This window comes from Haliotis rubra, unplaced genomic scaffold (genome assembly GCF_003918875.1).
Source record: "Haliotis rubra isolate DU_JTF1 unplaced genomic scaffold, ASM391887v1 Scf135, whole genome shotgun sequence".
Taxonomy (NCBI): Eukaryota; Metazoa; Mollusca; class Gastropoda; order Lepetellida; family Haliotidae; genus Haliotis; species Haliotis rubra.
In genome coordinates, this window is record NW_025765281.1 from 885851 (window position 1) to 947683 (window position 61833).

A 61833-nucleotide genomic window follows, 5' to 3' on the forward strand; every position below is an offset into this window, starting at 1 on the left:
AAATTTAGACGTATTTGTGCGTGCGTGCGTGTGTTTGTTTTCACACAACTCCCAGCTATATTCCACCTGAAGGACGTTGTAATGTAAATATACAGGATCGGAAACTAGTGACTGATATTATGAGCAATAACCCACATGGTGGGTGTTGGCACGCTATCAATCAAGTCTTCGAGGTTGACCCACTCCACGTCGTCGGGGTCGATGGCAAGCTATCAACCAAGTCTTCGAGGTTGACCCACTCCACGTCGTCGGGGTCGATGGCACGCTATCAACCAAGTCTTCGAGGTTGACTGCCCGGTTCTGACCCAGGGACCCTCTTGGACAGACCTGGGCCTAGATTTTTGAAGCTATCTTAGCGGTAAGATAGTCGTAAGTTATGGCACTTACGATTATCTTAGCGCTAAGAGAGCTTCGAAAATCTAGGCCCTGGTTGTATTGTAATTATTACACATAATGGTATTACATGTAGACGGTAGGTGAACTCCGAGCCAGCGACAGTGTTCTATAAGACATGTTATTACTTCGCACCGTGACAACTTTGTTTCAGGAAAGCTAAAACTTACCTAAAAATCTTGGAAAGTAACCAGTTTGAAATCCACAAGCACTGACTTAATCAAGGTTACATTAAGGCTTTTATTAAGAACAAAACGTATTCAACCCAAGAGAAACAGATCTTGGCACCGGTAAGAGACGCAACTTATACCATTGGGCTGTGTGTGCCAGGTAAATGTAATACCTTGTGATAAACATGTTGACGTCTATGACGAAACCCATTATATACAATAATCTTGACAGACAGCTTCCTCAAGTGTGAGGACATTAATCAGGTTGTGAGTCTCGCCACACGATGCAGACGATGAAATATGCTATATGTTCTCTCCAGTCTTCACCGGACGAGATCCACGGGGTAACCTCCTACCAAACACATTGCATCATGGGGTCGATCAGCAGCCTTGTGGTTGAAGCATCTGCTCGTCACCTGGGTCGATCAGCAGCCTTGTGGTTGAAGCATCTGCTCGTCACCTAGGGTCGATCAGCAGCCTTGTGGCTGAAGCATCTGCTCGTCACCTAGGGTCGATCAGCAGCCTTGTGGTTGAAGCATCTGCTCGTCACCTGGGGTCGATCAGCAGCCTTGTGGTTGAAGCATCTGCTCGTCACCTGGGGTCGATCAGCAGCCTTGTGGTTGAAGCATCTGCTCGTCACCTGGGGTCGATCAGCAGCCTTGTGGTTGAAGCATCTGCTCGTCACCTGGGGTCGATCAGCAGCCTTGTGGTTGAAGCATCTGCTCGTCACCTGGGGTCGATCAGCAGCCTTGTGGTTGAAACATCTGCTCGTCACCTGGGGTCGATCAGCAGCCTTGTGGTTGAAGCATCTGCTCGTCACCTGGGGTCGATCAGCAGCCTTGTGGTTGAAGCATCTGCTCGTCACCCGGGAGATCCTGGTTCTATTCCCCACGTGGATACAATTTGCGAAACCTATTTCTAGTGTTCCGCTTCGTAATATTTTTGATAAATTGCAAAAGCGGCGTAAAACTATACTCACTCACTCGGTCACTCACCCCATCCAAAGATCACGTATGATAAAGATTTGTCACTTATCTCTGATTGTTTTCAAATTTGGATGAAAATCTAATATTTGATTCATTGTGTCCTTGCCGAGCATGCATCATGTTACGAAGTAGGTAGGTGTGTTAGGGAGACGGAAGAATTAGGCAGGATGATGCATTGTCGTGTATACAGGAGGCAGCTATTACCTACCGTGATCGATGTCGGCTGTCCGAGCAGGACGGTCAGTATATACAGTGCGGATTACATTGTCTATATCATATACCAGAACATAACCAAGGCTGTCTGCAAAACACGCCGTGTGTATATATAGTGTTATATCCGGTGATGATTCATATGGTCATGATATAGGCGGTAGATAGATATATATGTGTGTGTGTATTACTTAGCTTGTTAACAGGATGCGTAGATTGTTAAGTGATCTGGCACATTAGGTTTCAAATTAAAACAGGGGCATCAAACATCAAACACGGTTCTGCCAAACAAGCTAATGAGACATATCCTCTGATGGTCATGTTTTGGGTTGAGGTCTCTGTGAGAGTGTTTGGATACAGTCAGTTTCAGCATCAGTCTAGCTATGTTATCGCCGGGAAAGAGACTTCACATTTTGAAACCATGTTAGGAAATCTGTGGTGTGACAAGCAGGAGTGCTTACATCCTGAGCCCCGTTTCCCAAAGCTCTCGTAGCGCTACGGCTATCGTAAGTCAATGTTACAGTATAGGAGGTACGAATGCTACGAGAAACTTTACTAGATCTTTGGGGCCCTGGGCTACTTCATGAGTGAGTGAGTTGGGTTTTATCCAGCTTTTAGCAATATTCCAGCAATATCACGGCGGGTGACACCTGAAATGGGCTTCACACATTGTGCCCATGTGGGGAATCGAACCCGGGCCTCGACGTGACGAGCGAACGCTTTAACCACTAGGCTACACCACCGCCAGCTACTTCATGAAGGCGTTACATTATTTGTATTATAAATAGAACAGCCTATCGCCATTGTTTAAAATAGATATTGGAATATCGTAGCTCGTGTTACATGGCACGACTGACTGACTGACTGAGTTTAGTTTTACGCCGCTTTTAGCAATATTCCAGCAATATCACGGAGGGGAACACCAGAAATGGGCTGAACACATTGTGCCCATGTGGGGAATCGAACCCGGGTCTTCGGCGTGATACATGGCACGAGGTTGACGCGGATGATACTCCGGGGGTTCTGTATACAACACTGGACGTTTCATGTGAAGATGGCGGTCGGTGATGAATAAGTGAGTTGTATTTAACGCCGCTTTGAAAAGTATGTTGGTCTTAACACACATTGGTTACAATTTTACCAGATTCCAGCTACACTCATGTGCCATATTAAAGTTCACAAAATGGCAGCCATGTAATTTTCGCTAACTGTGATGGGATGTAAATAAATAGAGAATCTCACCCAAGTGTCTTCTGATATCAATTATATCAACACGAGTTGATACAGTTACAAATATCCGAGGCTTGCCGAGGATATTTTTACTTTATCAACGAGTGTTGATATATTTGATATCAGAAGACACGAGGGCTAGATTCTGTTTATCATCCCAAATCACTCTTCATTAATTTTCAATGAAAAATGTACATGGTACTGCCATTAGACTTGCAGTGTAGCGATGTCATAGCATTGTGTCGTCATCGAGTACATGACGTCATAGCATTGTCAGGGCATTGTACAAAATCTACTGTCAAAACGATATCTCCTAGGAGATATCGTTTGATCTCACACAAGCGATATCGCCTGTGGAACACAGTTTTGGATGATAAAGTTTGATTTCAAAATAATGCCTGAAGCCACTTACCTGATATTTTCAGTACTTAGTAATACATAGAGAATCTCACCCAAGTGTCTTTTGATATCAAATATATCACCACGAGTTGATAAAGTAACAAATATCCGAGGCTTGCCGAGGATATTTTTACTTTTATCAACGAGTGTTGATATATTTGATATCAGAAGACACGAGGGTGAGATTCTATTTATCATCCAAAATCACTCTTCATTAATTTTCAATGAAAAATGTACATCTTTGAACATGGTACTGCCATTAGACTTGCAGTGCAGCGATGTCATAGCATTGTGACGTCATCAAGTACATGACGTCATAGCATTGTTAGGGCATTGTACAAAATCTACTGTCAAAACGATATCTCCTAGGAGATATCGTTTGATCTCACACAAGCGATATCTCCTGTGGAACACAGTTTTGGATGATAAAGCCATTTACTGCAATGTCCAGATACGTTGAACGTGATCTATCAGATCCTGCTTGGTTTTTATTTCATGTAACTGTCTTTGTAGCCTGATTTTCAGAGTCCTCCATACATTTTCAATGATATTACAGTCTGGGGACTGAGGAGGCAAATTCATTGTCCGAATGTCATAGTCACGTTTCCACTGAATTGTCTGTCTAGAAACATGGACAGGACAATTGTCCTCTTGAAATATATAGCCCCGATATGCTGGAACTTTGGCTATTACTGGCCAAAGGTTGCTGTCCAGTATATCTATATACTTTGTAGAGTTGATATGACCATCTTATTGACAAGGGTTCCACCACATTCAGAACAAATACACCCCCAGAACATCACACTGAGACGTGGGGCATTTTTATCCCTGTACACACCAAGGCACCGGGGTTTCCACTTTTCTTCATTAGTCCTCCAAACATAAACTTTCTGATCTTTTCCTACAACAACTTGAGCCTCATCTGAAAATATTCCCCTAGACTAATCTCTGTTTACATTCCATCTCAAATGTGTTCTGGCAAACGTTCTTCTCTTGAACCTGTTTTGAGAGGATATGGTGTTTTCCTCTTCACAACGATCTTCTATAAAAACATTTTCGTGAAGACGCCTTTGTGTTGTCCTCTGGATAGTCTTACTTGAGATGTCTGGTTCCAAAGTGAAGATATATCCTGAAGAGACTTCCTCCTGTTACACTTAACAATCTTCAATAAAACCCTAGTATCTCTGTCAGCTGATTTTCTTCTGCCACTTCTCTGACAATTTTCTGTATTTCCTCTTCAGAAATTTACAGACAGTAAACCTATTAATTCCAGTTATTTTACCTATTTCACTTCCACTTTTGCTTTCTGAATTCAAACTTAACATGAGCCTTTTCTGATAGGCAGTAACATCTTTCCCTCTAGGTGCCATGACACTTTGAGCAGGTCATACTAAGCACTTGAGAGTTATTCCCCTTTGGTTTACAAAATGTAACAGCACTCTCCTACCCAGAGATCCATGCTAAGTCATCACTGGGCCGGAGTGTGAATGTAACAGGTGTTAAGTCAAATTTGTACCCCCTAAAATTTCATACCCTATAACTATTGCTAAGATGAAATGAACCTTCATTTAAAAGAACCAGCTACTGCTGGCAAGAATCACAGCGGCCAATTTGTGAACTTTAAAGCCGCATTCTGAAGTATTACAGCTGTATGGCGGTGATCCATAAATAGTGAGTGAGTTTAGTCTGGACCAGATAATCAAGTGATCAACACCATGAGCATCGATCTACGCAGTTGGGATACGATGTGTGAAGTCATCGAGCCTGACCGTCAGAACCTGTTAGTTGCCTCTTACAAGCATTTGTTGATGAAGACCACTTCTAAGCCGGATCTGTTTTGTTCAAAGAGAAGGGTATGGCACTTAAAACTATGAAGGATCAAGGATGACTGAAGAAAACTGAAGAACTCTGCGCCAGTTGATACGACAAGGAGAAGAGGAAACAACCATCTCATGTGAGCTGAATGCATGTTGCTTTACCCACACTCAATGTAACAGAGCTAGTGAGTGAGTGAGTGAGAGAGCGATGTGTTTGTGAGCATGTCTAAATGTACCAGTCCAGGTCAATGCCGGTTTCATAGTGCAAGCCCACTGAGATACCATGCTTCCTTTATATTTTGAAGCCCCCACTGTGACACAGTATGTTCCATCCCATCTGAACCAGTCATCTCATCCTCATATTGCTAACTGCCACAGAGGTAGTGACCAAGTGATGGAGCTTGCCACATGATCCATTTTGTCAGTCTTCAAACAAGTCTTTGTTACAGGAGATCAATCCCGACTAAGGATGATTGTATGTTGTAATATCCTCAGTCACCACGTAATGCAACATTGTCAGATGATATACTGAGTCAAAAAAAGAAACTTCACAAAATGTAATTTGAAAAATAATGAATAATTTTTCTCTGAATCCCCAACCACATGTTCACAAGCATCAGGCAGTCGATGAGGAGACAGTGTTTGGCAGTTGTGACTGCGCGGGGCGGCCATACACGATGTTGAACTGAGAAATTTTGCATTTTTATTCTTGTGACTTGACATTCTGTATACCCATGTTTTGGAACGGCGGTGTAGCCTAATGGAACTGATTATGGCACTGTCAGTGTATCGAGTACATCACACAGATCTCAGCAATGAAATAATAACAATTTTACCATCTTACCATCTCTTGTTCTTTTTTAGTGCCCTGAAGAAAGAATGTGAAGTTTCTTTTTTTGACTCGGTATATAATCACTGCATGGGATTCAAACATAATGACTGGATCCTGGCACAACTGAGGGACATAACTCCGCACAACACATCATCTTGAGCTAATAGGTCACTGATGCTGAGGATTAGGAAAGGCAACGCTACTGTGTACATCATTTGTTATCAGTTTTATTACACCATGAACGTCATGAAGCACTACAATTCTATACATTTAAACAAAATTGTAGCAATGAATGATAATATGGGAATATGATAATACACATCATAAAAAATAATATACACTTTGACAGATGACAACTGAAATACACAACACATGTGTAAACAATTCAATCAGATTCATCTTAAAAATCTGCAATTCAGATTATTCTGATACTTTCTGAAGCACATCGAAAGTTCAGGTCTTCAAAATATACACTCTCCAGTATGTATTACTGGTCAGCTGATGTCATTTTAAACACCAACAAAATAACCAGCCAGGTTTTCTCCTTACAGCAATCTTAGTTTTAACACATGGTGTATTGAAATGAAACACATTCAAATTGTTGTATATTAAAAAAGTTAAAACTCCGAGATTTACCGAGGAGATTTTAAACTTTTATCAGCACATGTTGACAGTATTGAGCAGTATTTCCGTCATGTAATGACTTGTCAACTTGATGTTGGAGGAAAGTCCAGTGGGATGTGTGTCTTACACGTAAACCACTTTGGTGAAACCTATGAACACGGACAAAGCGTTCATCAGGATACCCTAGGATGTTAACACACAGTCATAGGTCCTAGTCCAACTTCAGAAGGTAGTGCGTGCTTCAGACAACTGGCTATTCATGACCCATTCTGATGATGGAACACAATGTGTTACAAATATAAATTGTGCTGATGTCACAATCACACATATATAGTGTAACATCATTACACTGAAATATTTTATAAACTTTTTCGTCTGAAAATGCAGATGTATGTATACTGCTGTCTTGAAAAGCATCAGAACTATGGTACATTTACACAATATCTGGCGGACACTATATTACAACCTGGAACATAGGTACTATCTCCCACCATTCCTGGCAGTTGACTAGTTCTGACAGGACAAGACCTACCAAAGGGGGGACAACTCTGCAGCTAGTTAACATCGTAACAGCATTTTATTTTATATATCTAGAAATATACAAGATAGCCAAGAAATATTTTTAAAGTAGCAAATTTTGAAAAAAGTTCTAATGTGAAAAATATCAAAGAAGTTAAGTATTTCATCTCAAAGGCAAAACGTCCATGTGATACGAGGTCGTACTACACGGTCAATATAGCACACTGACATTTTGAATTAAAACAGTAGCACTGTTGCAGTAATGGCTGTTAGGCATCAGTAGCTGCAATAAGCTGATGACATCCTCCGAAGGATCAACAATGACATCAACCTGGGTTGACACTTGGTGCCATGAAGGAAAGCCATGGTTACAAAGTTGGAAGAACTTATTTGGTAAATGACCGAAAATGTCTTCCGCCTCCACTGAAATCTCTTCGTCCCCCGGAAACTGCCAGAAAACCTGAAACAGAACGAAATACCGGTATTTGTCTGTGATGAGGACAAGTGCTCACCATGTTCATGTGACAATCTTTGTGCCATCATGATGGAGGCTGTTTTAACTGTTATCCCTTGTAGTCTCAGCCATGATTCTAGGTTTTGGGACTGCCGTGGGTGTACAGTCAATCATTGTGACACAGATAACTGGGTCAAATCAGTGTGTGTCATGAAACATGAAGAAATGTGCCTCTACCTGCCATCATCCTTGCCCTTCCCGAGCCACTGGCTGCCTCCTCCTCCTCGTCCCCCACGGGGTGCGAAGCGTGAGTCCCGGCTCCCCCCACTGTTGTTGCCCCCACCCCGGCGGTCAGTGGGGCTGGCTCGGTCACCATGGCTGTTAGAGTCAGAAAGAGAAAACATGAGCTTAATCACTAGAACAAATCTCAGTAACAGTTGTTACCTCAATGAGAAATCAGGAGTTCTTTCTAGTTCAGGAAAACCCTTGGCCAATTGCAGTGAAACTTTGAAACAGATAGTTCTATGCCTCCAGCTACTGTAATAACAAAGTATACAATATGTATGCAGACACTGTCCGTACAGATACTGCTAGGTTCAATTACTACCTTCTCTGTAACATATGTGGAATCCTATATATGATGCACTTACCCTCCTCTCTGGAACGACCGGGGACTGGCAAAGTTGTACTTCTGTCTCCCCATGTAAGAACTGGTGCCCCCACGAGAACCGCCAGCTGGAGATGAAAACACACAGGGTCACACGGAGTGAGTGAGTATGTTGAATGGTATCAGACATACCATGGTATGTGTGCTTCATGTAGAAAAAAATCTCAAAGTGTGAAAGTCATAGGTGTTTCGGAGAAATGGAGTAATGAACAAACCCAGAAACACAATTAGAGCAAACAGGGACTTGAACCAACGGTTGTAACCAATCAATGGGCTGGGACAACTAAGGGACACGACTCTTCACAGTGAATTTCACCACGCCCAGTACAAACACAATGCACATGACTCATTTACCTCCATGGGCCTGGTCCCGTCTCGCATAATTCCCAGGTGGAGTGAAGAAGCGCCCTCTGCTGGAGAATCCTCGACCTCCTCCGCGATCCCCGAAGCCTCGGCCTCGACCTCTCATTTGTTCCTTCAGCAACAAATATTTTCACATAATCAAGACTGACTCCAATTAGAATAGTAATACAGTTTGTATAAGACTTGGTTGTGCTGGAGATAGTTCTCATAGTTCTCTGCCCTGACATATTCCCTGTAGTAAAATGAAAGTTTCAGATGTTCTTTAACCTAACTTGAGTATTATATATATTTATATATATATATACATATGATGACAGCATGACACAATGGCGGCATGTCCCACCTTGTCGTTCCTGCGTGGCTGTCCAGTGTGGATGTGCTGGCCCTGGGGGTTGTTGTCAGGATGACGCTGGTTCTTTTCCATCTTGATGAAGTCATCAACATGCATGGACGGAGGACGACTGGTGTTGGGAGGTCGAGACCGGAATGGGTCGGATCGGTTGGAGGCCATCATACCATGAGTTATGCCCCTTCCTCGCATCGGCGCAACTTAAACAAAAGCATTACAAAATATTTTTCTGAAAGAAACATACAGGTAGAAAAGAAAATGTATAAAAAAGAATCAATAAACATTTGAACAATATTTTTCGGCGATAACATATTAAATTTACATACCAAAAGGTCTGTTCCCTCTTCTGCCACGGTGGTTGATATTGATCACTTCTTGAGATCGACGGCGGTCTCTGTCAGAATAGTGAAGAGTATTGGAATTATGTTTCTCTAATAGTAACACTCTGCAGACAGCTACACCTTACATACAGTTTCCGTTGTAGTTATTGAGGTGACTGTTGTTTGAAGACGAAGACTGAAGATGTTTACGGTGAGGGCAATACACAGGACACATGTTTGTATCAATCTTCAGTGACCAGCCTGTAGTCAGAGACAAACTGTGTTTGGTCAGCTACACCCAGCTAAAATTTGTTCACTTAGCAACATTTAATTTCTTTGAACTAAGAAACCTTCAGGAAAGTAGACTGAGTGAGTGAGTTTTGTTTTACGCCGCACTCAACAATATTCCAGCCATTTGGAGGCTGTCTGTAAATAATCAAGTCTGGACCAGACAATCCAGTGATCAACAGCATGAGCATCGATCTGCGCAATTGGGAACGAATGACATGTGTCAACCAAGTCAGCGAGCCTGACCACCCGATCCTGTTAGTCACCTCTTACGACAAGCATGGGTTACTGAAGATCAGTTCTAACCCGGATCTTCACAGGTCTAGTACTTCAGAAGGTTGTCCATTGTCAGCATGCAGAAGAGTGACTTAGCTGAGTGAAGGTCTTCACGGGTAAAAGCAGACTGAGAGGTTGTGGCACACATTTAAACATATACTACTCTGAAGAAGTTAACAAACGCCGAATAAATCCATATATATATATCGTAAATCTCTCATGGCATGAAAGGTGAACTTGAGGGACAGGAAACAATTTCGTGGTCCTCAACTTTAATACCATACAAATGAGCAGTTTGGAAAATGAATGAGGACATGGTAGAAGCCATAGTCGTTGTATGTGTGAGGCCACCTTTTACAGATAATTAATGCAGGACAAATCTCGCAACTAATCACTGATCAATACTACATTCTGCCATCATTTGCACTGATACCACATGTTTCCACTATTTCCTGCGATACCACACATTTCCACTATTTGCTGCGATACTACACGTTTCCACTATTTGCTGCGATACCACACGTTTCCACTATTTCCTGCGATACCACACATTTCCACTATTTGCTGCGATACTACTCGTTTCCACTATTTGCTCCGATACTACACGTTTCCACTATTTGCTGCGATACCACACGTTTCCACTATTTCCTGCGGTACTTCACGTTTCCACTATTTGCTGCGATACTACACGTTTCCACTATTTGCTCGCGATACTACACACGCGTTTTGCCACTATTTCCACCTGCGATACTACACGCTTCCACTATTTCCACTACTTTCCACTATTTCCTCGCGATACCACACGTTTCCACTATTTCCTGCGATACCACACATTTCCATTATTTGCTGCGATACTACACGTTTCCACTATTTGCTGCGATACTACACGTTTCCACTATTTGCTGCGATACCACACTCTTCCACTATTTCCTGCGGTACTACATGTTTCCACTATTTCCTGCGATACCACACGTTTCCACTATTTCCTGCGATACCACACATTTCCACTATTTGCTGCGATAGTACACGTTTCCACTATTTCCTGCGATACCACACGTTTCCACTATTTGCTGCAATACTACACTTTTCCACTATTTGCTGCGATACTACACGTTTCCACTATTTCCTGCGATACTACACGTTTCCACTATTTCCTGTGATACTACATGTTTCCACTATTTGCTGCGATACTACACGTTTCCACTATTTCCTGAGATACTACACGTTTCCACTATTTGCTGCGATACTACACGTTTCCACTATTTGCTGCGATACTACACGTCTCCACTATTTGCTGCAATACTACACGTTTCCACTATTTGATGCGATACTACACGTTTCCACTATTTGCTGCGATACCACACGTTTCCACTATTTCCTGCGATACTACACGTACCCACTATTTGCTGCGATACTACACGTTTCAACTATTTGCTGCGATACTACACGTCTCCACTATTTGCGACGATATCACATGTTTCCACTACTTGCTGCGATATCGTGATGTGAATCAAGCACCTGAGCCTCCTGGGTTTAACAATATCTTCAGCAGACGGCATAGAGTCTTTTCTCAGTTCCTGCTCCAGATCAAATTCCGGGAAATATTTTGAACACAGATCCTCCAAGTTGCAGCGCACCAGTTCCGGCTCAGAGTCTGGTTCCTCTGTGATTGGATTAGCCAGCCAGTAGGTGGCGCTCAGTCTTTTATCATCACCATCACTGACGGTGAACACAGCTCGCTTGTTGAACAACACACTGAGAGGCTCGGGCGGGGACAGCTCAGGTTCAGTCAGATCTGTTAGAATATATCTCAATGTAGGACATGTCATATTAACAATGAAATATCTCCGTTATGTTCTCTCCATTATTTATATCACTCCTAAATGACATTCAAATATCTGCATTATTTATGGCTGTAGTACTTCAAGAGTGAGGCGTCAACATGATTTTACAGGGTGTTGAAGTAAAAAGGAAATATAAATCCACCTTTCAGATATATACTTCACAAGAACACTAGTACAAAGTCAAATATTCTCCTCCAGTGTGTTATGTGTTCTATGGGGCACAAACCAGCTTTTGTCTGTTTTGATAAAGCAATATTCCAGCCATACGTCGACAGGCTCACAATAATCAAACCCGGAAACTGAAAGTTCAGTGAACAAGTCAGTGAGTGAGTGAGTTCAGTTTTATGCCGCTTTTAGCAATATTCCAGCAATATCCCGTCCGAGGACACCGGAAATGGGCTTCACACATTGTATCCATGTGGGGACTCGTACCCGGGTCTTCAGCGTGACGAGTGAACTCTTTAACCACCAGGCTACCCACTGCCCCAACAACAATTGAGAGTCTGCTGGGGTACGATGACACAACGTAACCACTGAGACTGAGTATCTGATCTATATAGTGACTTAGTACCACAAGCACAGGTTACTCAGGACCAGTTCTTGAGCAGAATCCTTGACCAGTCGTGATCTATGAAAGTATGTAACACTGTCGTGGGCCACGATAGAAACTGGGGTTAGACCACAATGTGTAGGAAGATAGTCAGTAGCTACAAGACATGAAACATGGCCACTAAACAATTTAAATCAGATAAGCAACACTTATAATAAGGCCTCTACATACACTGGACACTCACCTTTTCCTGGTGTGATGTCAGGGTCTCGGAGCATCTTGGTGAGGGATGTGATGCTCTCAAGCAGGCTCTCCAGACTCTCCTCCTCCTTGGCAAACACCTGTAACACACCAGCAACATGACAGTCACACCCTCTCTACAACAGCGTGTCTGAACCCTTGGTGACATGAACCTCCTTGACAAACACCTGTAACACACCAGCAACAAGACAGTCACACCCTCTCTACAACAACGTGTCTGAACCCTTGGTGACATGAACCTCCTTGACAAACACCAGCAACACAAGAACATCTGAACCCTTGGTCACACCCCTCTCTACAACAACGTCAGACCCTCTCTACAACAGCGATATCTGAACCCTTGGTGACATGAACCTCCTTGACAAACACACCTGTAACACACCAGCAACATGACAGTCAGACCCTCTCTACAACAACGTATCTGAACCCTTGGTGACATGAACCACCTTGACAAACACCTGTAATACACCAGCAACATGACAGTCAGACCCTCTCTCTACAACAACGCACAAGACAGTCAGACCCTCTCTGAACCCTTGGTGACATGAACCACCTTGACAAACACCTGTAACACACCAGCAACAAGACAGTCAGACCCTCTCTACAACAACGTATCTGAACCCTTGGTGACATGAACCTCCTTGAACAAACACAAGACTCTGACAACACATGAACAACAAGACAGCACACACACAGTCTCTACAACAACGACCCTCTCTCTACAACAACGTGTCTGAACCCTTGGTGACATGAACTCCTTGACAAACCCTTGACAAACACCTGTAACACACCAGCAACACAAACACCTGTAACACACCCAGACAGTCAGTCAGACCCTCTCTACCCTCTCTACAACAGCGTGTCTGAACCCTTGGTGACATGAACCTCCTTGACAAACACCTGTAACACACCAGCAACAAGACAGTCACAACCCTCTCTACAACAACGTGTCTGAACCCTTGGTGACATGAACCTCCTTGACAAACACCTGTAACACACCAGCACAAGACAGTCAGACCCTCTCTACAACAACGATCGAACCCTTGGTGACATGAACCCTTTGACAAACACCTGTAACACACCAGACAAGACAGTCACACCCTCTCTACAACAACGAAACCCTTGGTGACATGAACCATCTGACAAACATCTGTAACACACCAGCAACATGACAGTCAGACCCTCTCTATAACAGCTGTGTCTGAACCCTTGGTGACATGAACCACCTTGACAAACACCTGTAACACACACCAGCAACAAGACAGTCACACCCTCTCTACAACAGCGTGTCTGAACCCTTGGTGACATGAACCTCCTTGACAAACACCTGTAACACACCAGCAACAAGACAGTCACACCCTCTCTACAACAGCGTGTCTGAACCCTTGGTGACATGAACCTCCTTGACAAACACCTTGACAACACCAGCAACAAGACAGTCACACCCTCTCTACAACAACGTGTCTGAACCCTTGGTGACATGAACCTCCTTGACAAACACCTGTAACACACCAGCAACATGACAGTCACACCCTCTCTACAACAACGTGTCTGAACCCTTGGTGACATGAACCTCCTTGACAAACACCTGTAACACACCACCAGCAACAAGACAGTCACACCCTCTCTACAACAACGTGTCTGAACCTTGGTGACATGAACCTCCTTGACAAACACCTGTAACACACCAGCAACATGACAGTCAGACCCTCTCTACAACAACGTGTCTGAACCCTTGGTGACATGAACCTCCTTGACAAACATCTGTAACACACATCGACCATGAGAGTTGTTCCTATCCAGCATCCAATGGAAGTCACAAAATAGGGATGAACAAACCTCCAGGAGCTTCTCCAGATCGTCGAGCGGGTGATCCTGGTCTGGTGTCCATGACAACAATGCCCTGAGCTGCTGCTTGTTGATGACGTAGGTGCGTGCCATGGCCTCCTCCACTTCTGGTGGGTCAAGTGACACAAGGAGTCGGAGGAAGTCCAGGCTGACTGAGAGAGTGGAGAGGCAGTCGGAGCTGTCCTTACTGAAGGTGTTGTTCACCCGAGACAGGAGGCTGCTGAACACTGTCGTATTCTTCTCCAGACATCTGTAGGGGAGATAACCATTGTAAGATAGCATCTTTGGGTGTGAGGTTTGGCTCACTTGTCACCACCCTTACAAACAATTTTGTTCCCATGAAAAGAAGGCATAGTATCACATCCACCAACACTTGATGTCCAGATGAAAATGGTAAAGATCTAGTGATATGTCACTTCAAAAAAGAGTTAAAGAACATACGATAATCTCATTATGTTGTACTTACCTGCCATAGCATCACTGATTAACAATATAAAAGAGACTTGAATATACAATAACTGGTAAAATGAAAGAATAAGGTGTTCCTAGGCATATCTTAAGTGTTACCTTGCAAATTGATTGATCAGTCTCACATAAGATATTAGAAGTTGTGGTGTCTAGTATTTTGACGCAAAACCTTTCAGTTACAGAGAATGTCTAATCTTGAACCAAACTTTCCATCCCAAACATCTCCTAATATTGTTAAATTGCTACAGTATGAACTCAACACATACGTGACAAGATGGTAGAAGCCATAGTCGTGGTCTGTGAGCATGACGAGGGTGCGGACACAGGGCAAGATGGAGGCATACGTGTGGTCCGGGTTCCCCATGTGGTGGAGAAGAGCCGTTATCACAGTATTTAGCATGTCTTTCTCTGGCAGTGAATTGCTGATTACCTACAAGACGGAATACACACATCAGTCTAAGTGTCACAGTATACAATACGTCCAGTTCTCATGATGATGCATATCTCCATCAGAAAAGCTTCACTCAGCTAAGTCACTCATCTGCATGCTGACAAAGGACTACCTTCTGAAGTACTAGACCTGTGAAGAGGTCAGGCTTATTGATTTGTTTGACATATATCGTATCCCAATTGCAAAGATCGATGCTGATGCTGTTGATCACTGGATTGTCTAGTCCAGACTCAATTATTTACAGACTGACGCCATATAGCTGGAATATTGCTGAGTGCGGCTTAAAACTAAACTCAATAACTCACTCTGAAGGACAGAGTAGGATTATAAACAACTTGGGTCTGAGACTAGCTCAAATATTTAGAAAAGGGCCTTCTCAATCCCGATCCCACCTGATCCCGTTTGTCGCCTCTCACGACAAGCATAGGTTACTGAAGACTGATTCTAACCTGGATCTTCACGTGTAGAGGAACACATGAAGTGATGCCAGTCTTCAACATTTATCACCAAGGACATTCCATCAGCATAGTCTTACAAACCTAGGGACATAATTCGTCATCTGGAAAGGCCACATGTCTCTGACAGGATCAACTGTGTCCTGGAAGTTGAGTCACCCTAGAAGACTGGGTCACACACTCCAAGTGGCAAGTACTGACTCAGCTGTCATTACCTGACAGAGATTACCTTGTCACTGATGACCCATCTAAATCTCAATATGACTCAGTTGTTTGCTATAAAGGAGCAAGGGAGTATATTCAGCTTCCATCAATATGCCTGTGACATCAGTGAGGGGATGGCCCTGGGGAGACCTGGATCAGGCTTCACTCTACAGTGTAGGAAAGGAACCTTGATGTCGGTGTGACAAGAAACACAACCCGTAACCCCACCACCCCAAGTCTAGAATGATCGCTGTGAGAGTAATGCAGACCTGTTCGGTGAGAGCTGTGTCCGAGGAGACGAGAGATATTTCTGTGTCACAGAGACTCTGCAGGATGGACTGAAACAAAGAAACACACACATTGTCATACCACACACACATTGTCATGCCACACACACATTGTCATGCCACACACACACATAGTCATACCACACACACATTGTCATACCACACACATTGTCATACCACACACAGTCATACCACACACACATGGTCATACCACACACACATGGTCATACATTGTCATACACATGGTCATACCACACACACATTGTCATACCACACACAAATATGTAATTTTTATGATAAAATGAATATTTTATACTTATCCTGACTCATGCTTATTTGCTTTCTCATCCTCTCTTCCGAACGGTCAAGTGGAAACTTGAATCCCTTCAATTCTCTTGAAGCGAACGTACACTCACTCACCCTGAATTACCTTATATGTTGGTGATTGAGCATGGTTTTGTACAACTATTCATGAAATAGCACAACAATGATCGGTCATTCTACCCATGTGGGAAATTTTAATCCAGGTCTTTGAAAAGGTTTGAATGACAAGTCTGACAAGGCTACAACACACATTTATACCAAGATATGGGATTTTGAAAGTGACGGGACAGTTTGTTTTCATCAATGTGAAGTGAGCATTTTATGTCAATGTGCAATTTTCAGCTATATCACGGTAATCTGTAAATGAATCAGTCACACACTATATAGTCAGTAAGCTCACACACCCACAAAGGTACAGTGGACAGACAATGGGGACAGACTTACCACCACATTCTCCTGTGCCTGTATGTGATGGGGTCGGTCTGAGACCTCGTTCAGCAGGCTGAGCATGAAGGGTACAATACTGGTATACTTCTCATCCTCGGCACAGCTAGGACACAAGACACATGTGTTAGAATCTACATGACGTTGTCTACATCCATGGATACCCTGTACATGGGTAAGATGAGAATGTAATCCGAGTGCCAAACATTCTGACCTCTAAGACGATGCATACTTCCCAAGGAGCTGAGAATGCAGTGTACTTTTGGTCCCCTCTTTTCCCACAACTCTTGTGTTACCTCATTGTCTTAATGCCTCTAGTCCCCTTGGTGTTTAAAGGTTAAAACCGATCCCCAGGATATTAATCAGATTGTAAGTGATGACCGAATATATTTGGTGGTAATGTATGGTCCTCATAAAGCATGGATCTTTGTCCAAAATATCAAAGACTGGATGGTCTGGTCCAGACCTATCATTTACTGGCTGCTGTCAGACAGCTGGAATACTGCAGAATGCAGAAAACAGTAGTTACCTCCCCCTGATGAGCTGCAACATGGCCATCTTGATGGTGGGCTGAGACAGGAGGTAGCCTAACAGGCTGAGGGACTTCGTGACCTGTCCCGCCCTGATGAAGGGATATACGTCCTCCTTCACCAACGGCTCCTTCTCTCCTTCCTTGTCCTCCCCGCTCTCTCCATCCAGACGAATCCTGCTGTTCTCAATGATGATGTCCAGCAGACACCTGACAGCAGAACGAGTGGTGAGCTGAGGTGAAATTGGGTTTAACGTCGTCCTTGAGAATATTTCGCTCATATGACGACATGTATGCGTGTGTATGTGTATGTGCGGCTGCTTGTACTAGCCCAGTGAGTGAGTGAGTGAGTGAGTAGCATTACACTATTTTGAGTGAGTGTGTTTAGTTATGTGCAGCTTTTTTAAATATTCCACACTTTAACCGCCCAACACTATTTTGAATGGTATATCAGCCAAGAGTAACAGTGACTAAAGTTACAGGACAGTTCGAAAAACAAGCCAAGCCTTATCTTGTGAAAGGATTGGGATGAAGATTCTCTACCTGTGTATCAGAAGGTGTGGAGATTACTGTATTTACAGTCAGCATGATATGATGGAGAGTGGAGTAGGAAATCAGTTGTAGTGGTAGGTTACAAAATTAATCCAGCAAGTGTGTGTATGACCCTGATGGGGAGATGAATCAGGGATTGAAACCAAATTTAAACAAACAGACCCTCGCAGGAAGGGTTCCTACATCTGCTATGTAGATTATTGTACAGGTCCTACCTGGTGATCATGGTGGCGGAGGGTGAGGCCAGGTCGGCCAGCTGCCAACACACACGACACAACATCTGCTGGAGAGGCTGGCAGCTGGACCCTGCAACAGAGGTCAGCGTTAGTAGCACAGGAACAAAGGGTAAACACACTAACCATTGTGTTTGATGATTTGGTAAATCACAGGAAGGTTCACACTGGTCGTACATGATGACACACACAAACCAGGGTGCACAGTGTGACCATTTTCATTCTCATAAGTCTGCTCTAATGACAAGCATTAGGTACCAGGGAGATGTTCAGCCAAGACAGGGGCTTGAGAAAACTCACCTGAACACTCTTTAATGAGGATGAGGTCACCAATGAGAGGAGAAACTCACCTGAACACTCACTGATGAGGTCACCAGTGAGAGAGGAGAGACTCACCTGAACACTCCTTGATGAGGTTACAATGAGAGAGGAGAGACTCACCTGAACACACCTTGATGAGGTCACCAGTGAGAGAGGAGAGACTCACCAGAACACACCTTGATGAGGTCACCAGTGTGAGAGGAGAGACTCACCTGAACACTCCTTGATGAGGTCACCAGTGAGAGAGGAGAGACTCACCTGAACACTCCTTGATGAGGTCACCAGTGAGAGAGGAGAGACTCACCTGAACACTCCTTGATGAGGTCACCAGTGAGAGAGGAGAGACTCACCTGAACACTCCTTGATGAGGTCACCAATGAGAGAGGAGAGACTCACCTGAGCACACCTTGATGAGGTCACAAATGAGAGAGGAGAAACTCACCTCAACACTCCTTGATGAGGTCACCAATGAGAGAGGAGAGACTCACCTGAACACATCTTGATGAGGTCACAAATGAGAGAGGAGAAACTCACCTCAACACTCCTTGATGAGGTCACCAATGAGAGAGGAGAGACTCACCTGAACACTCCTTGATGAGGTCACCAGTGAGAGAGGAGAGACTCACCTGAACACACCTTGATGAGCTCACAAATGAGAGAGGAGAAACTCACCTCAACACTCCTTGATGAGGTCACCAATGAGAGAGGAGAGACTCACCAGAACACTCCTTGATGAGGTCACCAGTGAGAGAGGCAAGACTCACCTGAACACTCCTTGATGAGGTCACCAGTGAGAGAGGAGAGACTCACCTGAACACTCCTTGATGAGGTCACCAGTGAGAGAGGAGAGACTCACCTGAACACACCTTGATGAGGTCACAAATGAGAGAGGAGAAACTCACCTCAACACTCCTTGATGAGGTCACCAATGAGAGAGGAGAGACTCACCAGAACACTCCTTGATGAGGTCACCAGTGAGAGAGGCAAGACTCACCTGAACACTCCTTGATGAGGTCACCAGTGAGAGAGGAGAGACTCACCTGAACACTCCTTGATGAGGTCACCGATGAGAGAGGAGAGACTCACCTGAACTCTCCTTGATGAGGTCACAAATGAAAGAGGAGAAACTCACCTCAACACTCCTTGATGAGGTCACAAATGAGAGAGGAGAGACTCACCTGAACACTCCTTGATGAGGTCATTGATGAGAGAGGATAGGGGATGGAGGTGGGCACTCCACAACTTGCGTGTCATCACAACCTCACTTTTTTCTGTGCTATCCAATGGCTGATTAAAAAAAAAACAGGAACAAAGTCAAGATACTTGTGTAAGGAAATGAATTCACATAATGACACATATGTAGCCATGTGTGAGTGTAAAGCTTTGAACCTATTGTCTTGCAGTTTAATCTGTTGTAAACAGCGGTAAACATTTGAAGAATATATGATTAATGCATTGTGCAACAGGAATTGTACAGCAATGGTACCTCTTTTGTCTGAAGAGGCAGTGGCAGGGGAAGTAACTCTGACATCATGATGAGCCCACTGAGATATGTGTAGGGAAGTTTCTTTGCATACTTCAAAAGGTCTGTCAGCATCATAGTCCACAAACTCTGTGCTAGTCCTACAACACAATACATGCATGGCAAATGGGAGAAAACAGTGAACCTCAATAATATCATTGTACGGTGTTCGTGTCTCATTTAGGCAACAAACTGCATCTTACCTGAGGAAAACAAACCATTCATATGCTGTCAGCTAGGCTTGTATCCAATGAAACATAAATTAACCTGCTTCAACTTCCTCACCACCTCTTAGCACTCTGTGAATTGATCAGCTTATTGAATCATTCAAAGAAATCAAAATTGTAGAACAGTAAAGTCCCATCAAATTATCTCATTACCATCATACAAATAAGCATTTTTGTCTGCCTTCAAGGTGATTCTGTATTTCATGAGTGGAATATTTGATAACACAGCCACTGCTGAAATGTTCTAAGCCCCATCGTTCAATGACACAAATTAAACTACTGATGGGCAATGTACAGGTATGTTCCATAAATCAGTCTCAGCCCAACCAGCTGGTGGGCAATGTACAGGTATGTTCCATAAATCTGTCTCAGCCCAACCAGATGGTGGGCAATGTACAGGTATGTTCCATAAATCTGTCTCAGCCCAACCAGCTGGTGGGCAATGTACAGGTATGTTCCATAAATCTGTCTCAGCCCAACCAGCTGGAGGGCAATATACAGGTATGTTCCATAAATCTGTCTCAGCCCAACCAGCTGGTGGGCAATGTACAGGTATGTTCCATAAATCTGCCTCAGCCCAACCAGCTGGTGGGCAATGTACAGGTATGTTCCATAAATCCGTCTCAGCCCAACCAGCTGGTGGGCAATGTACAGGTATGTTCCATAAATCTGTCTCAGCCCAACCAGATGGTGGGCAATCTACAGGTATGTTCCATAAATCTGTCTCAGCCCAACCAGCTGGTGGGCAATGTACAGGTATGTTCCATAAATCTGTCTCAGCCCAACCAGCTGGTGGGCAATGTACAGGTATGTTCCATAAATCTGTCTCAGCCCAACCAGCTGGTGGGCAATGTACAGGTATGTTCCATAAATCAGTCTCAGCCCAACCAGATGGTGGGCAATGTACAGGTATGTTCCATAAATCAGTCTCAGCCCAACCAGCTGGTGGGCAATGTACAGGTATGTTCCATAAATCTGTCTCAGCCCAACCAGCTGGTGGGCAATGTACAGGTATGTTCCATAAATCTGTCTCAGCCCAACCAGCTGGTGGGCAATGTACAGGTATGTTCCATAAATCTGTCTCAGCCCAACCAGCTGGTGGGCAATGTACAGGTATGTTCCATAAATCTGTCTCAGCCCAACCAGCTGGTGGGCAATGTACAGGTATGTTCCATAAATCTGTCTCAGCTAAAGGATGGACTTTCGTGTGTCTATGTTAAAGTACAGGAATGATGGTTGTTGAAGAGTTCAGCCTGCTTTGTGGGACAGGGCACATATTGCACAATACTTGTGTTTGTTTGTTTGTTGTTTATATGACTCGGCCTGTAAACAATCAAGTCTGCACCAGACAATCCAGTGATTGAAACTGTGAACAATGATCCACCATGACAGGGTATGACGACAAGGCATCTGCAATGTCATCAACCACCTGATCCATCACGTCACCTTTGACAACCAGCATAGGCTGCTGGGGACCTATTCTAACCCATAAACCCCATGTCAGAGGATCCATTCATTCAAGAGACAATTAAGACCAACCTTCTTCTGTGGCAGCTGCCTGGTTGAGGGCTGGCTGGGTATAGGCCAGGATTGCATCCACTATATCCTTCTGGATCTGTAAATTTGAAACCGATTCTAAAAAATCATTCATTAACTTGCACTCCCAACAAAACAAAAAATCACAAAACCTGAATTGTATTAGTGACCCTCAATTCCATGTATCTACAAACTTCTACCACAAAAGATATTGATTTGCCAGTCTGAGGTATCAGTTCAAAATCATGTACCTCCACTTGAAAGTAATGGTAAGATTTTAATTACCAATATGCACTTTTGATTTTGGATATGACTTATTTCAGTGGAAAGGACCTTATTCTGTATTTGTATTTGTATTTATAACTGACATGGAAGTCTTGAACTGCACCCTATGCAATGCGGAGAGACCCCATCCCTTCAAAGTCTAAGCACTGGACAGACGTGACCCCTGCAAGGTCTAAGTTATGTAAACAGACCCATCCCCTTCATGGTCTAAGCAATGCTGTCAGACCCATCCCCAAGATGGTCTAAGCAAAACTGTCAGATCCATCCACTTCATGGTCTAAGAAAAGCTGTCAGACCCATCAACTTGTTGGTCTAAGCAAAGCTGTCAGATCCATCACTAGATGGTCTAAGAAAAGCTGTCAGACCCATTCTCTTCATGGTCTAAGCAACACAGACAGACCCATCCCCTTCATGGTCTAAGCAAAGGTGTCATACCCATCCCCAAGATGGTCTAAGCAATGCTGTCAGACTTATCCCCTTCAAGGTCTAAGCAACACAGGCAGACCCATCCCCTTCATGGTCTGAGCAATGCTGTCAGACCAATTCCCTAGATGGTCTAAGTAAAGCTGTCAGACTCATCCCCTTCAAGGTCTAAGCAATGCTGTCAGGTCCATCCCCTTCATGGTCTAAGCAATGCTGTCAGATCCATCAACTAGTTGGTCTAAGCACTGCTGTCAGGTCCATCCCCTTCATGGTCTAAGCAATGCTGTCAGATCCATCAACTAGTTGGTCTAAGCACTGCTGTCAGACCCATCCCCAAGATAGTCTAAGCAAAGGTGTCAAACCCATCCCCAAGATGGTCTAAGCAATGCTGTCAGACCCATCCCCAAGATGGTCTAAGCAATGCTGTCCGACCCATCCCCAAGATGGTCTAAGCAATGCTGTCAGACTTATCCCCTTCATGGTCTAAGCAACACAGACAGACCCATCCCCTTCATGGTCTAAGCAAAGCTGTCAGACCAATCCACTAGATGGTCTAAACATTGCAGACAGTTCTCAACCCTTCATGGTCTAAGCAATGCTGTCAGACCAATCCCCTTCATGGTCTAAGCAATGCAGACAGATCTCAACCCTTCATGGTCTAAGCAAAGCTGTCAGACTCATCCCCTTCATGGTCTAAGAAAAGCTGTCAGACCCATCAACTAGTTGGTCTAAGCAATGCTGTCAGACCCATCCCTAGATGGTCTAAGCAAAGCTGTCAGACCCATCCCCAAGATGGTCTAAGCAATGCTGTCATACTCATCCCCAAGATGGTCTAAGCAATGCTGTCAGACCCATCCCCAAGATGGTCTAAGCAATGCTGTCAGACTCATCCCCTTCATGGTCTAAGCAATGCTGTCCCACCCATCCCCAAGATGGTCTAAGCAATGCTGTCAGACTTATCCCCTTCATGGTCTAAGCAACACAGACAGACCCATCTCCTTCATGGTCTAAGCAAAGCTGTCAGACCCATCCCCAAGATGGTCTAAGCAATGCTGTCAGACTTATCCCCTTCATGGTCTAAGCAACACAGACAGACCCATCCCCTTCATGGTCTAAGCAATGCAGACAGATCTCAACCCTTCATGGTCTAAGCAATGCTGTCAGACCCATCCCCTTCATGGTCTAAGCAATGCAGACAGATCTCAACCCTTCATGGTCTAAGCAATGGAATACCACCATGATGTTGTTAACCTTTACTTTCAAGTTTACATTGAGACTCTTTGATTGTACCTTTGCAATTCCTTGACTGTGCATAACACTGATTGGTACTGAACACAACACTGTATGGAGCTCAAACAGGGCTGGGAGAGCTGTCAAGTCCTTGAACTGCAAACACAAAAACACATCATACATAATGAGTGACAACATACATGAGAGAACAGCAGGAAGGAACATTGAGGGCTTGTTCGGTGAACAAATTACAAATAAAAACTCAGGTTGACAAGTATTCATGAATGAAGAATGAAAAAGCATCAGATGGAACAAAACATATTTTGTGCCACATTAAGGAATATCATAGTGGGTGACTTCATCTATTGTATCTATATTGGGACTCAACAAAGTCCAACTGGGTGAACACCTTGCCCACATACCTACCCTCCCAGTAATAAGGAACTAGAGACCCAAGAATGAAGCATACAACTTTATTTATTGCATAGAGCAATGTTTTGATTTTTACACTGTTATCAAACTTGACGCCAGTGATGACGCACCTCTGTTTCCCGGGCCCTCTATGACGAAGGCAATGGACCTCTTCACTATGGACAGTGACGGCTGTGTGATGGCGAGGTAACGAGACATCTGATCATTGCTCAGTCGGATACCTTTCTGCCAGCGTCGCAGCAGGCTCTCACTCAGCTTCTGTGTGAAGGTAGGGTGATCATGAGAAACACAGTATGGTGGTCTGTTAGTCCTGATCAGAGGTTAGCTTGTCATGTTGTCTACTGTAATCGCTGTATAATGTGTCCTGCTTCAGTAAATGACCCTGAACAACTTGTAGACAATCTGTAAGCATTGTTTACACTGGTCCCTTGAGAGCACCAAAATGTACATGACAGTCAATGTTTTCTCAACAAAACTTTTTCAGTTTATATATGTCTGCTGCAACTCAATCTCTGAAAACTAATTGTGCATGAATGTAATCATATTAAACTTTTTCCAATTTGTTTGTTTCTTTGTTGCTGAAAGCAGCACTCCTGCTGTATGACTGAGGTCTGTAAACAATCAGTCCTGGACCAGACAATCCAGTGATTGACATCATGAGCATCAATCTACACAACTGGGACAATATTCTAAGGAGCTTATTATGGTACATATGGTAAAGGCATTTTTTTACTTCATTATTGATCAATGTTGCATTTTTTTTATATGAAATTCATAGACCAGGCTATATTCTACTTTCTTATGTAACTAAAAACTTAACAGGAATTTTACAATAAACAAATCACTGTAAAAAAATCAAACAATCCCTGAATCCTAAATTGATATAAACAGAGCATCCTCCAGACTGCATGAAGTGACGTACCTGGAGAAAGCTGAGGAAGATGGGGAAACACTCCTCGCTGTACAGCTCCACCAGGGCGTGCATGTACTTCAACTCACTCTGAGAATCTGCAACAATCAGTGAGTGAGGGATTGAGGAGATTTGTCTTGGCAGTATCAGCTGTCTGTTAATATCGTGATTTAGCTTGTGCTCATGCACACACTTGATAAATCTGAAGTTGCTGCTAGCCTCTTGTGCTGGAAATAAGTCTCTAACGTCCAAACAAATAGTGATGAACTCAGGATTTTAGGAGCTGATCATTTTTTGCATAATTCTGTATGTGCCACTGCACACATGTGCAACTCATTACATGTTTTCTGTTGGATCTTGCCTCCAGCCATGACAATAGTCTGGTCTGGGGTAACACAAAGTAATGTAGCTTAAGATGATTTCTACCTCTGTAAAAATCTGACTCGGGTAAATCTGTGATTTCTTGCCGCCAATCATAACATCCTGGCACAACCATGGGAGGCAACTCCTGCCAACAAATTGTGGCACCTAACTTCACTGGGTTACCTTTGCCTCCACATCAGCATCAGTTTAAGGTCAATATTCTGTTAATTTCATCACATAGTAGGTTAGGAATTCCATTGAACCAACAGAAGTACATTCACCCTCAGACTACAGACCTTGTGTATAGAGCTTCTCTGGAGGGACAGACAGGTAATGGAGGATACGGACAGTGGTGATGAGGCCAGGGGGGAGCTTGTGTACATCCTCCGCATACATCTTCAGCTGACCTATCAGGTCAGACATCTTGTCACGTGACACACACGGCACTTTCTTCAAAGGTGCCACCCACTCCTCCAGCTCCGTCAGGCGACTGTTGAAATCTACAGAAAAACACAGCATTTCTACCAACCTACAACACTCACTAAGGGACCATTTATAATTTATGGCCAGGGGGGATGATGATGATTATTATGGAAAAGCATGTACAATATGAATGACCCACCCTAAATTTTATGTACAAAGTAAGTGACTCCCCCTGCATGTCATGTACAAAATCAATGACCCCCTTCCCCCTTCCAATATTTTGTAAGCTTAATTTTTAATATTTTTATGTACAAAATTGCTGACTCCCCCTAGAAACATGTGTACAAAATGGATGACCCCCTACCTCCCCAGAACAAAATGGATGACCCCCTTAAAATCATCAACAACCCCCACACACACACACACCACACATACACAAAGCCATAAATTAGGAACAGTCCCTAACCTTCTGACTCTAGTTTGTATGATAATGTACATGGGTGAGTGAGTTTTAACAGTATTTCAGTCATCAATACACATGAATAGGCCTTTTAGAAAATGGTCCAATGTAACATGTCATATTTGGGATTACATTTTCTCCGTTAAGAACAACTTCTTGTACTTTTAGGGTTGAGTCGTCTTTCAGGACTTGAACTCAAACTCTCAGAGTGTTGCACCTAATCCCAGATGGGTTAGATGTGAGTTATACGTCACATCATAACCTGTACAGGTTGGATCCAGCCTTACCTTGTTCACTGACCGCCAGGATCCGAGTGGCAAACTTCTCCAGCATCAGCACGTTGTTGGACAGCTTGATGACCAGACACAGCAGGTGGGTCGTGTAGCCAGCACACACAGACTTCTTCAACCTACGGTTTCCATCTTCATCATCTGGGTAGGACACGGACCATACACACTATAGTTCAGGCAAACTCACTACTGCGTGTCAGTGTGTACATAAATAGTGAGAGAAAACAGCATTATGATGCTGTTTAGCAGCTCAGAATAGAGCAAGTCAGTCTACTTTTATGGCATTTGCAGCAACACTTCAAGAATATCATGGTACAGCAAAATGAAAATCAAACTACAATCTTTGATACGGTGAGCTCCAGCTTATGCCACAGCTCTTTCCACAAAAAATATTTCCCTGAAAGCTTTGACCACATATAACATTTCCAAAAAGGTGACAAGAGGACATTTTAAAAGATGCATCTATGTAAGTCTAGTTTTTCTAGAGTAGTCCAGTACTAGTAACACCCTCGGTAGACTAGTCTCAGAACTGCTGTTAGCTATGTTTACATTATTCTCTTCCAAATATGTAGCACAATTGAAGCATTAAGAACATGTTTGGAATTATAGTCTTCAAATGCTGCAAGTCAATGAAGATTACCATCATTGGAGTTTCACTGCCCTTAGCACGGTTTAGTTGTCTCAAGCAAAACAGGCTGCTGGCTCACCTGACTCTTCCACGAACGGCAGGAGGACGCTGAGGTTGTTGTCCTGACTGAGTACATGCACTACTGCATCACGACCCATCGTGCTGAATATAGGTATGGCATCACGTGACACAGAGGTGAAGGTCATTGAGAACAGGTTCTGGAGGATACCCAGTGGTTCGGGATCATCCAGAGGTCGACCACTGCCATCTGAAACCGAGCAACACAATCTACCATATTCAGAACAATATGACTCCTAGCTACTCTGTCTGGTCCAGACTCGATTATTTACAGACCGCCGCCATATAGTTGGAATACTACAGAGTGTGGCATTAAACAACAAACAACCAACCAACCCAGCTACTCCTATGTGTTCCAAACAAAGGCATTCCACAAACAAACTATGTAGGAAAAATATTTCCTTTACTTGACAAGACTTTGCTGAATACAACTATACTGAGTCAAAAAAGAAACTTCACAATCTTTCTTCAGGGGACTATAAAGGAACAAGAGATGGTAAGATGGTTAAATTGTTATTATTTCATTGCTGAGATCTGTGTGATGTACTCGATACACTGACAGTGCCATAATCAGTTCCATTAGGCTACACCGCCGTTCAAAAACATGGGTATACAGAATGTCAAGTCACAAGAATAAAAATGCGAAATTTCTCAGTTCAATATCGTGTATGGCTGCCCCGCGCATTCACCACTGCCAAACACCGTCTCCTCATTGACTTCCTGATGCTTGTGAACACGTGGTTGGGGATTCTGTGCCATTGCTCTTGCAAGGCAGCGTCAAGTTCCTGCAAATTCTGAGGTTGGTTCCTAAGACCACGAAACCTTCTCCCAAGTGCATCCCAAACGTGCTCTATTGGATGAAGGTCAGGGGACCTCAATGGCCAGTCCATGACGTTGATTCCAGCGTTTTGAAGGAAATTTCCGCCCCCGAATCTGTCGACTTCCTGTACACAACATTGGGCATACCGTTCACGACGTCGTCTCCAGACTCTATGCCTGCCGTCTCGCGAATCTGAGGGTAAACCTGGATTCATCGATAAAGACGACTCGATTCCAGTCCCTCTGGGTCTATCGGAGGTGACGTTGGGCCCACAGCAGACGTTGACGTTGATGAAACGGCGTCAATATTGGCCCACGATATGGACGTCGAGAATGGAGATTGGCAGCCCGCAACCGATTTTGAATGGTCTGTGAGGACAGTCGACCTCTAAACATCTCAGCCCTGGTTCGTAGCTGCTGGCAGAAATCTGTCACATAGGTGACGTGGGGACGATTTGATTTGTCTTCTGCTCGTGACGTCACACGTGGACGACCCGACCTTGGGCGATCAGAAGTGGTGCCATTGTGTTGTAGACGACCTCGCAAGTCATACACAGTACGACGGCTGCATCCCATTGCTCTTGAGACGTCAATAACTGATCTTCCCGCTTGCAACATGCCAACGGCACGTTCAGGTTGCACATTTGACAATCGTGGCATTTCAAGTACCGTTAGAACTGTGGTTTAAAAGTGTTTTTTTCAATTCTTGAGGACAATGCAAACACGTGCATATGAAGAAAACTTTGATGCGAAAATCACGTGATCGACTGCACGTGCAAAACCTGATTTGGCACTAACGTCATTTGCACGACGAATGGATGGGTTTGAGTGGGTTTTGCTAACGTTTTTCTAGAGTCGAAAGATAGGGATCCCATTTCGGTTACATAGATGTATCATCAGAGAACAATTATTCATTATTATTCAAATTACATTTTGTGAAGTTTCTTTTTTGACTCAGTATAGTTCAGTGATCAGTTGCTAAGCAACAGGTTGAATGATCAAAATCACATGCCACCAGGTTAACATAACACACATTCAGCCAAGCTGCCAGTTTTCCAATCGGATCAAGCCAAGACGCCTTGTGAAAATAGCAATAAGAGTGCTAGGGCTGTTTTCTATCCAGAGTTATTGAGATTCCAGAACCCTACTTACGCTTGTTGTGGTATTCCAGGAGATGGTCGACGTACTGGAGAGTCTGTAGGTGGTACACCAGTTCCAACCCCAGCTGGCGGGCCGGCATGTCGTCCACACCCTCCTCCGGGCTGTCCTCCTGGTAAAACCATCATCAGTATCAGCATCATGTCTCAGTCACAGTCTCAGCCACACAGTCACAGCCGCGGTCTCGGTTTGTTGTTTAACGCCATACTCAGCAATATTCGAACTATATGGCGGGACACAGTCACACGGTCTCTGTCACAGCCACAGTCACTGTCACACAATCCCACATTCCTACAATCTCAAAGTCACAGTCACACAATCTCACAGTCACACAATCTCAAAGTCACAGCCACACAAACCCCCATTCCTACAATCTCAAAGTAACAGCCACACAATCTCACAGTCACACAATCTCAGTCACACAATCCCAATCCCACAATATCACAGTCACACAATCTCAAAGTCACAGTCACACAATCCCACAGCTACACAATCCCACAGCCACACAATCTCAAAGACACAATCCCACAATGTCACAGTCACAGTCACACAATCTCATAATCAAAGTCACACAATCTCAAAGTCACAATCTCACAGTCACACAATCTCAGTCACAGTCACACAATCTCACAGTCAGTCACACAATCCCACAACCACACAATCTCACAGTCACACAATCTTACAGCCACACAATGTCATAGTCACACAATCTCACAGTCACAGTCACACAATCTCAAAGTCACAATCTCACAGCCACACAATCTCACAGCCACACAATCTCAAAGTCACAGCCACACAATCTCACAGTCACAGAATGCCACAGTAACACAATCCCAAATCCACAATCAATCACACTATCCCACAGTCAATCACAGTCACATCCCACAGTCACAAAGCCACACAATCTAACAAATCTCACAGTCTCACACAATCCCACAGTAACAAAATCTCACAGCCACACAATCTCACAGTCACAGAATCTCACAGTCACAATCACATCACACAGTCACACAACAATCTCACAGTCACACAATCCCACATCCACAATCTCAATCATCCCACAGTCACACAATCCCCACAGTCACACAATCCCACAGCCACACAATCCACAGTCTCACAGTCAAACTATCCCACAGCCACACAATCCAACAGTCACAAAAACTCACAGCCACACAATCCCACAGTAACAAAATCTCACAGCCACACAATCTCACACTCACAGAATCCCACAGCTTCACAATCATCCCACAGTCACACTATCCCACAGTCACAAAATCTCACAGTCACACAATCTCACAGTCACACAATCTCAGTCACACAATCTCAGTCACACAATCCCACATCCACACAATCATCCCAGTCACACTATCCCACAGCCACACAATCTCAGTCACACAATCTCACAGTCACACAATCCCACATCCACACAATCATCCCACAGTCACACTATCCCACAGCCACACAATCTCACAGTCACACAATCCCACAGCCACACAATCCCACAGTCACAAAATCTCACAGCCACACAATCATCCCACAGTCACACAATCCCACAGCCTCACAATCATCCCACAGTCACACAATCCCACAGCCTCACAATCATCCCACAGCCACACAATCTCAGTCACACAATCTCACAGTCACACAATCTCACAGCCGCACAATCCCACAGCCACACAATCCCACAGCCACACAATCTCACAGCAACACAATCCCACATCCACACAATCTCATAGTCACACAATCCCACAGCCACCCAATCTCACAGTCACACAATCCCACAGCCGCACAATCTCACAGCCACACAATCTCACAGCCACACAATCTCACAGGGACAGTCACAGGGACAGTCACACAATCTCACAGGGGCAGTCACACAATCTCACTGGGACAGTCACACAATCTCACAGGGACAGTCACACAATCTCACAGGGACAGTCACACAATCCCACAGGGACAGTCACACAATCCCACAGGGACAGTCACACAATCTCACTGGGACAGTCACACAATCCCACAGGGACAGTCACACAATCTCACTGGGACTGTCACACAATCTCACAGGGACAGTCACACAATCCCACAGGGACAGTCACACAATCCCACAGGGACAGTCACACAATCTCACTGGGACAGTCACACAATCTCACTGGGACAGTCACACAATCTCACAGGGACATAATCTGTGTCAATTCGGAAGTACATATAACATGCATATCACCCCGAACATAGGCTCTGATTCCACCATCAGTGACAGCTGAAGGTTGTCTGGGTCAGTAATGATCCACTATTGTGCCCACCAAACATCTAACCGACAAGCATGGGATTCGAAGGTCCAACTGACAGAAAATCCCACTGGTTATTTTCATGTGTATGTGAGACTAATATTTTACACCAATGTCCCTAGTATCACATCATGTGATGATGAGAAGTCAAATCAGTTGAAGAAGAAGCAGTGTGTGAATGAGTGAGGATGGTTTTACACCATTGTTAGAAATATTTTAGGAATTTCACGTTCGGGAACTCTAGATATGAGCTTCATCGGGAGCCTTCCACGTAGGAAATCGACCGAGAGCTTGACAGGCAAATATTTTAAACACTATGTTCCCTCCATGGAAAAAGATTTGTTGAACAGTGCATCAAGGAGATCTTAGCTTCCTGGGAAACTCACGGTCATCTGAATGAGAGACCTGATGATGCCGTTGGTTGTGTCCGGCTTCCAGCTGAGAAACAGCAGGCCCTGCTGAGTCTTGATGAGGTGCAGCAGCAGCTTCTGTACCGCGGTGAAGATGCTCGGCTGACTCGACGTTGCTGGCGTTGACGTCAACACGAAGATACTCTCCAGCAGGCGACTAAAACACACGTAACTCACAACATTCCACCACAAAGACACAGCAGAATGATTGATTGTTGTTTTCATAATCTTGGACTTGAAGCAGCAATTTATATTGTTCCTTAGGATAACTTCAACTGTGTTCAGAGATATACCTTTTAGGCAGTATCTCATACAAAACACACTATCCATGAATATATTTCATGGTCTGTGTTACTTCTGAGTATTAGGAGCAATTAAAATACAGCCACCCATGTATTCAGTTTAGTCATATTTAAGCTGGATGATCCTTAAATACCTGCCATAATAATCTGTCGAGGGAATTTCACCCAAAGATACACATGTAGTCACACCAAAGCCACCTGCTGCCTACAACTTAACATGCCACAGGAACCATGGAAGCTGACTGCTGCCTACGACTTAACATGCCACAGGAACCATGGAAGCGGACTGCTGCCTACGACTTAACGTGCCACAGGAACCATGGAAGCTGACTGCTGCCTACGACTTAACATGCCACAGGAACCATGGAAGCTGAACTGCTGCCTACGACTTAACATGCCACAGGAACCATGGAAGCGGACTGCTGCCTACGACTTAACATGCCACAGGAACCATGGAAGCTGACTGCTGCCTACGACTTAACATGCCACAGGAACCATGGAAGCGGACTGCTGCCTACGACTTAACATGCCACAGGAACCATGGAAGCTGACTGCTGCCTACGACTTAACGTGCCACAGGAACCATGGAAGCTGACTGCTGCCTACGAATTTAACATGCCACAGGAACCATGGAAGCTGGACTGCTGCCTACTTAACTTAACATGCCACAGGAACCATGGAAGCTGACTGCTGCCTACGACTTAACATGCCACAGGAACCATGGAAGCTGGACTGCTGCCTACTTACTTAACATGCCACAGGAACCATGGAAGCGGACTGCTGCCTACTTAACTTAACATGCCACAGGAACCATGGAAGCGGACTGCTGCCTACACTTACTTAACATGCCACAGGAACCATGGAAGCGACTGCTGCCTACGACTTAACATGCCACAGGAACCATGGAAGCGGACTGCTGCCTACGACTTAACATGCCACAGGAACCATGGAAGCGGACTGCTGCCTACGTAACTTAACATGCCACAGGAACCATGGAAGCTGACTGCTGCCTACAACTTAACATGCCACAGGAACCATGGAAGCTGACTGCTGCCTACAACTTTAACATGCCACAGGAACCATGGAAGCGGACTGCTGCCTACGACTTAACATGCCACAGGAACCATGGAAGCGGACTGCTGCCTACAACTTAACATGCCACAGGAACCATGGAAGCTGACTGCTGCCTACAACTTAACATGCCACAGGAACCATGGAAGCGGACTGCTGCCTACAACTTAACATGCCACAGGAACCATGGAAGCTGACTGCTGCCTACAACTTAACATGCCACAGGAACCATGGAAGCGGACTGCTGCCTACAACTTAACATGCCACAGGAACCATGGAAGCTGACTGCTGCCTACAACTTAACATGCCACAGGAACCATGGAAGCTGACTGCTGCCTACGACTTAACATGCCACAGGAACCATGGAAGCTGACTGCCGACTCTTACATAGAGAAAAAGTGAACAATAGTTACTATATCACACTACATACTGTAAACAGATGTGGATAGGTCTGACACTGACCTGGTAGATGTTGAGGGCATCCAAATCTAGCCCTCTGGTTTATAAACTGTTTACAAGGGCACACAGTGGTAAACACTGACTTTTCCTGACTACTGTTGTGCAGGGACGAGAACACCTGTTGAAAACCTACTCTGTGAGTGATGACAACAACAGAAATCTATTACTAATAGAGGTTGGCTATTTGAAAGACAACTCACCACTCATAAGCTGTATGGAAGAGGCTGGGCAGAGGATCTACAGGAGGCTCTCCTGAGGAGAACACATGAGTCCCAGGAAGCCCACGACGTGGCTGAGCCTGGAACAAAATTCAGGGAAGGGTCTTAGAATTTGTAAAACCCATATGACCCCGTTGTGCCATCTATTGCCCCATACCTACTCTTGACCCAGCTTGTTGACCCTTCCCATTCCTGTCATCCCTAATCCACTTGTCTTTTCCCTCAGAACCCTGGAACCACATTGCTGCCCCTAGCCTACTTCTTTGTTGCCCAAGTTGTCCCTCCCCAGTCCCACTTCCCTTCCATCATGGGCACTGTTACCCTTCACTTTTGATGCCCCAATCCCTACTGTTGCAGGCCTACCTGCTGCCCATTACCTCTTTTTGTACCTGATGTTCCTCCCCTTACTGTCCCCCAACCCTAATCTTGCCCTTCATCCTGCTGCTTACCCTCCTTTACTGGGTCCCAATCCTCACTGTTGTCCCCCACCTCCCCACCTTACTGCCCCAACCCTAATCTTGGGTCCCACTTTCATCCTGCTGTCCCCAACCCTTCTCCTCCCATCTCTCCTCCTCCCCTACTGTGGTCCCAATCCTCACTGCTGTCCCTCACCTTACAATCCCCCAAACCTTAATTTCCCTCCCCCACTCCCCACCTTAATTCTGTCCTTCATACTGCTGCTGCCATTTCTGTTCTCTACCCTCCCCTACTGTCGCCAGTCCTCATTGTTGCCTCCTTCCTTGCCCTGTCTATACTCACAATGAGGTCAGCTGCATGCATGAAGACCTTGGTTAATTCCTTTAAGGCAGCCACCAACTTGTCCACGTCCTCCTCCTCCATGCAGGGGGGTGGCGTCTGCTCCCCCTCTCCCTCTGCCCCCTTCATATCATCATCTTCCAGAGGGGGTAGGGTATCCAGTACGCTGAAAACACATCACAGCTTCATAGATATTGCTACCCTAACAACATCACAGGGATTATCAAGTATTTCAAATGGGTGGCCCTTGGTCAAAATCAAGCATGAGCATAACTTCAGAAGAATTGGAAAATTTCAAATTCAAACTGGGAATGTGTACTACCATTTGTCCAGTCACTGTGTCATTAAGCCCCTCACTGAGAAAGAGCACCCCCTAATTATGTGGGAGGTGTGTCTGATACTTACTGGTCTATAATGTGGGTCAGATTCTGGAACAAGTCAAAGGTGTGGATTTTCCGACTCAGAGCAGTCAATGCAATGCTTGTCCTGGCCAACTGAAATAATTAAAATAAACCATTTTACAACCAGTACACACTTTGATTAAAATTCTAACACAAGGCTTGAATTGTTGCACTACTGTTACCATTGTTACTTTCTGTTAGATGGACTTGAGATGCACTGTAAGAGTATTCCACTTATGTGACATCATTTCAGCTTCAGGTTGGAATAGATCAGATGCTTCACAGTGTGAGAGTATTTCAGTTATGACACCGTTCCAACTTGTTTAAGAAGTATCTCAGCTATAACACGGTGTTGCAGCTTGATGAGGGAGTATTTCAGCTATAACACGGTGTTGCAGCTTGATGAGGGAGTATTTCAGTTATGACACCATTCCAACTTGTTTAAGAAGTATCTCAGCTATAACACGGTGTTGCAGCTTGATGAGGGAGTATTTCAGTTATAACACAGTGTTGCAGCTTGATGAGGGAGTATTTCAGTTATAACACGGTGTTGCAGCTTGATGAGGGAGTATTTCAGCTATAACACGGTGTTGCAGCTTGATGAGGGAGTATTTCAGTTAAGACACCGTTACAACTTGTTTAAGAAGTATCTCAGCTATAACACGGTGTTGCAGCTTGATGAGGGAGTATCTCAGTTATAACACGGTGTTGCAGCTTGATGAGGGAGTATTTCAGTTATAACACGGTGTTGCAGCTTGATGAGGGAGTATTTCAGTTATAACAGTGTTGCAGCTTCATGAGGGAGTATTTCAGTTATAACACGGTGTTGCAGCTTGATGAGGGAATATCTCAGCTATAACATGGTGTTGCAGCTTGATGAGGGAGTATCTCAGCTATAACATGGTGTTGCAGCTTGATGAGGGAGTATTTCAGTTATAACACAGTGTTGCAGCTTGATGAGGGAGTATCTCAGCTATAACACGGTGTTGCAGCTTGATGAGGGAGTATCTCAGCTATAACACAGTGTTGCAGCTTGATGAGGGAGTATCTCAGCTATAACACAGTGTTACAGCTTGATGAGGGAGTATCTCAGTTATAACACCGTGTTGCAGCTTTATGAGGGAGTATCTCAGTTATAACACAGTGTTGCAGCTTGGTGGAGTATTTCAGCTGTAACACGGTGTTGCAGCTTGATGAGGGAGTATTTCAGTTATAACACAGTGTTGCAGCTTGATGAGGGAGTATCTCAGTTATAACACGGTGTAGCAGCTTGATGAGGGAGTATCTCAGTTATAACACGGTGTTGCAGCTTGATGAGGGAGTATCTCAGTTATAACACGGGTTGCAGCTTGATGAGGGAGTATCTCAGTTATAACACGGTGTTGCAGCTTGATGAGGGAGTATCTCAGTTATAACATGGAGTTGCAGCTTGATGAGGGAGTATCTCAGTTATAACACGGTGTTGCAGCTTGATGAGGGAGTATCTCAGTTATAACACAGTGTTGCAGCTTGATGAGGGAGTATTTCAGTTATAACACGGTGTTGCAGCTTGATGAGGGAGTATCTCAGCTATAACACGGTGTTGCAGCTTGATGAGGGAGTATCTCAGTTATAACACGGTGTTGCAGCTTGATGAGGGAGTATCTCAGTTATAACACGGTGTTGTGTTGCAGCTTGATGAGGGAGTATCTCAGTTATAACACGGAGCTGCAGCTTGATGAGGGAGTATTTCAGTTATAACACAGTGTTGCAGCTTGATGAGGGAGTATTTCAGTTATAACATGGTGTTGCAGCTTGATGAGGGAGTATCTCAGTTATAACACGGTGTTGCAGCTTGATGAGGCAGTATCTCAGTTATAACAGGGTGTTGCAGCTTGATGAGGGAGTATCTCAGTTATAACACGGTGTTGCAGCCGTATTAGGGAGTATTTCAGTTATAGCACCATGTGCCACCTTGCAGTGGGAGTATTTTCAGATACTGGTGTTCAATACATGCTGGAGAAGTCACTCATCCACCTACAGCATGGGAAGCCAAGGCTAGCTACCTGTTACGTGAACATTTCTTGATATGGACACAATTATATTAATACCATGGTTTCTCTCTCTTGATTCTCTGATCACATGTATTGAGCAGCAAAGAAAGAAAGTTGTGGGTACTAAAGACGCTGCTCAACACACACTTCACACTAAAGTACCCACTCCTCCACTTTACCCATTCCTCCATTGTGCCAAACAAACAACAAGGACCCCAAGTTTACCTGTTTGGTGAGCATGATGTCCATGAGTCTCCTGTAGCAGCACACTGCCTCCGTGCCGTCCTCCTTCTTCACAGACTGCTGGGGGTGTTTACCAAGGAACCACAGCAGACCGCTGGAGAAGCACAGCGTCTTGTCTAGAGCTGTTACGATCTGCTGCTTCACGCTGAATGCCATGTACGGGGACAAGAACAGGTCAAGCAGCTTGTGCTGGACATCGCGCTTCTGTAAAACATGTTACAAAGGTTGAGTGAGTGAGTGAGTGTGTGAGCGAGCGAGAGTGAGTTAATTTTTACGCCGCACTCAGCAATATTCCAGCTATATGGCGGCGGTCTGTAAATAATCGAGTCTGGGCCAGACAATCGAGTGATCAACAGCATGAGTATTGTACTGTGCATTTGGGATACAATCACATGTGTCAACCAAGTCAGCAAGCCTGACCACCCGATCCTGAAATTGTCGCCTCTTACGACAAGCATAGTCGCCTTTTGTGGCAAGCATGGGTTGCTGAAGACCTATTCTACCCCATATCTTCACGGGTCGAGTGAGTGAGCAAGTGAGTGTAGTATTGTTTTAAGGCACTTTAAATGGTATTTAAGTGAAACCAAGTCACACAACTTCAATACTGTATTCATGTATTGATAAACCACTAGACACATTGTACATGTATGATGATGATGATGATGATGATGATGATTGAAGTAGTTCACGATAACTATTGAGTGATGTGAGACAACACTGCATGACTCACCAGCATGTTGAGTGCCATGTCCGGACTGAGGCTGCACAGACTCCCAGCTAGACGTATCCCCATCTTCAGGTGCCGCACTTTAAACGCGGACTCCGGTTGCTGCATGGCTTGTTCAAGGTCAAGGCCATCCATTGCCCACATCATGAGTGTATTCAACACATCTGGACAGAAGAGATTGAATGCTACAGGAATGAAGAAGTATAGTTTACACATGTGGAGCAATTTACAAGCAATGTCCAACTAGGAAATGGCTTCACAACTGGAAATGACACTGGAACCTATGGCATAGAGTATACTACTGGTATACCACCTCCTCCATACATAGGTGGAACCTATGGCATAGAGTATACTACTGGTATACCACCTCCTCCATACATAGGTGGAACCTATGGCATAGAGTATACTACTGGTATACCACCTCCTCCATACATAGGTGGAACCTATGGCATAGAGTATACTACTGGTATACCACCTCCTCCAAACACAGGCTGAACCTATGGCATAGAGTATACTACTGGTATACCACCTCCTCCAAACATAAACGGAACCTATGGCATAGAGTATACTACTGGTATACCACCTCCTCCAAACACAGGCAGAACCTATAGCATAGAGTATACTACTGGTATACCACCTCCTCCAAACACAGGCAGAACCTATAGCATAGAGTATACTACTGGTATACCACCTCCTCCAAACACAGGCAGAACCTATAGCATAGAGTATACTACTGGTATACCACCTCCTCCAAACACAGGCTGAACCTATGGCATAGAGTATACTACTGGTATACCACCTCCTCCAAACACAGGCTGAACCTATGGCATAGAGTATACTACTGGTATACCACATCCTCCAAACACAGGCGGAACCTATGGCATAGAGTATACTACTGGTATACCACCTCCTCCAAACACAGGCTGAACCTATGGCATAGAGTATACTACTGGTATACCACATCCTCCAAACACAGGCGGAACCTATGGCATAGAGTATACTACTGGTATACCACCTCCTCCAAACATAGGCAGAACCTATGGCATAGAGTATACTACTGGTATACCACCTCCTCCAAACATAGGCTGAACCTATGGCATAGAGTATACTACTGGTATACCACCTCCTCCAAACATAGACTAACAAGGCAAAGGAGTATGAAATTATATAAATATCTAATAGACATGATCATAGATAGACATCTTGCGTGATGAGCCTGCTCATTTGACTGCTTCATTGTGTTTCAAGTCCTGACTAATTTTGGTTTTATAGCGCTAACTAACTTACCTGTCCTGTTGTGTCAGTTTCTAAAGCTTCCACCCACCTGAAGTACACACACAGAATCAGCATCACATAATCTGATTAACAAGAGTCACTGAAGAAGAAATAGAGGCTAATTTGCTGACATTCCTGTAACTAACCATCAATAATGGAATCTGGTCATGTCAAAGCACAGGCTGATATCAACAATCCAACAACAGGGGTGTGATATGCAAGTTAACAAAAACACTCCTGTAATTAATTATCAGCAATTAATCATCAAGTCAGTGAGGTCTCAATACATTCTATGTACTTGGAACCAAGGCACCAGCTAACAGCTTTACATATAACATCAGCGATAGGAAAGTGACCTCTTGAATTTTCATGATTTACTTGATAAACTGTTAAAAACCCATTTCTTGCAAATTTATTAAAAAATAGAAGACCTTTTTCTTATGAGTAACATCTTTTTCTTGATTCTGAAATTACATGTCTGGCAAATGTTTTGTAAAGGGTTACCCTACTCTTGTTGTAAACAAAAGGATCTATGGCAGTTCAAAAGGTGGCCAAATGTCTACCAACTGCAGCACTGGCAGATCATATTTAGCCTCATCAGATAACTCCATCTTACTTATCATGCTTGTCATCATCAGTGAACTGCTTCACGATGTTTGCAAGTTTTACAGCATCCTCCGGCCCCTCATCTGACCCCTCCTCAGTTATCTCCCCTGACTTGTCATCTGCCTGTTCCAACGCTGTTACCTCCAGCTCATAGGCAGTCGACGACGGGTCACAGAAAGTCTGTTACATAGACACATATTTAGCCTGCATTATGAGAAAAAAATAACTCATAATTTTTAGAAATTACATTATACTGACAATGCATTCAATGCAACTTAGAAACTTCCAGCAAGACAGCCTCTTCCTCTTTATTGATCCCATTATCCATGAAATACACGTCACCTCTACAATGCCACAACTTCTTTACATTAACATGAAGTGGGAAGTTTTATCAAACCCCAAGGCAGCCACATTCAAACTATATTGCAGCATGTCAGTTTAATGAGGAAAGAATGCTCAATGTCATGCATCTCTCAAACATTTGCCACTTAGAGTAAAACCTACGAACAGGTGTATGGTGCCAACAAACCTAGAGTGAGTGAGTGAGTATGGTCTTTACGCCACCTATTTTATATTCCAGCAATATGTTGGGGAACACCAGAAGTGGGCTTCACATATTGTACCCAGTGTGACAAGCGTACGCTTTAACCACTAAGCTTCCCCACCGCCCCAAACAAACCTAGAAACATAATTAGGGCAGAACTGGATTCAAACCCACAAGCATAGTTTGGGGCAGTGATGGAAATCTGTACAGCAAGACTGCTACACCAGACAACTGGGCCACCTGTGCATGCCAACCTTATGATTTGTATGTTATGACAACTGTATCTCTCCTGTTTGAAAGAAGACAGTTTCTCAATAAACACCAAACACAACTTACTGCAAGTGGAGAAATGAATGTATGAAGTGGATTGAAAGTAGATCCTGGGTACGTCCACGATTCATCACCGAGCTCATATATCTCCATGCCCTGCAAAGACACAATGACACAACAACTATATTCCTTCAAACAGTATTTCAGTGAAGAGTCATCTATATTTTCAAAGCTGCATTCACAGAGCTTAACTCACTGCATGTGAAATAAAAGATTCCTTGTTTGGGATTATCTTGACATAAAACTCACTGGAATGATGTCTGCGTCCTCTCCCATGAGGTCGTCCTCTGATGAGATGTCCTCATAGCCTCCATCCTCTCCTTCCTGGAAGTAAAGGTGGGACGTGATTGAACGAGTGAGTTGGGCTAAACAGCACTGAGAACAGAGTCTCAGTAATAGCATGGCCTGACAGGTGGAAGTGAGTGTCAATACACAATGGCTGATCTTAAAGATCACATATACTCTAGGGGGGTACAAATACATAAATCACTAATTGGCATCGTTATAAATAAAACCCCATCATTAAAACTACTCACTTCGGTCTTTAATTAACTTAAATCGACCTTTTTGACAACAGTGCACAATTCTCACCCGCGAACGAAATTTAAACCAATCAGAGAGGCGCGTCTCTGTGACGTCATATGAGGAATAGGTATGAGGGCCGATGCAGAATTCATGTACATTTCAGGGGGGTAAATTATCTTGTTTACAGGTTTGTATAAACCTGAAATCGTGACAACTGTTGTGAAAAATGAAAGCGGTATGTTCTCACAATCCACTGTCTCCTGCTTTGCCTAGTTTCCCAGTTACAACTTGTTTTCATAGACGATTCTGTCAAAATCGCTTGGTGTCGCTAGGTCTTATTTGTTCAAGCCAGACAATGATCAGCCTCGCTCATCAAGGTTACGGTTAATGTCTTCAACCTAAACAGTCCGACATTAAGAAGGGTGGATGCCCATCAGATGCAGTTATTTGAAAATATCCCCTGCCCGGTAGTTCTTGTCTGATTGTAATAAAGTATCAAAGCATTGTGGGCTTTTTCAGGTTTTCTAATGCCTGGATGGTATAATGACTGATCCAAATTGATCCCATTTCTGTGTGTTTTTAACCTCGATATTTAATCATGTCATGCAAACATATGACGTCTATTACGTATGATATTAAACATTGACATTTGATGTATTTGAATCCGTAAACTAAACAACCCTACTTTGCCATTGCTAGAAGAATCTGAAAATTTACTTAGGTAAATAGGTACATACAGTTTTAGCACACAGCAAATGCTTATATGTATTTCTTATGCAACAATGAAGTTCTGTTCGTATTCTCAAAACAGTGTCGGCCCATAAGTTGTCATATGCAATTAAAATTGCATGCAATACAGCAATTAATACTCCCTTGTTTTTACCCGTGTTAGGTGGTATAAACCTACACATGTTATTTGTCATCATTCACTTGATGGTCAGTTAATGAATTTATAACAGGTATAATTAGCGGTAACACACTTAGATTACCCGACAAAGGTTCCCATTTGGCATTTCTTGTGTCTGGAGCAAACACTCAACATTATAAACATCGATCAAAGGATTAACCGATAACACGCTGATTGATTAATTACTTTTATCTTGCACAGCGGATTTGTCAAAAAAGTAGTGTTTATGTATGTAGATTTACTAATCTATACTGAATACACTCTGTCGTGTCTGTGTCTGCGTAAAAACAATGTCCTTCTTTCAAAGGATTAACCGCCAATACATTTATTGATTGCTCACTATTGGCTAACTAAATTTTTTTTTAAAGAATGGCGGACATTATGCGATTAGTTGCCAGGCTATCTTGGGTGACCAATGAGACTATACACCAATGTGAAATACCTGAAACGATATATCACTTTTTTGTAGATATTGATGGATACATTCCTCGAACAAGGTAATAGACTGACATTGTTCCTATAACTTTAATCTGTTTTAATTTTAAAATTTGCATTTTGTTTTTATTCATTTGTCGAAGCATTCAACAGAATCATTGTTTTCGCCGTGATGTGTAATGACTAATGAGACAGACAACATACACTAGGGCGTGTTGCGAATTATGATTCACATTGGCAAACTATAAAATGTCTAGATATTACAGTCCTGTTATAAATTCACTATAAGTATCAGCAGATCGTCTGCTTTTTATTTAGTTTCAAAATGCATACAAGAATGATAATAAACTAATTAGGATTATAAGACCAAATATAAAGACATGCATTGACTAGTATCTACATACTGGTGAGTGGACGTTAACTATGTGAATGTAGCAAGAAATGTATCGCGCGGTATTGTCACTTCGACCCCCACCTTGCTTCCGTGGAAGAAATCGTTATGTTACAAGTTGTGTCATGCAAAATCCTTTTGGCCATGATTCAAATACATATTTAACTACGAGTAGAAAATAGTTTTGATTTTCTAACTTGATGAAAAGAAACCATAATCTCATTAATTCTAACAGACTTTAGCCCGTCACTTTATGATTTTCAAAAATGGCCAGTCTGAGGATAAATGCTATTTAGGTTTGTTTTCACGAGTTACAAAATCAAAACTACTTTCTACTGGTAGTAAAATATGTATTTGATTGATGGCCAATAGGATTTTGCATGACATCGCTTATAACATAACAATTTCTCTCGTGGAAGCGAGGTGGGTGTCAATATAATACTACTCACAGTATTATTGTTACTTCGACCACAACCTCGCTGCCGAGGAAGAAATCATTATGTTACAAGTTGTGTCATGGAAAATCTTAATGGTCATCAATCATATACATATTTTACTACAACTAGTAAGTAGTTTTGATTCTTTAACTTCCATGAAGTGATCTGAACACAAGTAAGATATTGTTTCAGGCTTCCACAATGCTTCGCTTCGCACTCACAAACATAACCCATTTAGCACGAACTGCGGGGTCCTGTGGAAATCTGTGCATGGTGACACCATCGCCCGACCCCTAGGAGCAATTGACGACAACGCAACAATTCGGCATGTCTTCGTTGATGTCGAGAAATCATCAAAATGATGAGCTTGCTACAAACTTTATATACAACTTACTGAAAATCCTTCCAGGATCATGATGATACAACTGGAGACAGGATCATGGAATCACAGGATCATAGACCATTTACCTCTCTTTTCAATGTAAAAATATTACCAACACATGCAGGCTTATCCCCCAAAACTGCATCCATCCTTCTGACACTTTACAGAACAAGATGCCTATATTTTCTCAAAAGAAACACAAGATCCTTCACACCTACCGGTAGTTCTCCATCAGAAAACAGAGCATCAAGTGGAGACTGCTCTGGGGTAAGAGTGTCATAGATCTCATCCTGGCCCTCATCAAGGATTTCACCTGCAACAGAAGCTAACTTGCAACAACACAGGAATCAAACAATTCTTAGTGCATATTTTTAGCGAGCTGTTAAACTGCAATGCACAATAATGTATGTAGACATACCCAACTCTGTTTCTTCTTCTGGAGGTGGTGGTGGTTCTGGGGGGCGCACTTCACGCATAATAGGTGACCTTGACCTTGACCGCTCAAATGATCGTCTTCGAATAGGAGGTTGTGGAGGACTGCGGGGTCTGGACTCTTTTTCCTCAAATGCCCGGCGTTCCCTTTCCTTCTCTTGTTCCCTCTCCTCCCTCCTCTGTTTCTCCCTCTCTCTTTCCCGTTCTCTGTCCCTTTCTCGTTCTCTTTCTCTCTCCCTATCCCGCTCTCTTTCGCGATCTCTGTCTTTATAATAATCTCTGTCTCTATCCCTATCACGGTAGTCTCTAGGCTCGCGGGAGCTCTCCCTTGAACTAGAATAATCTCGGCTGTCACTATCTCTGGAGTTTCTCCGAGGCTTAACATCCCTGTCTCTATCACGGTCCCTATCCCTGTCCCTATGGTAGTCCCAGTCGTACGAGTCCCGAGAACGGGTTTCCTCCCTTGAGTCGTACGGCTCCTTTGGTTCAGGAGGGAAGTCTCGGAACTCTCTAGGAGTTTGGTCATGTGGCTCTGGATCATGAGGCGGCTCAACTGGAGCTATTGATGGAATAGCAGGGAAATCTCTCACAGGTTCTAGCACAGCTGGAGGTGGAACGGGCTGAGGTGGGGCATCAAATGCCCCGGGCACTGAGCGATACATGATGTCTGGAGGGGGGACAGGTTGTGGAGGGGGGACAAGGGGGACAGAAGGGGGAGGCACAGGCTGAGGAGGTGGAGCCTGAGTTGGAGGGGCATGTAGAAATGGTGGTTGTGACTGGGGTGGAGCAATTTGCTGTTGCTGCTGCTGTTGCTGCTGAAGTTGTTGTTGTTGTTGTTGCTGCTGCTGGAGCTGCTGCTGTTGGCGCTGCTGTTGCACAGCCTGTTCCAGGAGATCCAGAGGATGCTGTTGCGCTGGTCTGGGTGGGGGCCTCACCTCTATTTCCTGGTGTGAGTCAGGGGTGCTGGAGGCACGGCTCTCTGCAAATATAACCACCATGAGAGGCCTCAACATTTACTTTCACATCTCACTTCTCATTCATTCCTTCAAATTCTTTCATGTAACCTTCATTTCTGGCAGTAAATGAAGGAACAGCTCATATTATGGTTACTGTAGTTTCAGCAATAATACCCTGGGATGTAAATTGGTCTGAGACAGGCACACAAACGGTTAATTGCATGATACAGATCTATATCAATGGGGAAAAATGACACATGCATGGATGTTGCATATGAAGCATGAAGCTTCATTCTCTGGCTTCACTTAATCAGTGTTGTTGGCCGAAATGCCATTTATGGTGGGAGTAGATTGGGTGGGGCCTTCATTTACCCTGTAATTTTGGCTTAGTACAGCTTGTGTTGGGGTGGAGGGGTGTATTTCCTCTCTGTTGCTTCACTTACCCATGTTCTGGGTCTGGGTGCAGGCTGTGGTGGAGGTGGAGGGATGGGTGTCTTTAGCTAATGCTTCACTTACCCTGTGTTTTTGGCCTGGGTGCAGGCTGTGGTGGAGGTGGAGGGATGGGTGTCTTTAGCTAATGCTTCACTTACCCTGTGTTTTGGCCTGGGTGCAGGCTGTGGTGGAGGTGGAGGGATGGGTGTCTTTAGCTAATGCTTCACTTACCCTGTGTTTTTGGCCTGGGTGCAGGCTGTGGTGGAGGTGGAGGGATGGGTGTCTTTAGCTAATGCTTCACTTACCCTGTGTTTTTGGCCTGGGTGCAGGCTGTGGTGGAGGTGGAGGGATGGGTGTCTTTAGTTAATGCTTCACTTACCCTGTGTTTTTGGCCTGGGTGCAGGCTGTGGTGGAGGTGGAGGGATGGGTGTCTTTAGCTAATGCTTCACTTACCCTGTGTTTTTGGCTTCGGTGCAGGCTGTGGTGGAGGTGGAGGGATGGGTGTCTTTAGCTAATGCTTCACTTACCCTGTGTTTTTGGCCTGGGTGCAGGCTGTGGTGGAGGTGGAGGGGGTGGTGACTCTCTGTCCGGCTTCATCACCACTGTGGTCATGCTGCCATACACTGCCAGGGTCAGGGTGTTGTACCAACCCTTCAGTATCAAGCCATCAGTGGGCACCTACACATACAGTCATCTAGGAATGATACTATACAGTCCATGCCAAAAGCCTTGTACGTCACATAGACATAAAAAAACATTTTGGCAAAGTTTATGGATCATAAATTTAAAACCTATTCAGCATCCCCATAGCACCTTTAATAAACAAAGTAAATGGTTAAACCAAACTCACGTCTTCATCCGGCTTCATCATGATGGTGACATTCTCCTTGTAGTCAAGGCTGAAATACACAACAGACAATGTCTGTAGTTCATAATACACAACATACAATTTTGTTTGTTTTGTAAATTATGAAGTCTCCATGCATGATATTATGTTAAATTGTAGCGGCACATAATGACTCTCTTATGCCAATGATGACACAATAACAAAAATGGAAATGCCTGCTGCTATCAAGCTTCACAAATATTTTGAATTATCCACTTTTGACATAAAAATAAAGAAAACCGGATTATGGAATAGGGTCGCTGATAATTAAGAACGAAAGACCAAGGTCGGTGTCATAACAAGACTCTAGGAGTTACAGATTCAGGGGTCTCTCGATCAAACACGGAAGTCTCACAGACACCCTTAAATGTGACCATGGCTCTTATGATTTTCCCACTGTAGAAACACAAACGTATGATATACATACATGCCCAGCTTCTGGAAAGTGGAGGCATTTGGAGTGCTGAGATTGTTGGCATACAACTCCAACTTGAATGATGAGGGATTGGTAGCTCTGCAAAACAAAATATGTGATGTTCGGAATATGTGAATATATACATGCTCCATCCAAATAATTGTTTTATCTGCACTCTAGAAGTTGGGGAGTCAAAATTCGTACAAACCTGTAGAGGTTATTGATTCTTTGAAGAAAGTCCTCCTTGGGGTACATATAAGCATTAAAATGTCCATTTTAAAAACCTACGACAGTTGTAACTATATTTTCATAAAATTATTTACAAAACAAAAAACATGTTTTTGTCTTGTTCGACCACCCCTACAGGGCCCCTCAGGGCCTCTACAGCCAAGAGCAGGTAACTCTAGCCATCTACCTCGCACCTCACTTTTCATGCTGAATGTAATCAGGCAGAATGTGGGGAGACAGGTGGCTGTACCCTAAGGAGGACTTTCTTCAAAGAATCAATAACCTCTACAGGTTAGTTCAATTCTTTTTCAGGAGAAGTCCTCCTTGGGGTACATACAGGCATGAGACAGACTCCCAAAGATTGTACGTTGGGAGTGGCATTCTGTCTTTCACACCTTGAATGTCGATCAGGCAGGGGCCGGGCCCAGGGCAGGGACTAGCAATGTCAAGCCTATATGTTGATTGGCTAAATAAGCGTCTCAAAACAATCCCACCCTCCAACCCGAAGTTTAGAAAAGAGTATAGTATGGGGACTCGACAAAATATGGTGAAAGGGAAAAATACGAGTGAATCGAGGGGACGATGTAAAGCCAATGTAGTGCTGGAAATAACTACCACCAAATACCATCACCGATGGGAAATGACATAACCCATCGGTAAGGAAGGACAGAGTGATGTACCATATACTACCATAGCTAAGCCAACCCCATAGATAAGCTGCCCCCTAAACCTGACCCTTAAAATCAGTGTCAAAATGGTATGTTTCGTACATAAGCCATCTTAATTGGGCCAACACAGACCACAGACAACTGTCAGTTACCGAAAATCTAAATATTTTTTATATTTGTATACTTATCCTGCACTACTTACTTCCTGCACTTATTGCTTACGGCTCGAAAAGCCTGGGTTGCCAGACGATGTTAAAAGACGTAGAACTGCAATCACTTCCTGGTCTCGGCTGCTACTCGTCTGCGCATGCATCACCGGAAGGTGACGTCAGCCACCTCAGATTATTGCAAGCACGAATTGGGGCATAAAAGCAATTCAGCATCTTCTTCAGTGCCAACAATAGATGATAATGGCGGAATGGAAAACTGTCGATCAGGCTGACCTGGAAGTTGGTTTTTAGCGATGAAATCCCAACACAGACCCAATAAACAGAACCTTGATGACGACGTTCAAACTTGACCCTAGTCACATCGAGGGCGTGATCCTCACTCATTCTAGCCGCAGTCGCTAAAGACAAAAGAAAAGCTGTCTTACTGGATAAATTAGCGAGGGAAGAGTTCTCAAGAGGTTCATAAGGTGCACCACAGAGATGGTCTAAAACAGTGTTGAGATTCCATGCCGGTGGACGAAACTTCAAGTCTGAACAAACGAAGCATGGCCTGTAATTCTGGGATTTTGATAATCCTTCTGTCAGTGGGAACCACTAAAACTGAGCTAATTGCCGCCAAATACATGGCAATGGTGCCTCCCTTCAGACGCCTGGACGTGCAGAGATAAAGTAGGAAGTCTGCTATGAACTGAGGAGACACCTTCAGCGGATCCTGCTTTCTGGTAACACAAAATCGTTCAAACAACTGCCACTTGTCATCATACAAGTGTCTAGTAGAAGTTCTGAGCCGCCGCAAATGGCTTTGGCTGCTCTGGCCGAAAACCCCTTAGCACTCAGTGCTTTCTGCAAATGGTCCATGCGTGCAGATTGAACCGATCTGGAGCAGGATGCGGGAGACGGCTGTGAGGGTGCACGAGAACATTCCTCCACGTGGGTAGAGGGAAGGGATCTCCTAGATACCACTAGACTTTTTAGAACAGGAAACCAGTTCCTGGCCGGCCACCAAGGCGCAACCAAAATCAGTTGAAGGCAAGTTGTCTCCTTGACTTTTGCGAGAACTTTGGGTAGTAGAACTGGTGGCGGAAACGCATACGCGTGAAGCCCCTCCCCTAGGCTGAGAGCATCCACCGCCCAAGCTGCTGGATCTGGGACTGGGGACACATACACCGGCAGTTGATGGTTTTGGCTGGTGGCAAACAGATCTACGTTTGGAGAACCCAGTGCGTGACTTAGGAGAGTGAAGGCCTCCTTGTGTGCCATTCATTCCATGGGAACAACTCTGTCGGGTCTCAAGAGAGCGTCTGAAAGCATATTGCGGCACCCCAGAATATGCGGAACTCTCAACAGAATGTGGAGATTGAAGCCGAAAAGCCTGATCGAGAAGAAACTGTGGGAGTGTCGACCCTTGCTTCCGGATGTACCATACCACCGTGGTGTTGTCTGTGGCCACCAGAAGACAAGTTCCTCGTAGTCGATGCGCCCAGTGATGAATAGCGAGGATCACGGCCTCCAACTCCAGACTGTTTATTTATATGCCAGCTTTGGTGTTGACCCGACCAAAGGCCGGCGGCTGTCTGGTTGTGTAAGTGAGCGCCCCAACCCTGCATGGAGGCGTCCACGAACAGTTAATAATCCGGAGGCCGCTCTGTCAAAGAGACTCCTCCTAAGACGTTCAATGGGCGAGTCCACCAAAGAAGATAGCGATGTAACTGAAGTGGAAGACAAAACAGTTGATGAACGTCTGCCCGACGCATGTATGGTTGAAGAAAACGCTGCAGAGGACGAAGTTGAAGACGCCTTCTGCTTATAAGATCCTGCACGACGTCAACAATCCCAGGAGTGCCTGCCACTCTCAGAGGCACAGAGGTTCGGAGAGCGCACGTGGAATCAGAGAGTGAATCTTGTCCCACCTGTCCAGAGGAAATGGCCTCCGATGAATGTCAGAGTGTGAGACAGGACAAGCTCCGATTTGTCCAAGTTGACCAGCCAACCTAGTTGGGGCAAGAGCCGAAGGGTTAAATCCTGTTGTTGTATAAGAAGCAGACACGTCCCCTGCCATAAAAAAACCACAGGGCCGCTTTGAACCCAAATGAAGATCCAAATGGGAGGACAGTCCATTGTTGAAAATAGGACAGTCCATTGTTGAAAATAAAGCCAGGGCTCGATTTAAGAGATGTTAACCCACTTGCACCTGGTGCAACCTAAGATAAAAACCTAGTTGCACCAGTCATACTCCAGTTGCACTGTTTCTATTGCAATATGTAATATCAGAAATATGCTACTGAATTATTTAGATGTTTTATTCAGAAGTTTACCCACTAAAAAGTTACTTGCACCTGGTGCAAGTTAGACTAATAACTAGGTTGCACTTTGTAATATTGGGTTGCACCAATGCAAGTAACAAAGCACTAAATCGAGCCCTGAAAGCGCAGGTACTTCCTGTCGCTGGGACGTATTGGAACATGGAGGTATGCATCCTGCAGGTCCAGGCTGATGAGGAAGTCGTTGACGCATACCATAGATTTGAAGTATTCGATGGACGTCATTTGGAAGTGCGGAGGACGTTCCAGGAAAATCTCGTTGAAATAGGACAGATTGTGAATCATCCTCATTTTCGTGGACCCTTTCTTCGGCACTAAGAATATTGGAGAATAAAACCCTGGTGTTGTGACGGGATACGGGAGTAATTCGGCGGTTCTTTTCTCCAACAGAATCGCTATGTTCTCTGCTAAGAGGTCGTGCTGAATCTGGCAGTGATTGTGCTGGAGTGGGAACAGCGTCAGAGGTGGATCGGAGAGGAGGGGGAGCCGAACCCCTGCCTCAATATATCGGTGAACGATGGATCCTCTAGGATGGACCAATTTTCCCAACAGATCCCTATTCTCTCACCAACCGGTGTAGGATAAACTGGGATGACTGGAGGTGGGAGTGTCCAGTCGTGCATGTCCCTCATTTCACTTGCCCCTACGCCCATCGCCCTGGGCGGGAGCACGGCGACATTGATATCCTCCCCTGTCTGATCTAGGCTTGGCACCACGTCCCCTGCCACGAGACGGCGCTGGATTTCTGGCACGCCGAACAGACGGTCGTCGAGGCTGGTAGGTGTTTCATGGCATGGAGGAAGGACGTTGTCTCTTTTGAAAAGCTTTCAAAGCAGTCTCCCCTTTGGCAAATACACACACCTCCCGATAAATGTCATGAATGGTGTTGTTAAACAGTGTCGACGATGACCAGGGTTGGTGGAATAATTTCCGTTGACACTCCGAATCCCATTAAAAAAAGGAGAGGAAGTCTTGCCGACGAATGACGCACGCGCTGGCAACCGCTGACCGAAGGTGCTCACGCAGGTCAGTGAGCACTTTGCCCTGCCATAGCATCATAGTTGTGAGATGATCCAGTCCAGAAATTAATTCCTTAAGATCCTGAGTAATGGCATCAGTCGCTGACACCAATGTCGATATAGGGTGGAGCATACGCTTAAGTTCTAAGTCCAAAGCAGCTACCTTTGTGTCCTGAACTTTATAGGAGGAGACAGAGGAAGAGCCTGTCACACGTTTTATCTCCTCATCCACCTTAGTCACTGTATGGGCAAAGTCCAAGCCATGAATAGGATAGTCATCACGCCGGACTCTAGGCGCTTTAATAATTGGGTTGAGAGAGACATCCCTTCGAAATCTTCATCAAGTGTAGATAGAATCTCCCTGACCGCCTCATGTGTTGGCAACATTAAGGAAGGCGAGTCCCAAATAGTAAGAGACTTTGCAACATCAGGTCCTGGTGAAGGGACTGAGGCTACTAAACGATCAGCAATCCAGTCAAACACGTGATCAAAACCAAGGTGATTAGAGCCCATGTCTTCCTCGTAGTCTGGGGCAAAGTCTCTCTCTGAGGATGGTGAACGAAACGGCAAGGGGGAACGGCTACGTGCAGATGACGCCTTAGAAGAAGACGCGTTGCTCCGAGGTCTCGACCTATGGTCGCCTGCAGAAGACGTGGAAGCAACAGGAGACGTTGGCGTAGGCACAGGGGCTGACGCAGAAGACATGATAGGCACCGATGCTGGAGCTAGCAGAGGTGCCGTAATCGTCGGAGGTGGCAAAGGTGGCAAAGGCGCTGTAGGAGGGAGAGGCGCTGATGTTGCTGGCGGCATAAACGGCATAGGCGCTGAGGTACCGGCTTGACCTGATAATAAAGTCAAGAGAGTGCTGAGCGTGGACACATCAAACTGCTGGTGGCCGTATGATGTATAGGCCGTATAGACGCCTGAGGCATTGGAAACCCTATAGATGGTTGATACGCATAAGGCGCCTGCCCCAGGAACACTGAAAAGGACTGCGACACAGGAGCCTGGGGCGCCTGACACGGCGCAAACTGCTGCCCCATCGGTCGTTGCAGTGACAAGATCGGCAACAGCGTGGGTGAGGGAGCGCCAAGCGCCAAGCGCTCAAGCGCCAAACGCTGTAACGCATGGTGTCATAAGAGGCGAGGTCATCATCTGGATGCTGGCGACAGACGCACTCGGAGAAACAGTGGACGCTGCAACACTGGATGTAGATATAGCGGTCTTCAAAACCGGCGTCGAAGTAGAAGACATATTCTTCCGTCTCTTTTGTCCCAGGCGCTTCCTAAAAACCTGGAGATAAACGGAGAAACTCTTGGGTGAAAGAACAGCGCAGCTGGCACATTTATGGCCAAGGGAACATTGAGTGGTACAATTCAAACATCGGGGATGAGGGTCTTTACGAGACTTCCCACCCCTACAATGTATGCAACTTGCGCTGTACATGGATCTGCAATAAAACAGAAAACCCAGTAAACGCACATAAAACATTACATACAATGGTAATGAATACAACAGCATCATTGAGAACAAAGTCTCAAAGAACTGAATGATAAAGAGACCATAATACAGACATAATAAATATACCACTATTGTATGGTATAAGATATAAACCTGAACCAAATAAAACACAACGACTACAAATACGGCGAAGTGTTGTAATGGCGAAGTGATAGAGTGGTGACGGGACCATGTTATAAACGAACAACATCACTAAACAGAACTACTGAACTAAAATAACAAGAGAAAGTGAAAGATAATACCTACAATTCTTGTAGAGGAAAAAAAATAATAATACACCAAAAGTCAGTTTATTAAGCACACACAAATAATCCCGTAGGATACAATGAACCGCTGGCAACCCACATGTCTAGCGAGGCGTGCGAAAAGCAATAATCTGAGGTGGCTGACGTCACCTTCCGGTGACGAATGCGCAGACGAGTAGCAGCCGAGACCAGGAAGTGATTGCAGCTCTATGTCTTTTAACATCGTCTGGCAAGCCACGCTTTTCGAGCCGTAAGCAATAAGTGCAGGAAGTAAGCAGTGCAGGATTAGTTAAAAATATAACTTTGGTCCACATTATTCAAAGAATTCACCACAATCATATTGCATCTACTCACGCATCAAAATGAAGTGTAGTTGACAGAAAATGGATAATATATTTTGTTTCGCTAAATATCTTACTTATTGTAGCTAGACAATCACATGTCAACAAACTGGCTTGCTTATTTTACCCAATTTCATGTGCGTACAACTTCCGCTTACCACGTTCATGGGGGTACGTTTTTTGCTACAACTGCGATAGCCACTTTAACATCATATTATCAACAATCATGAACTGATTACAGCCTCTTTTTCCATGGACTGCTAGTTTACTGCTAGTTTACATCGGTAAAAATGTGTGAAATTAAATGGCTTACTTATTTTATCCCATTCCATGTGCGTACAACTTCCACTTACCACGTTCATAAGGGTCCGTATAACCTTAGTGTTGATTAAAATTACACAATGCTAGGATATATTTCTTTGGGTTAAATAATAGTATTCTGTATCATATTTTACTGACGACTGCGTCAGAATTCATCCTGTTATATTATTGTGCCTGTTTGACTTTGCTTGCCGAGAAATGTGTGCACATAAGAAAGTAAGAAAGTTTATGGATAACAACTTCTTTATTATATATGATGCGACGTTTCGGTATGGATTCTTATACCGTTGTCAAGCAAGAGTGAAGTACTACAGCACAGAACAGACTTATATACATGAACAGGGATTAAGTAATAACAACATGTAGGACTGAACCAGGGGGATTAACAACAACAACAAGGCACGGTGGCAATAATGTAGTGACAATAGGAAGCCAATGGTCGTGGAGGTAAAAACAAAATATACATGCTGATGAGATTAATTAACAATGATAGCTCAGGTGCTCTAATCTGTTGTTTTTATCAGATCATTGTATTCAGAAGAGATGAGATATCCCTGGTCTCTGTTGATTGAGGGCTTGTGTCTCCGGATTTGAACTGCTTCTGCAAGTTTCCTTTTGGTGAAGTCCTGGTGGTTTTTGGATAATATCTCCACATTGTCCCAAATTATGTTGAGACCAGGGATATCTCATCCCTTCTGCATACAATGATCTGATAAAAACAACAGATTAGAGCACCTCAGCTATCACTTAATCCCTCTTCATGTATATAAGTCTGTTCTGTGCTGTAGTACTTCACTCTTGCTTGACAACGGTATAAGAATCCATACCGAAACGTCGAATCATATATAATAAAGAAGTTGTTATCCATAAACTTTCTTACTTTCTTATTAGTCACCAACTTCTAAATGCCAATCAAACAGATCAATGTGTGCACAGCTGATTGCTATTTCCGGCTCAAATACACACGGTAATCTTAATCCCTGCAAATAATACAATGCCCAGCAAAAACAACTTTAAAAAAACAAAGGTAAATAATCTTGCCTAGCGATGTTCAATTGCAAATTTGACGTCTTTACTGACAAAATCGTCTTCTGTTGTTTTTTCACGCGAAGTGATACAATGTTGTTTTCTTATCCCTGGAAAAAAAGTTTGACGAAAGCGTAACCCATAGATAAGCCGACCCCCCTTCTACAGACTGCTTTTTTTGGTTGTCAAAATTTGGCTTAATATACGGTTATGTCGAAAGCTCAATCGGCTAGAGAGTTACGACTCTGCCCACTGTGGAGAACTGTCTGGCCAAACCGAGCACGCTCTGCTCATGTGAGTGTTTGTCCAGCTGATAATGATGGATGAACATACTCGGACGGCTCCAAATAGCTGCGGAGCAGATCTCCTCAATGGGTAGTGCCGTAGCATACGCCTTAGAGGTGGTCACTGCCCTAACCAAATGAGCTTTCAACCCATCTGGGGGAGTTAAGCTTTGTGAATGTAGCCCATACAAATGGCGGAGACAAGCCACCTAGAAATGGTCTGCTTGTTCGCTGGAAGGTCAGCCTTACCACCGCCATAACAGTAGATCAGTTGCTTATCCTTCCGGATAGACGCTGTTCGTTTGATTTAAGCCGTAAGGGTCTTACAGACATCTAAGACGTGTGCACATCGAAGAGAGGTACCGCACGATGGAGGCTGAGTGAAAGCCGGAAGTTCGATAGGTGCCATTACGTGAAAGGAGCCTGCAATCTTAACATGCTTAAGATGGTAAGAATCTGGCAACTGAATGCTGACCCGATCTTTGTGAAAAACGGTAAGCTCAGGATCCGATGACATTGCATAAATGTCACCGACCTGTTTGCCAGACGTTGCCGCCACAATAAAGGCTGCCTTCCAACTTAACAGCTGGGGAGAGAAAGTTGACAGTGTGGACAGGACCAAGGGATTTTGAAGTGACTTTCTCCCACCCCCTTAGGAACATGGAAAGTTGGACAGGGAACTTCAGGCAAAAGGCAATGGATCCCAACAGCCGGCAGTACATCAACTGCATGCACTGGGTCCTCTAAAGACCCCAAGGAAGACTTATTGGGAAGCCGTGACTGACTCAAAAAGGCTGCTGAGACTGAGGAGCCTTGCCTGTACCTTTGCGAGTCTGCAGTGGAGAAGTCCAGTTTGCAGATTCCTCTGTGTGTGTGTGTGTGAGCCAAGGCACCGAGACCCGAGGGAAAAGCCTGCCAAAACAGGGTTCCCAGGTAGGCTAGAGACGAGGCCACCTGTGGTACCAGCACACTCGAAGGTCGCATTAAGAGAATGCCGGACGACGACACATCCTTACAAAATTACTCAACAATGAATTACCATAATTTCACTAAAAGCGAAGGCACGCCAAATATATAATACCATAGAATTATATATAAACTTTGACAAAGAGTGAAAGCGGAACACTAACAACAAATTGGAAAGGGAGAAGAAGCCGCGTAGTCCTCCATCTTGCTTGCCACATGGATTGAAAAGGAGCGACACGTAGTTAAAGTTACAACAAATTATGAATGAAAATACCTACATATAAATTCCATCTAACGCTGTGTGGAAAGAAAGGAACCATACATACAGTATTTGAATCTTTATCACCTATAGTCGGTTGCAGTGTAGACCACCAGAAAATGAACCATGCATGTCCTACTTTGAGAACGACAGCATGAAAAGGTGGGGTGCGAGGTTTCCAGCTAGAGTTACCTGATCTTGGCTGTAGGGGACCCTGAGGGGCCCTGTAGGGGGTGGTCAAACAAGACAAAAACATGTTTATTGTTTTGTAAATATTTGTACGAAACATAGTTACAACTGTCATAGGTTTTCAAAATGGACATTTTAATGCTTATATGTACCCCAAGGAGGACTTCTGACAAAGAATAAAGCATACAACTTTATGGATAACAACACTTTGTTTATTGCATACAGAGACGTTAGCATGATAATGGTGCAAGAATCTACACTGAAACATCGCTTTCTGCAAGGAGTTGCTATCCATGAAGTTGTACACGTTATTATTCCATCCAAATACAGGAGGTAACAGTTGAGTCTGTGTTTATGAATTATGGGTAGTTACCAATGTTACTAACATGCTAAAATAACAAAATTTGCAAATGAAACTATTTCAAGAAATAAGTAAGTTGATGATCACCCCATTACACAAATTAATCTCAAATTGTGACACCAGTTTCAAGCACCAGTAAATATGATCATGAAAATGATCTCTCAGTCTTACACAATGATTAAATACGGGAAAGATTACTTCTGAACATGTTCAAGACAATATTCTTTTAAGAAAATTGAGTGAAGTAACACAAAGCACACTTGATGAGATAACTACATTTGTATTTACCCAAGTCTCACGCCTCCAGGAAAATCTGCCTGGACCTGTGTACGAAGTGGAATCACTCGCACCTCATATATTATCACTGGGCAAGGGGAACTGTACCAAATCCAAGTTAAGTTCCTACAAAGAAATACAAAACGACATGTTAGTAATTAGATTTTGTGAACATATTTGACATGAGTTTGGTAAACTTCTTTCGTTGAACCAATCCACTGAAAAACTACCAGCATACAAAATCTCCCTTGCCTCACCACTATGCTTACCAAGCTCACGACAATACCTGAGCCCATGACAGATATAGAATAATTATATACTTGGCTGAAAAGTGTTTTTTCAAATGTTTAATTTATATAAATATAGCATAGGCACCAACAGTTCAAGTCCCAGCCCCAAAGGATGAATATATGAGGTAGGATCACACCATCATGTGGGAAGGCTTCCATTAAAGTCTGCTAACAACATCTGGTGTAGGAGATTCCAACCAGCTACCAACTAGAGAACACACCTACGTAGCGCTTGGGAGTTGTCTTCACTGTCACTAATCAGTGCAGTTACCCCCCTTTGTCCATTAGATCAGTACCTATCAAGACTATTTGCGTGTGGGTAAGACCTGGCTTCAGTTTGTCTGTTGCCATTACCATTCAGCACCAATTAACTACTGGCTTCCCACTTCTATTATTAAATGCCCACCATTTATATCACCTATCACTTTTGTTCTTTTACATATACTTAGTTATAAAGGTATCTGCTTCCAAATTTTCTTCACCTGATGAAGATCGATCGATCAATCGGTTGATTGATTGGTTGAATATTGGATTGACACCACACTCAGAAATATTCCCGTTGTATGGCAGCAGTCTGTGAATAATCGAGTCTGCACCAGACAATCCAGTGATCAACAGCATGAACAAGTCAACATGACTTGAAAAAGTCAAAAGAGTCAAAGAAAAGTCAAAAGGGCCAAGGGAAAGTCAAAAGAGCCATAGATTTAAGTCAAAAGGTCCAAACTTTTAGAAAAAAGTAAGCTTAGAAGAAATTATTTACATGTTGTTGCAGTAGTTCTAATCCTAAACATCCCAGAGTGTCTCAGTGTTGTATATTTAAAACATCTCAGAGTGGCTAAGTGTTTATTGTATTATGAGTAAACATTTCAAAGCGTCTCAGTGTTGTTTATGTAAAATATCACAGAGTGGTTAAGTGTTTATTTTATCACATGTTTATGAGTATAGTCAACAATACAACTATTTACTTAATGATTACAAGAGGTTTTAACAGAGTCATTGGTGATAATTACACTAGTCAGTAATATTAACAAGGTTAACGTTATATTTAGTTGTGACTGGTCTCATGACTCAGAATGCTATATAACAAGAACAGTTCAACCACAATTCAAATTGGTAACCATGCCTGTAAAGTGTGTCGCTTGTGACAAAACAGCTAGGAAGAACCTACATGCCCTGGGCTGGAGTGTGACCGTTGTTAGAGATGGACCCATCATAGATGTGACACAAACATGACCAGAGAGGAATACCTCCGTCTCTGCGAGAATGGGGAGGAATTCCACTTTCTCTGCCATGTCTGCTCTGAGCCCAAGTCTCAGTCCGGTAATTTTACAGTTTTAAAGATAAGTGAATTATGAACATTTGGACTACTTATGAATATCTGATCACATATCAACACCTGAATGTATGATAATCAGAATATAAGTTATTACTATTATTGCTACATATTGATGCAAATATAACAAAATATATCCCGATGTCAAGGGTTTTCGACGATGTAAGGCAAAAACGTTATTTTTATCTTTGATATCATTTAAAGTTTTTATTTTACTAACCTGGAGTGATAAAGGATATATTCATCTATTTCAAACAAAAATATCAAGTGTTTCCAACAAAAATAGCGTGGATGACATCATATACAGCTCGCCACATCCAGGCATTTGGTATGGGTTTTCGATGATGAGCCATACTTCTCGCTCCGCACTCGCGAGGGAGTGTTGTGATCATGTGGCTTCCTATTTATATACTGCCTGTCACTAGCAGACGACTGATCTTACTGAATTTTCGCTTGCTATTTTATGTTACAAAGGCAATTGATTTTGCATCTGAAGTGGTATTAACGATCTCTGGTAAATAATATTGATGTTTGTTTGCTTTTTATATAACTTAACTTCCGGATTTCCATTGTCAATAAAACTTCTCACGACAACGACTGGTCATCCAGGCTACCGATGAAACTGATTGTGCACTTTGATCGTGCATGTATACCCCATTATAACTCGAGCAATGCAACTGTCAAATTCACCTGAACGTCGAATTCAGCTCGCTTTGGGATATATTAGTTTGTATGTTCTTATTTTAATTTGAACTATGGCCCTTCTGACTTAAATCTAAGGCCCTTTAGACTTCTCTTTGGCCCTTTTGACTACAACCCAAAGACTGATGTTTCAAGTTTCTAACTTAAAGCAGGATATCAACCCATTGTTGGGGTGACCTGTGCTGTGTAGGTGCTTACTGCATGGGGGAATCTTATGCTAACAATCATAAATAGGTGCCTGATAACAAAGAGAATAAGGATATATGGAAAAAGGGCAGAATTTGGGGGAAACCTGCCCTACTCTTAACACCACTAAACCTAAGGATACCTAGATATGCAAAGATGCACACAAAATCAGTAAAGTAAGATCCGCAACCAACACTACAAGCATCTCACAGTAAACGTAGTGCATGTGACTGCCTTACTGTGTAGATGTTCTGAAATACGCAGAATAGGTGAGGGTGTAGACAGTAAACGCGGTAAAGGGTCTAGAACAGAAATGATAGACATTTTGTTTCCCCATCGACTGATATGGTTATATAAACAAAGAAGGATTACTGGCGTACACTGGGTGTGTCCACAATAACAGCATATCCATGTTTGTTCCCCAGATGTACATCTTCGCGTCAGTGTAAACAACCCTGCATCGTCTTACAAATTGAACAGATTTGTTTGTAAGCGGGCCATGTGACAAATACAGCAACAGGCACATTTGCAAATTTGTGGCAGTAACAGAGATAAAACATTGTGGTCATCTTCTCCGCTTGTCTTTAAGAAATTAAGTGCAAGGTATATCAAAGAGTGCTCACCTCTGCATTTTCATGAGAAAATGTATCAAAGAACAAAAGTTCGACCTGCCGATCGGCGTCGGCCATGTTTCTTCTCGCTTGAATCACGTTAAATCCCTAGTTATCTCCCTTAGTTGGCGAGATGTTGTCTGCTCGATCTCCGCTTAGGTAGACAACCATCCAACATGCACTAAATTAGTTCACTGGTTTTTTTCAAAAACAATTTTCAAAATCGTATTGTTTTGAAAGATACTAACTTTGTCTTATAGACTGTTACAGAACATCTTCACAAATGAGGATGCAGTCCAGTTGTAATCCAGTGTCTGTGAGTTTAGTTTTACCAGGGATACTCTACAACAGAGTCTCCCTGGTTTTACGCTGCTGTTAGCACTATTCCAGCAACCTCACAACGGGGCACACCAGGAATGGGAACCGAAACCGGGTCTTCGGCGTGACGAATAAACGGTTTAACCACTAGGCTACCCCGCCGCCACAGTTATAATCCGGAAGCCGGGCAGCAAATTATGAAATTAATTATGTTCAGATATATTTGTAGTCTTTCTTTCAAAGAGTTACAAAATTAGTAAACAAATTAGCAAAGTCATGCATTCAGTGTGAAAATAACAATCTGATTTACCTGTACCAGTTGTGTAAAATTATTGGACTCACGAGTTCAGTTTCATAATAAGTGCAATTTTCAAGTAACTTGCTATAATACGTTCATGCTCTATGTATAAATAAAGAAACGGTTACAAATATGTAAATGAAACCTCTCAATAAGGAACCTGTGATTCACCTTTCTGTCAACATCCTATTCGCCGTATGTGGCACCTTGCACAAAGCGATCTTACCTGTATACAATGGGATGTGAGCACCTGAACTGGGTTGATGCATGTCATTGTAACCCAACGAGATCGATGATCGTTATGACAATTTCTTTATTGTCTGGTCCAGATTCGATTATTTACAGATCATTGTCAAATATGTGGAAAACTGCTGGGTGCGGCCCTACACTACAAACAACACAGAATACTACAGCATACTTGAGTGAGTGAGTGAATTTGGTTTTACGCCGCTCTCAGCAATATCACGGCGGGGTACACCAGAAATGGGCTTCCGAAGTTTTATCCATGTGCGGAATCGAACCAGGGTCTTCGGAGTGACGAGCGAATGCTTTAACCACTAGGCTACCTCACCGCCCGGATACTTGAATGA

General features: G+C 43.8%; 1 protein-coding gene and 1 long non-coding RNA gene across 2 annotated transcripts; both read right to left on the reverse strand.

The window, feature by feature from the left end:
* Window positions 1-6244: 6244 nt before the first annotated feature.
* On the reverse strand, window positions 6245-60705 carry LOC124267938 (protein virilizer homolog). The gene is given in 44 exon segments (XM_046702932.1): window positions 6245-7640; window positions 7872-8012; window positions 8285-8369; window positions 8656-8776; window positions 9008-9213; window positions 9340-9407; window positions 11416-11692; window positions 12536-12632; window positions 14392-14650; window positions 15135-15298; window positions 16248-16316; window positions 17034-17139; window positions 17563-17772; window positions 18330-18420; window positions 19847-19955; window positions 20155-20291; window positions 21957-22032; window positions 23952-24047; window positions 24434-24451; window positions 24453-24581; window positions 25246-25331; window positions 25893-26096; window positions 26767-26910; window positions 27477-27665; window positions 29447-29564; window positions 32124-32304; window positions 34180-34277; window positions 34957-35119; window positions 35359-35447; window positions 37613-37834; window positions 38361-38521; window positions 39645-39659; window positions 39662-39681; window positions 40249-40418; window positions 41119-41208; window positions 41362-41436; window positions 44408-44502; window positions 44608-45600; window positions 46537-46687; window positions 46860-46908; window positions 47323-47409; window positions 57518-57597; window positions 57599-57631; window positions 60640-60705. Coding segments are annotated over 44 exon segments (6222 nt in total). The 3' UTR covers window positions 6245-7456.
* On the reverse strand, window positions 12947-13570 carry LOC124267939. Its single transcript, XR_006896157.1, has 3 exons — window positions 13526-13570; window positions 13118-13189; window positions 12947-13010 (listed from the first exon to the last, which is right to left on the reverse strand). It is a non-coding gene; the product is annotated as an uncharacterized LOC124267939 (long non-coding RNA).
* Window positions 60706-61833: the final 1128 nt, after the last annotated feature.